We start from the raw sequence: 69,300 nt of genomic DNA on the forward strand, positions 1-69,300 counted from the left end.
AAAGTTATGAGGAGTTTGAGTATGATATTTAAAAGATCATACTTTGATATTCAAAAAATTATACTCATTTACAGACTCATTAAATAACAATGAAGTCAATTTGTGATTCTTATTAATATATCAAACAATTATAATGATACTCAACAATCTATTTTAGATAATCAAGTCATTATTATTCGTAATATTCCTCAAGTCAATCAGACATTGCAACATTAGTTGTTGCCATTCAACAAGCTGAAAAATGATAATATGGAAATTCCACAAAAAGCTGATGACTTAGTAGACCAAGTTGCTTATGAGGACATTGAACAACGTCATTCTAATGCAACATTAAGAAGTACTAGTAGAGTCAAGAGATCAGTCCTAGTGATCATATGGTATATCTACAAGAGTCTAATTATAATTTAGGAGCCAAAAATGACCTTGAGACCTTTGCACAGATTGTTTATCAGCATTCACAACTCTTGCATGCCTTTGAGGTTCAGGCTGTGAGCTTGCAGTAGTGAAATAACCAGGGCTTAAGCAAAATTTAGCAGCTGATGGTCTCTCCCGATGAATCTAGACTCATAAGGTTTGTTGTCCTTTCCTTTGCCCTTCTCATCATACAAACCAGTTGTACTTGATCTCTTATCCTTTGCATGCTTTGATTTATAAAATTCCTTAAGTAAATCAACACTGCTCACATCGTACAATCCAATTGAACTATATCCCATCACCTCTTTTTGTGCTAGTTGAATAAATAAATTGGTAATTTAATTATACTTTGATTATTAAGTTTATTATCAAGTATTAAATTTATCGAAAATTGATTTTGTTATTAAATTAAATTAAAATTTTAATTTTAACACAAATTAATTTTAATATATAATTAAAATAATAAATTTAATATTTTCTATTCTAATTTTTATTTTTAAAAATCTTTTTTATCTGGCATTAACTTTGAACACACGTGCATCCCTTATCTAGAGCCTGGACTCTGTTTATGAATTCATTATTTAGACTTTTAGCACGAGATTTTGAGTCTCGCGTGTTTACCATTTCACCGTCAAGGCATCTTGAAAGTGAATTGTATTCCATGAATATGATATCTATCTAGTGTGATGTATGGAATATATGACAAAGGTGGAGTGTTGGAGTATTTCTATTGATCGGTCATGTCATATAAGCCCGAGTCGGACATTCAATTATTTCGATTTGAATTACCCGAAAGATGCCTTATATAATTTAATTAAACAAATCTAAAAATATTTTAAAATTACTTTTATTTACAATAATATTATTAAATTACTATATAACTTAATTTTAGTTATTAATATAAAATAAATATTTGTAGTTAAAAAATTATCTTTATTAAATTATATAATAAAAAAATATTTAATATATTTATTGTTTTAGAATTAAATTATATTACTTTAATTAAATATTAAAATTAATTATAATAAAAATAAAATTTTATTTTAATTTAATAATTAAATTTATTTAAAATAAATTTAATATTTGATAATAAATTCAACAATCAAACTATAATATTAAATAACAAGCACGAGTACGTACACTGATACCAATAGATATCAGTTTGTTTTATTAAAAAGTTTTAAAATCTTAATATAATAAGAAAAAGTACAATAAGAATAAATAGTATTTAAACCGTTAATATAATAGAACGAACTGAACCACAAGCCCGTAAAATTAGGTGGGGCTTTCATTTCTTTCTTGATTTTATTTCTACCCATGTTCGCATTTATACGGTTGCTTACTCACGGGCCACGAATTCTCTTTTCGAACACATCAGCATAAGAGAAAAACAAACAAACAAACAAAATGATATGAATAAGTAAGCACAACGATTACTAAAGCCTGAAAGAGAAAGATTCGACAGTTTTTACAAATGGGTTTGGAGGCAGTGGGTGATCTAGCTCTTAACGAAATTCTGTCCATACTAGGACCAGAAGAAACGGCAATTGTAGCTTGTGTTAGCAAGCGTCTTAAGGCTTCAGCTTCTGAGGAATCTCTCTGGTCAAAATTTTGTTTTCAAGATCTTCATCTTTCTTCTCCTCTCGATCCTCATGGCAATCCTCTTCCTTCTTTCAAGGTACATCTCAATTATTAAAATTTAGTCAATTTTCTTTCTGGATTCTTTCTATTTTAGATAGTTGAGAAATCTTGTTATATCCTTCCTGGGTTTATTATATTATTTTGTTTGTACGTGTATATTTTAATCAGCTAATGTTTTAATTAAAATATTTTTGAATTTTGGTTATATTCTGAAATTAAGACTTGAAATTGCTTTTAATTTCACCTTTTACTCATTTTCGGTTGTTTTATTCATTTATTTTTTTTGAGAAATTACAAAATTATGTCTTTTAAACCACAGAGTAACATGATTATCCAGTTAGGGAGTGCCCATTTCTCAAAATGCGTAGTTCTTCCTAAAGACTCCATTTTTGTGAATTACTTACATATGCGTTTGTTATTTGGGTTGTTGAAGCCCTAGAGCATATTAGAAATGAAGGTTTTATGTTGGTGGTCCTAAGCTCCTTAATTTGGGCTTTATCCCTTGTGAGTTTGCTTAATATCAGCATTATCTCATTCTCAGGTTAAAAGTATGCCTTCACTTGCTATTCTATATTTGTAGTTTGCTTATGGATCATGGCGGGAAGCTTTTGCTATGTATCCTTGGCCTCTTGTAAAACGAGTTAAAAGGTGTTGGGACAGACTCAAGAACTGGTTGACCACAAATTTTCCTGAAGCTGCTGCTACACTACAGCAGGGTGCAACAGAAGATGAAATTCGACGGTTTGAGAAAGTTTTAGAAGTGAAGTTGCCTCTCCCCACAAGAGTTCTCTACCGTTTTTACAATGGTCAAGTTTTCCAAGAAAAAGATGCATTAACAAGTGCTCATGGCAATAATTTAGGCCTAATAGGTGGCTACGCTTTTTATCATCACTTGGTCAACGTTTACCTGTTACCATTAGATCAAGTAATCTTGGAAACAAAACAAATAGTATGCCATCTTGGGATTTCTGGTGGTTTTAACAGTACTAAATATATTGTTGTAGCTGCATCATCAGCTTTCATTGAAAAGTTTTTTTTCCTCAATTGTACAAATGGCCAACTGTATGTTGGTACCAGAAATCTTCCAATAGATGGAGAAATGATGCCATGTGTGCCAAATGCATTGCTGAGGTCAGTGCATGATCCAAGCAGTGACCAGCAGCGGGATGGAATGCTACTATGGTTAGAAGAGCATGGCCGTCGCTTACAAGATGGCATTATTAAACTCCGGGAAGAACGAAATATTAGAACTATCTGTCAATTTCCAGAAGAACCTCCTTCCTGTTCCACTGCTATTACCAATGGCGTAAAGGTAAGGGATTCTGAGGGTAATGCATATCTTCTGCCTTCCAGAGCTTTTTTTTCCTCCCTCCATTTCTGGATAAGTATTAAATGTCTCTATTGTATAGTTTTGGGATACATAAGATGGTTATCATCTTATAATTTCGTGAAAGTACCTGCTCTTCATCCTACTCCTTTTTGCTATTTTTTTGGATGCTTCAATCAATTTGCTGCTTGCCACACTAGGAAACGGTCATTCATGTTGGATATTGCCATGTCCCTTGCATCAAAGTATCACAGCTTTCTAGGAGCTAAATCTTTTTTTCTATTAAAATGCATGTGGCAAGCTGCTTTAATGTATGTTTCGTTCTTTGGCAATCATATCATGATGCAGATAATCATTTTGTCATTATGAGATATGCACATTTTGATTGATTCATTTATTTCCTATGAAGCTACTGGAAGCAGTTGTGGTTGTAGTCCTCTTATGTATGTTGGTTGTTCATTTAATGGTGACTCCTCAAGCTATATCAATGCTGCCATATGTGGCAACTACTGCTGCTGCCGGGGTAATTAGGAAATAATGCATTTTGATCCTATAGCACCTTTTTTTCGCCAGCTCTCCTAACACATAGATGTCTCTGAATTTAGGGATTCTGAATGCCATATTTAAGTAATGGAGCTCTTGCCAAATGGTGCATGTATTGAGCAAATTGTTGGTATTTCATTGGCTTTGCTTATGTCTTTGTTAAGTGTGGTCCTACTGCAGAGTGTGTTATTACTGCAGTTTTCTATTATCATTGTAACTATTACAAACCTATTAAAAAGTTCTCTTTCTTGCATATTTCATGTTTGTGTATTTTGTTGCTTTCATATGCTTTACATAGCAGGAGAAGGAGGGGACATGCTAATAAAAATTTCTATCAGGTCCGTGCTTCTGCTATTTTTGTGCCAGAGGCAGCTGATCTGGATGGTGGTTCTGACAAATACTGGTTTGCATATTCAATTCGCATGTCCCTACTGCCTGATGGATGCATCGTAAATGGAATGTATTTTGCCTCTTGCCAACTGCAGAAGAGGCATTGGATCATCCGTGCAAATGAAACTGTTGTATCTGATGTGGTTGGAGAGGGTGTGATAGGCAAGGTATGACTTGCTACTCTTCCTTTATGCAGAGTGAAGTTTCTTCTATAGTATTGGAATGGAACTTATCTGTTTCATGAACATCAGGTCCTTCAAGTCTATATTACTACAATAAAATAAATTTTAGAAAAAAAAAGAACTTTTGAAATATCAATGGTAGTTATCCTCTTTCACAGAAATTATGAATTTTTCTTTTTAGTCTCGGTCTATCTTGTTAACCAGCAGTTCTTTTTACCAAAAGTCTAAAACTTAGTATCAAGAAAAATTCTTTTCCATTTTTGCTTGATTTGTTTTCATGGTCATTTTAGCCAAGCATGTGACTTTCCATAGTCGTAGAGAGAGGGAGAAGTTATGTGCTAATACAATTTTGCACATGCTTATAACCTTTTCAAGGTCATCTTGCAAGGCCGAACAGATTCTATAACTAACTGCATCTTTAGGTCTAAAAATTATAGGAATTTTGTAGAATCTAATTTACTCTTTTAATCAAGACAAAACCCTCTGTAGGTGGCTTGTTTACCTATTCAAAATATTATGGTATAAATTGAATATATGCTGTAACGGTAACGTTGAACTGATGCAAATTTGTTTGCTGGTCCTTACTTCCCTAAGACAAACCCAAGTTCTGAGAAGTGAGGAGAAGCTGTTTTATTTATTACTTATTCAATCAATGAGGCTACTTCTTAATCCAAAAACAGAAGTGATTCCTCAAAAATAAAGTTCAGTTTCTCTATGTATCACTCATTCGACATTTACAAATTGGATTTCTGCATAATTGACCACCTTGGATAGTATGACAAGCTAGGATATTCCTAATAAACTTTCTGATGTAGCAGATGTAACTTCTTCATACCCATATCTAGAGCCATCTTGTTTATTTATTTTCATTTCTTTTAATAAAGAAGTAATATTACTAGATCAATTGCCATTTCTTGATCTATAAAGTGATTATACTATGAATGAGGACTTCAATAACCATATGATAATTATTCTCATTCTTTTCTTGTATGTTTGCAGTATCCAGTCTTGTGTCCAGGTGAGCAAGAGTTCGTATATGAGAGTTGCATGCCTCTACCAACTTCTCCAGGTTCAGTTGAAGGTTCTTTCACATTTGTCCCTGACAGGTAATCCACATAAGCAGACCTTGTGCTATAAGCAGTGTTGCTTGAACAATGTTTCGGTATGATTAAATTCACAATTTTAATATGAGATAATTCTTCCACAACGGGCTTACTCTGTGATTTAATTTAGTGTTAGTAATTTAGGGTCTTTCATCATATGGGATCCTTGCAAGTTGTCTAATAGATACAAGACTACTGTAGTTCGTTCATATCTTTGGCATAGAACAAAATTTTACAAATTGTTATACTCTTCTTTTTCATAACCAGCTGTCCATTCTTTTTATGCTCTTTGTCGTTTCTTTTCCCTGCTTGGTTCTTCTAGGTTGACGCATCCAAAAGGAGCTCCATTTGAAGTTGAAGTGGCGCGGTTTCATCTTCAACTTCCAGACTACATTTTCTGACGGTTGTCTCTAAAATTAAACTGCTGCAACAATACCTGTGTAATGATTTAGCATCCTTCTGCTATTGTTGATATGTGGGATAAATTTGTGTGCATGTGGAAGACCAAATGATAAAGAGTGCATATTGTGGGGAACTTGCAGCATTTACTGCATTGTTATCTATAAATGGCTCCGGCTTTGCAGAAATGCCTGCACTGCTGTACGATAATCCTGATGGCTGATAGTGTTCTGGTTTGGTTGAGTTTTAAGTTTGGAATTATCACATATGGTGTGTATGCTAAGGTGGATATGCGGTGATCTTAGATTGGATAGACTTGGTATTGAGTGTATTAGAGATAAGGTTGGGGTCCTTTCCATTAAGCACAATTCACTGAGATGGTTTGATTATGGGAATATGGACTTGCTGACTTGAACACATAATTTTTAGTTTAAATCCGTTTGAGCTCCAATTCTGAGAAGTCTCAAGTATTGTCAAGGCCTTAAAAGAAACAACATTTTCAATCCCGTCTGAAAATATGTGTTCAGCTCCGGGCCTTGAACATGTCTATGTGAATTAAGGTCTTTAAATGCTTCAGGTAAATCGGGGGAATGTGAATTGAGAGGTCTTTAAACGCTTCAGTCAGAAAGGTAAATTGGGGAAAGTGACCATAGAGTTTGGATGAGGAGCTCATGTTCAAGGCTCCACTTTTTCTTTCCTATGAATGGAAAAGAAAAAGGAAAAAAAAAAGTCAATGAGGGGAAATGTAGATCTAAGCTCACACGGAGAAAAGTTGTTAAGAATGATTTAGTGGTCTGACGTGGCGCTGAAGATATAGTAGTCCAAGACGGTAAGACCGTTTTGAATGGGAAATGAAGAATTCATTTGATTGGTTGGCTCCGCTTAATTGAGTTGAGTTTGGACAAAGGATCAATTTGCCCATAGAATATAGAATTTATATTTAAGAGTGCCCTACATCCAATTTAAAACTTTTCAATAAATAACTCTCCTTAATTTGTATCTAAAAAATTAAATATATTTAATTTAAAATTCTTCGGCAAATAGTTTCTTGAATTTATTTCGATGATCAAATACATTTAATTTAATTTTTTTAAAATAAAATAACATTAGATCTTTAGATTTTAATTGAATTATAAAAATTAAAATAATATTTATGTTATTAATTTACCGATACGACGTGTTATATATAAATATATTTAATAAATTTTAAAATTTAAATTTAATTGACTTAAGAATAATAAATTATTTCACATTATTAGTGACTATTTTTTTAATTTTTATAAATAAAAATATTTATCAGATAATTTATTTATTATTATTTATAACTACAGAAGAATGCGTTATCTTCAAAATTTGATAATACTTTTTTATAAATAACCAACTCAGATTTACACGTGGGTAGAATTAAAACTGTTATTTTCCAAACCATTGTCTTTTAACTTTTTGTTTTAAATTTTTAATTTCTATTTTTAAAGAAAAAACATTTCTCTTCTATCATTGTTTTTCAATCAAGTGTTAAAAGTCAACATCTCTTAAACTTGGACTGTTCTTATCCCCAACATCTTCACATGCACATTTGGTTTGAGTGATTAATTGACTATTTCCAGGCTGTAGAGAAAGTCAAGTTTTGATCCTGTTCATGTTTCACATAAAGTCAAATTTAGACCCCTATTTGGTGTACATAATTCACTTGAAATTACAGATCTTTAATTTTAATAAACTTGATCATAATTGAACCAAAATCTACTAAATAAATACATCAATTTCATAAAATAAATTCTAATAAAGTATAAGTATAAATTTATTTCGCATAGGACTATTAGTTTTTTAACAAAAAACAAAAAAATCAACCAATAAATCAAAATTTTAGTAAAAAAATTAGCAGACCAATTTTGTTATTAAACCAAATTGCAAGGATTCTTATAGGATTGCATAATATAAAATAGTCATTGCTTTATATTCATCATAAATACGATTATTTATCTAGTTAATTCCATAATGCTTTTAAGGTATAAAAAGTTTCTCTTTCGTTTTCTTTGAGAAAACATAAAAACTTTCTTTAATTGAAAGGATTCTTATATTAAAATGAAGGTCCCCAAAATAGATATATATATGTGAAAGTAAATTTTTTGGGGGTAAGAAAATTTATTAAGCTAGTGTTAAATTATTACTATTTATTTTTATAAAATGGAGTTAGTTTAATAATTTGCTAATTAATATATTAAATACATCCATATAAATTAATATTAATATTACTAATATTAATATATGCTATTTCTTAGAATAAAAAACTATTTTTAGTTGAGAAATAAGTCATTTACTAATTAAATTTCAAATTTTTATATAACAAAAAAAATTTAATTTATTCTTCTTCTTTGATAAGAAGTAGTAATTGCATAAAATTAATTTCAATAGGGATCCACAATTTGAATAGAAAACGATATATATATATAATATTTTGAAACTTAAAAAAGAAAAAAAAAACTCCATTACATAATAGTACTAATAATTGTCCTATCTTATCATGTATAGTAGTAAATGAAAATAATTTCTTTTATTACAATTCTAATTTTTCATATTAATTTTATAATTAATTGATTAATATCATTTTTTTTACTTTATTCAATACTGATATGAAATTGAAATTTTAGTCGAAATATAATTAAATGGAGCCGTAAAAAGTAAAGAATCTCTCAAGACAAAAAGAAAATTGTTGATATTCCAAACGTTTGTGATGTCTAACATCTTTACTGATGGTGCTAATAATGATAACTGAGTATTATAAACCATTTTGTTATGTCCAAAAAAATAGAATTGACCAAATTTATATTCCAATACAACTAAGAGTCTTAGCGGTAGTATCGCGATCAGACTTTATTTAAATAGCCTAACCTGAGTTAGGATTTTTGTGGCAGTCAATAAGAATAGTTTTATTACAATTAGGACGACCTTCAATTATAGAGTCCTTCTCTTAGTAAGACGAGAAAATCTTCGATGTCTATATAATGAACCATAGTACAACTATTACATGTACAAGTTATTTTATACACTCATTGTACTTAAACCACTCTATCACATATCACTGACTTAATCATCGGAGTAAATGGCCAGACAACCCGTATAGTGCTTTTTAACCGTTCTTATAGATATTCTGGAGATTAAATTAGTCTTTGGAAGATCTTGTTAATGCTCAATCATTGACCGAGTTATTACAACTCATATTAAATAATTAATCTGTGGAGAATTGTACAAAGTAAAATTTACTTTATAAGTAATTATCTATTAGATAATTAGTAAGATTCTATTGTAATACTGTTAGAAGCATAGTAGAAAAAAAAGTAAGAAAAAATAAAAAACTACCGTAGAAAGAAAAACTTCAATCTCTCAATAAAATAAATTTTTAATCTCTTTGCTCTATAACAACCGGAGAATTTTTCACTTATCAAGTAAATTTGTTCCTAATCTAATTATTAGTTATTATGGTTATAAGATATAGTTACTGTCTACTGTATGTTTTTATTTTCTTATTTTATTGGCCTTTATTCTTGTGGATTGATGGTAATACAAGAAATATTTATCTTATAATTTTTATTCTTTTATCAATATTCAATATATTTTCTTACGACCATACAAAATTATTATATCATCAATCTCCATTCTAATTATTTTTTTTATCAATCAATTAAAATAAAACACATAAAAACTATTTAGTGTAACGAAATAAGTTAAAATTATATTTATATAAAAAATATTGTTATTCAATTCAGCAACATAAATCTTTTTAGCAATTTTCTTTTTTGTTGTTCGTTATCAAAAAAATAAATATTTTTAAGCGATAAAAAGAACCATATTTAGATTTAGATTTAGACGAAAATAAACATCAGTAATGAATTACTTTCCTATATTTCCAAGGTACAAAAAAATCTGTTACAACTATGTCCTCATGAATGGTAGTTTAATTAATAAGTGCGTTTTGCTTGGAATATTGCTGACTATAATTTGACTTATATTTACCATTTATACAGATTTACCAATCTCAACATATATGGTTTGTTTTTAATTTTCCTAAAATGCAATTCAAGATAAGTAAATTTGACCAAAATGCCACTCATTGTATATGTAAAAAAATAAAAATAAAAAAAAGAAAAACCTAAATATTAATTAAATTTTAAATTTTAAATTCTTAATAATTTTATATTTTTAAAATAAATATCTATATTTTCAATTTGTTTTCAAAAATATTTTTAGGAGACAATTTTATAATTTTACAATAAAAAAATACATAATTAAATGTACTCATTAAAATTTTTTTAGATCAATATGAAATTTTTATTCTAAATTTATATTGTTGATATTAAAATTTTATATATATATATATATATATATAAATTATTATCAAATAATATTTTTAAAATAAAATTAAAAACTAAGATTTATTTTTAAATTTTTAAATAATTAAATAAAATTGTTAAAACGTAGCAAGTTAGATGATTTAATCCGTAATTGGATCTAAAAGAAAATCAGTAAATTAAACAGACATACGTACACATACACCGCACTCAATCATTGCCTTTCTTGACATGGCAGTCACTGTCCAAAACCGCACGTAATCGACTATCTTATCCAGTGCATCACAATGTTATACACTCATTGCTTCTAACATATTGTACATAGACATGTAGCTCAGTCAAAGTAAATGTAGAAGGACATCTTAGTCCAGAAAGTACAACAAGTAATCTCCCCACAGCAAGAAGCTTCTCTTTCCATAAATGTAAAATATTATGTACGTAATGTAATATAAATATAAAAATGAAGGTGGCGATGGTGATGGTGATGAGTGGTGAAGCATTGTGAGCATGTGATTTGATGAATTGGATTCTTGTTCTCTGTTAAGAAAAAAAAGCTGCTGATTCTTTTTTCCTTCACTTTCTTTTGTTTGCCATTAAAAAAAAAATTCAAAAAAAAAAAAAAAGAGATCTAATTTCTCTGCTATAAAGTCAGAAATAAAGAATTCATGTCTGATTTTGCCTTTAAAGTCCTCTGAATTTTGCATCCTAAGAAAAAAGTTTTTTAATTTTTATTTTTTGGGTTAACCTGTATTGTTCATTTCTAGGGTTTTCTTTATTGTAACTTAAAAAATGCTCTCTTTGTGTAATTTTGTGCTGTTTTAGATCTCCATTTGTTTCGAGGGTTTTGTTGCTCGATCTGTTTATCTCATGTTTGAATTGTAATCGTTCATTTAGGGTTGTCTCGTATTTTGTTAATTTTTGTTGGATTATAGCTCATTTTGGTAGAACTTTATTATTGTCTGTGTTCTAGGGTTTTCTTTTGCAATCCAAAAATTTGGATTTTTTAGTGCTGCAAAACCTTGATATCTTATTCTCTTTATTTTAGTGAAAAATCACTACTTGGATATTGTGTTTCTGGGTTTGTGCTAGTTTTTTTTTTTTTTTTTCTTTTCTTGAGATTTTTCTAGATGGATAAGGATAAAGGTCATAGTGGTGGTTTACCACCACCGTCAGGTCGGTTTTCTAGTTTTTCACCAACTGGAAGTTCTTTCAATGTGAAACCTGAGCCATCGTCAGCCGCTGCATTGCCACCTATAGCTCCTGGTTCCAGTTCAGACCCTAGTCATTTCGGTCATGGATCAGATTCTAGTCGTTTTAGTCATGATATAAGTCGAATGCCTGATAACCCACCTAAGAAATTGGGGCATAGAAGAGCTCATTCAGAGATTTTGACTCTTCCTGATGATATTAGCTTTGATAGTGATCTTGGTGTAGTAGGTGGTGCCGATGGACCTTCTTTCTCTGATGAGACTGAGGAAGATTTGTTTTCAATGTATCTTGATATGGATAAATTCAATTCGTCCTCAGCTACATCTGCTTTTCAATTAGGGGAGTCATCAATTCCGACACCAGCAGCATTGGCATCGGCATCAGCACAAGCGCCTGCAACAGTTGATGTGGGTGCTGGGCCTAGTGAAAGGCCAAGAATTAGACACCAACACAGCCAGTCAATGGATGGCTCAACCACTATCAAGCCAGAAATGCTTATATCAGGTGCAGAAGAAGTCTCTCCTGCTGATACGAAGAAAGCTATGTCTGCCGCTAAGCTTGCTGAACTTGCTCTTATTGACCCCAAACGTGCAAAAAGGTATCATGTCCTTATTTATTTGCTTATTGTATAGTCCATCTTTAAGGTATAGTGAGATTGTATCAGACTTTTAGTGCCAATTTTAATAGTAGCATTTTTCGTTAACTAGTAAATATTATTTATTATCAATGACATGAAAGGATCATGTACTCTCAGGAGTGGTAGGGCTATCAAGTAAAAAGTAAAAGTCTTTCTTGAAAGTTAAAATGTTTTTTTCTTCAATGGAAGTTAATTGTTTTTTAAGTTTGTTCTTTTCATTTTATTTTATTTTTATTGGGTCTCTTCCAGTATATTGGTCGTCAAAACAATAGTCTTCTCAGGTTTTGAATTGTATTGTATTTGCTTAGCACAATGTGTTCATCAGAGAAGTTAGGCGTGACTGGCTCGTGAGGTGCCCATCTTAGGACCCAGAAATTGGAATGGTTTTGTATGCTGTCGATTTTCTGATTTTTAATTAATTTCGGTTTTCCTTTTTTAATGAATAAATCCAGTTTGGTTCTCTGTTAATGTGTACCTATTGCATTGTCCTTGGCCACTGTCAAAGGATTCATCTTTCTCTTCAATCCCACCCTTCAATTATCTATCTTTCTTGCAAATTTCAGGATTTCAAATGGCTACTTTTTGCATGTTTTCAGAATAACTGATCATGCGCTTTTCTCTACATGTAACAGGATCTGGGCAAATAGGCAATCAGCTGCAAGGTCAAAGGAAAGGAAGATGCGGTATATTGCTGAACTTGAGAGGAAAGTGCAGACACTGCAAACAGAAGCAACATCATTGTCCGCTCAATTGACTTTATTACAGGTAATTTGCTTCAGATTAACACACTACATCTTTTATTGGTGGATTAAATGCACTCCTTATTTGTTGGCGAATGGCATCCGCTCTTGAATTGATCATTTTATGCGTGTATCCTATATATTCTGTTTGTTTTGCACTTGTTGAGTTACTAATATGTTTTGGTCAGAATGTATGTTGCATGTCCTTTTAGAACAACTGATTTAATAGTTTCTGCGTGGTTCTTTTTGCCAGAGAGATACAAATGGCCTGACTGCTGAAAATAGTGAACTTAAATTGCGCTTGCAAACAATGGAGCAACAGGTCCACTTGCAAGATGGTTAGTGTCTAATTATCCAATTTATGAAGCATATTTAATTCCTCCATTTCCTTGCTAGTTATATATTTATTTCTGATTTTGAGGGAAGAATTATTTGAAACACAGATATATTAGGAGTTATCTGACCTTGGATTAACAATATGATATATTTTCTTTTGGATATTTGAACAAGAATGTGAATCATGATGCAATACAATTTGTCTCACGCAAGCAATTAAACAATTTGGTAGAAGGCTCTAATAAGGAAATGCTTGTGCTATGTTTTACATCAAGCTGTTGACATGTTCCTGATTGTGTTACTTCTGACTCTCTCTTCTTTCTTTTCCTTTTAACTTATTTATATATTATTTTTCTAACTCTTAATAGAATCCCTAAAGTGTACTGGTATTCTCAGTCAACATTATGATGTTACTTTCTTGTTTAAATTTCCAGCTTTTAAGGTTTTATTGATGCGTGCGCATTTGATATGTAAATTTCTTTTGTTTCTTGAGCATGGAGGATTATAAACTTGTTTTCAGAAAGTTATGATTTTTGAAATGTGAAACTTCATTTAATATTTTTGTTGCCTTCTCCAAAAAGAATGGCACTTGTTTTGTATCTTCCCTTGCCTTTATAAATGTTGAGGTCAACTTATGGTTTGTGTTCGTCTCCTAACCTCTTCCATATCTAGATAGTTGTTATTGGAAATATGCACAATCTCATGTTAATGTTAGATATCTTTCTGCATTATTTATATTTGGGTCTTAAATACTTGTTCTTTTGTTGGTAATATTTGATGTTATACTTCAATAGAATGTAAAAATATTATAGTATACTAGAAATGCATTTTACTACGTGAGGATAACTAAATTAGAGCTTCGAAGACACTGCAATATATATATGGCTATGTAAGTTCTTTATAGCTACTTTTAAGGGATATAATAGTCATTGTGAGCCATGCTATATGGGCTATTTTTTTGTTTTCTCAATCTTCTATGCATGAAGTTATGTTTATGATATATATATATCCAAGGAAACCGAAAACCTACTTTGATTATAAAACCAATTGTAGCATAAACTTACTGAAAATTGTTACTGAACGGGATTTATTGAAGATTTAATGTGTATTCCCAAAATTTAGTATTTTCACTTGCTTTTTTGGAATGGTAGATCCTGGATCCAAAACTATTTGTCTAAACCTTATTGCAATGTTGCTACAAGATTAGTGCCATTTTTGTGAAAAGAATTGGGTTTGTGTAAAACTCTCTCTCCTTCTTATGCACCTTTATGTGCGCAAACTCAAAAGAGGTGTTTCTGCATCAATAAACTACCAATCTGATTTATTGTGCCAAACCTTGGCCATTTTGTAATTTCAGATATTAAGAAAATTGTTGATCTTTATTTGTCTGAATTTATGTTTGTTGGCATTACTTACAGGCTTTTTGTATAATTTACACGAGCTTATCATGTTAGATTTATTTTATGTGCTAGCAACTTTTCAACTGGAATTTTATTTTCTATTAGTTTAAATGCCATGGATAGAAAATGAAACTGCAAAACTCTTTTACCTTGTTCTTTGAGACTTAAATGACTTTTCTTTCAATCTCATTATCTGGGTGATTCACATTCTTGTAGGCTTGTAAGGTAGGCTTACTTGAGTTATTTATATGACTAGAAGCTTAAGGAGAGTTAAGATAATCTTTGATTGTTGGCATGATTGACTTAATTATTGACTTGTAATATAAAGCAGGCTTCTGGAGTTTCACATACTTCTATTCATAAATCTTGCGTGATCTCTGTATGGTTCCAGTAGTTCAATATACTGGAGATCTGGTCTTGGCATGGAAATTTTTTTCATATAGCTCCAGATTCTACACATATCCTCATTAGCATATATAAGGATACAAGTGCTTGTTTTGTGCATTAATCTAGCATCTACATTCCATCTTTTTTCTGCTTTTGTTATCTGGCACGATAATAATGTTTTTGTCTTTCTTATAGCATTAAATGATGCATTGAAAGAAGAAATTCAGCATCTGAAGGTGTTGACTGGTCAAGCTATGGCCAATGGTGGACCTATGATGAACTATAATTCCTTTGGAACAGGCCAGCAATTCTATCCCAACAATCATGCCATGCACACACTATTGACTACCCAGCAGTTTCAACAGCTCCAAATTCATTCTCAGAAACAGCAACATCAATTTCAGCAGCATCAATTGCATCAGCTTCAGCAGCAACAACAACTGCAGCAGCAACAGCAACATCAACAGCAGGAACAGCAGCAACAATCTGGTGACTTGAAGATGAGGGGAACGATGTCTTCTCCGAACCAGAAAGATAATTCGTCAGATGTTAATTCTACTTCAGCGAATGAGTGAGAAGGGATGGCCTTTTGAGCATTGTACAAGGGTCTCGGCTTTTGTATAAAATCCTAGTTTCAGTCTGCTGTCAGATAGGATGATGCCCTTAGTCTTTCTTTCCTGTCCTCCAAACCTGTCATTTTATTAATTTTTTTCCCGGTCTGTTTAGGTGTACACATTTATATTACATTTATTTTAGGCAGTTCTATATTCTGAGAATAGTTTGAGACTGGGTTATATTATATATACGGGTTATAGTTTATGTATGATCTTTGTTGTGTTCTTATATATAATCTTTAATGGGGATTTGTTAAATTCCAAATTTGGAGGTTTGTTGACGCCCACTACCCCCTCCCCATATGCCTGTCGATTTAATAACTAATAATGCTGATTGTGTTTGATCACCATACTTTCTGTCATTAGTAAACCTTAATTAGCAGTAGTTCTTTTAGATGTTTGGATTCTTGGAGACTGGCAACGCACTACTGTTGCTACTTAAAGATCAATAGCAATTGTGTATTGCCGATAATTGGATTCCATATTCATACTGGTGTTTCAGTGCCAAGTGGTGACAAAGGTGTGAGAGAAAGCACTTCGTTTTTCTAGGTGCCTACTGTCAAACTTTTCTGAGTTTTTTAGATAACGGATTAAAATTATTAGATCTAGTCCTTCCTGGATGTAATTCGCAACTTGTCCAGCTCAGAGTTGAGGGTCAATAAAAGTTTGGGTCCGGTTTCTAGTTTGATCGACTATTTCATCAAACATTGAAAAGTAATTGCGGGTTTGATGTGTTTATAAAAGAATAAATATAGGAAGTCCAACTCTGCATCTAGTTGTTGGGTCAGTAGTTTGATTCAAATATAGTATTAAGTGTTGATTCAAATATAGTATTAAATGTTGTGTAAAACTAAGTGCTATATTATGAGAAGTCGGTGGGAGCAATTGATAGAATCCATGATTTGCTTGCTGGACTATGATTATGAGCTATTAAGCTATGGCCTGACTTTGACGACATCAAAGCCTTGAGTAGAGGAGATTCAGTTCGGTTTCATATCGATTCGGGTTAAGAAGAGACCCTTAATCAGCCCTCTTTCCTCATGGTTTATTGGTTTGTTCACGAACCGCAACCCTTAACTGGTTTGGTTGTGAATTTGAACCAGGCTGGTTCCACCATCCTCTCGTTACCCAATGGATACTTCATGTTTTGCAGAGGTACAGACAAAGATAAAGATTGTGGATCTGACTGGATATTCAGGTATAATGAACACAATGAAACTGAGGCCTATTTTTCCTCCATTAGTTGGTTGTGCCTCTAAATCACTTTGGGGAACAAATTATCTCCCCTTTCCCAGACGATGAAACTGGAACTGGACTAATAAAAATACTAGTTGTTTACCATGGAAATGTCTAATTGACTTCAGTGGGTCGTCAAACCTATTTTCATCAAGTGTTTATTGCAAAAATTTTACAACATGAATTGCAGGCTTTAATTCGCAAAAAATCACATTTTTAATTTGGTGTTTTGAATTAATGAACCTTCATTTGAAGCTGCTATCAAAAGTCCATTTATGTGAAGAAAACTCAAGTGTCCATGTCTACACAGAATTTAATGCCTCCAGCCTTAGCAGAGTTTTGTGCTGTGAAAGAGAGATGGTAGCTCCTAATTTCAGTTTCTGGACTTAGGCCCCTTTATTATGTAACAACAAAAGGTTAAAGAAAGAACAGTTCATTTATTTATTTTATTTTTTTGCACCATTTACTATGTCCTATAACAATTTTCTTTCCCCCAATTGTAGGACAAGAGGCATGTAAAATTGTAAATACATCAATAAGGCTCCCAGCCCCTATGTGAGGGCACATCTGCTGGTCTTAATTGATGATAATTTCTGCTTTGCCCATTAGATTTCACCTAAGCGATTTCCCCATTTTCATTCCTTGATGCTCTCTCCATTTTAGTATGGCTGATGCTCTTCCACTATCCATTGAGTTGATGGTTATTTGTCAGATATTGCAGAGAACTTCTCATGTTGCTTTTATTCTGGAGATTATTGTATCTCTTAAACGCTTCTTCCTAATAAAACATGATCATTTGTAATGATGGTAAGTACTAAATACTGAATCTACATGATTGTGTAGCCTGGGCCACCTCCCCCTTCCGGCACTGTCCACTCAATGTTTTGCTTTGGGTCCTTGATATCACATGCCTGAAACAATACTCGAGCAAAGTTAATGTAGAAAAGAAAGACAGCAGAGCTTGGAAGTCTGAACTTTACTGAGGGCAAATTCCTTCTACAATGTCATGAACTGAGTGAACTTTTACAAAGTACAGCTTATTGTTTCACGGTTCACATCCTCATAGTGCTAATCCGTGACATAATGATTTAGGTAATTTGGAATTGACAATAAACATCAGAAGTGCATATGCTTGAACTCTATGGGTAGTTGCAAATATTGCCATTTCAGATTAAGAAACCAGGTTTCTAATGCGCTTGCTATCCAATAAAAAGGGACTGTAAGTGTGCCAGGTGTATTGACTGTGCAAGTCGCACAAAAATACCGGCAACGATGCAGGCAATGAATTCAAGTGAAAGGAAAAGACAAAAGTTGTTATATATAAGAACTCATGCTAGGCAAGGGACTCTTCCAGGCAAAGGTGCTGCATGCAAGACATACTTAAATTTCAAATTAGGTGGCTGATCAACTAGCATGGAAGCCTATTCCAAATCACTACTAGACAAAACAAAAAGGAAAGGTTCCCCTCCACGAGTTATTTCAAGTACATTTAAGCAAGGACCAGTCATGTATTAGAAACATGACTATTGACATAGAAAAGGATAACTGAATGCCTGCCGCAACTACTACAAATGGCTTAAGCAGGTAGTCTCTGATAGCCAACATGCTAGATCCTAAAAATGCTTGCATTAGTCCCATATTGTAGACTACATAAACAACTTTCTTGCTTAGAGATCCATATATTATTTCCTTTATATTCCAGGATCTGGATACATTTGACTGCCAACGAATCTGATTTTGTATGTGCTCTAGACATCTTTTGCTATGTCTATTCATTATTAAGCATATGCATGATCTGCGATGTTCAATACTCAAGGAGTTGTTTCTAAACACTAGAGATCTGAGCAATACCTTGCAATGTAGACAATTTTGAGCATTGATATGTAACTTCAGCTGACCCCTTTCATCTGATACGTACCTGCATTTTGAACAAAATCAAAGGTCAATTATTTGTACAAGGAAGCTTAAAGCACAAGCTATAACAACATGCACATTACTCATAAACACGTGCAGGACAATATCGCGACTCTGGTCCATCATATTCTGGCAAATTTACAAGCTCAGGAATCTTGTGGTTCCTCAGATAAAGATGAGCTGGCTGATCGTGTTCATGATTTGTGTTGCTCCTGGATAATCAAAATAGGAAAAATGAATAATTTATGCCGTTTAAGGAAGGAAAATTAAGATGAGTTAGAGGATTTCCTACAAAATATATAATACTTGACAATTGAATGGAATATTAAGGAGTGTTTATGCTGTGAAACCTGTGCAAAGAGGTTGGTACATCAAAAGATAAAACTCCATCTGGTTTTGGATATTCTACAGGAGAGTGTATTTGTGCAATCTGCAAATCCACAGACACTGATCAGCATTTGTTTGCAAATAGATGTAATGCTTTTTCTTTTCTTTTTGCAAACTATTAGTCCATATTACATACTTATCAGGTCTGGATTATACCTGAGAAAAGAATATGGAAGATTTAACATTTATGTTTACTCTTCTGATGGATAAAAATGAAAATTGCAGTTGCAATTATTATCTGCCTCTACATCAATTTCATGAAATCACTAAAAAAAACATGATAATAAAATGACAAACTTAAGACAGTTAATAGTTATAACTTTCCATATTTTATTCTTGTCTTATAAAATAAATAAACATACGATTCTTCAAACTAGTCCATAATCTATGACTTTTCAACTATTGAAGAAATTGAATTATTATCTGACAGTTGACATAGTAATTTAAGCACAGTATTTCTAAAAACATCTACTTACTTCTGTTGCTTCATGATCAGGTTTCCCATGTTTCAGTGTGAAGGGGGACTTTCCTTTCAGTATGTAGCTGTAAGGAAGAAAATTCAGCCATATGACTTGAAGCAACATATTATATCAAGTAACTAAGCAATCTTCAGCCTGTGAAAGTAATAAATGGGAAAAAGTTCATGAAAATTTGGCTCTTACTGCTCTAATGCACATATTGCCATTCCAGGAATAAGGCCATGCTCAAATGCCTACAAAAATAAAATCATCTTTCAGCCTAGTTATCTCTTGAGCTCCAAACTAGCAACATTTTCCACCAATGAAGAAGCCATGACATCTCAATCATTTCCGCAGTGGACAATCCATGCATCGAACATTGAAAAGAAAGAGTTTATAGGAAAAAGGAAGAAAAAATAATGGACTGCATTACTTACAGGTCGGTAGTTGCGAGCTTTGTGGAGCTCTTCCCATATCCATGAATTCCTTAATTTTTCCCAATACAATTCCAAATTTGAGCCATCATGAAGAGCACCAAATGCAGCTTCTGCAGCAAGCATTCCTGTAAAATAGCTAAAGCAATAAACACCAACTCCAAAAAAAGATATTATTGCTGAATACAGATAACTAGTCCGGGATCCTATAATATTCTTGCCAGTATTGCTACTTAAGGCGCACATGAGAATGAAAAGGAGCATCATCAATTTTGAAGAATATGATTGTGAAGTTGAATTAAATGACCCTAACGATGATTACCAACCATAGCCTATTACTCTTGTGGGATTGGCACAGTAATGAATTTTAACCCACTGTGGCTACTGGGCAGGTATCTCTTAAAGGCTAAAGCACAAATGGACGCTCATGCACACTTAGATGAATGCACACAGAAGACAGAAAAATCAAGCATAATAAGAGAAAAAGCTAAAAGTTAACTTTCATTATTTGTAAGAGTATGAGACAATTATAAGTAAAACTTGTTTAAACAGGACTAAAGTAAGATAATAGAGCTTTCTCACATTCTTTCCAAAACTTTGAAAGCATTAAACAGATACAAAAAGTAAACAAATTAGCATGACTAATCCAAAGAACTATGATGCCAAAGAGATGGTGCCCCTCATGTTATCAATGTGAAAAATGTTTCCAATGGCTTCTTTCACATACATGACAAATCTTCCTATTTATTCTTCTTTCTCTATCAAAATTTTCAGGAAAGTATCCAAGAGAAAAGACTAATTTTTATGCAAGACAAAACTAAGTACTTACCCTATTATTTTCCTCTTTGAGAAAAGCATGCACAAAAATAATTGAGAATAAAACTAAATAAACATATGATCTGCCATCAATTTAATTTCTTTAGCTTCTGTCTTCAATATGATATTATTTAAATCATTTAAAGTAAGATTGCACTATTTTTTCTTAAACTAATTTGAGTAAGGGAAACGAAATGAAATTAAGCTATCAGTAACTGTAATGAAACTGTACCTGACTTCATAGCAGTATGTGTTCCCTTTATTTTTGGTACATTTAAGAAGCCAGCTGAGCACCCAATAATTGCTCCTCCAGGGAAAACTGGATACGGAATAGACTGAAATTTAACTAGCATCAAATTCATATTTGTACAGCACTTAATAACCAACAGTGGAGTAATGCTTTAGCATTCTAATCCATGGTTAAATGAACTCGGAGTTGGATCCTTCCATTATCAACAACATAAATTTGGGAGAACTTCATGATTCCGTGGTTTCAAACATATATAGCTCAATTTACTCTAAATATGACGTGGGCATCCATAAGCAGTATGTACTAACTCACCTGAATACCACCTTCATTTAAAGTTCGAGCCCCGTACTGAATGACAGTTCCTCCTTCCAGAACTGATTTGATTGCAGGATGATGCTTAAGTTTCTAAGTCCAAAATCCAATAAAAGGAAATTGAGTAAGATTCCAAATGGTTATGATCCATAGATGAGATAATTAATACAACAATGGACATCAAATTGGAAACTTTTTCAACATAATCAACCAACATAATATTAAACAATAAGCAAAAGTGCCAGTAAATCAGCCCAACAAATGCCATTAATTTTATTTAAATCCACTAGGAAAGGCAAATGATCCACACTGGATATGACATTGGATCAGATGAGTTCATAGAAATTGGCCAACTGCTGGTGTTACTACCATTGCAAAACTGCATTTCGATATGGATCTATCACTTAAACATAAATAACCAGGACCGGGACCCTATCGAAGTTTGACAGGATAAGTTCTTTCATTAAATTGTCCATTTGATTCTTTAGGGCTAGGTGTCATGAAACTTAGGCTTAGAGGTTGGCCAAGTGAGGCGGGCTGTAACATAGGGCTGTAAATGAACTGTGTCTCTTGTAAACTATTTGGAGCTCGACTCGATAAAGATTTCTTTGAGCTCACTAATGGAGGCTCGTTAGTGTTGACAAATCCAGCTCAACCTTGTCAATACCTCATGAGCTCATGAGCTGGCTTGTTAATAGACTCGTGCGCCTACTCGTAAGCTAAATAGTTAATGGACTTGTCAATAGGCTTGTAAAAGATGCAGATATATGATTTTTATATTATAATTATTATATTTTCGTGTATGTATACATATTTTTACTCAATTTATATAAAATTTTCTTAATTATATTTTATAATTAATTTGTATTAAACATTAAATGTTTACAATAGATATAATATTTGATTTTGTTAAATAAATCAACAAAATTCAAAAAGTTCAAGTTAAGTTCAAAATAAACTTTAACGAGTCAATATCGAAATAAGTTCGAGTTCAACTTGAGTTCGTTTCTATTGAACTCGAGCCGAGTTTGAGTTTGTGCAGAATAGTAATGAGCCAAACTCAAGCTTATCAAAGTTATGCTCGGTTCGGTTCATTTACATTTCTATACATCACTCTATAGATATAAATAATTTCTCGCCTCAGAAAATATTCATGCTAAACTTTGTACCAATCCCAAAGGTGAGAACATCCAACACCATTAATGATCTAAGAAGAAAAAGTATAGAATTGCATAAAACAACTCCCTTTTCATTTTTTATTTCTCTTTCTCGTTGTTTTATTAAATTTCCCATCAAGTGCTCTCACCAACAGTTCATAGCATGCCACTTCTATTGTAAAGGTGGTAATATTCGTGGATGGTGAGAAGCAGGTCATGACCTGTTCAGAGGATGTTCTAAGCTACCATATTTCATTGTATCTCAATCATGTAACCCAGTCTACAAGATTAGATAAGAATCCCAGCACCAGTTCTGGTAAAAAGGGAAGTAGTTAGCCAGAACACTGAGTAAATACTAATTCATTAAAAGTGAACAAAGAGTGAGGGAATAGTTCTTTGAACAATGTACTTCCTTTTTTGCCATTCTCATTTCAATCTTTTATTTTTCATTATTCCTAATTCCACTTGATGAGTTGATGTGGTCACATGAGGACAATTATGTAAGAACGATCACCGCCCCCCACCTTTTTTTTTTTTTTTTGTAACTTCGTATTCACATATATCATATTACATACTTTACACTGCTTTCCAATATGTGGCCCTAAATTACTAGTTATTACGTTTTGTAACGAAAATATTTTACATTTTATTATATACATATAGAAAAAGTTTTTAGAAAAGGTTATCGCAGATTACAAATACTATGATTTATTTCAACATAGTTTCTCATAAAACTTTTTCACTCTTAAATTCAGTATTTTTCTTATTCAGTTTTAAAGTTAATATAATTATAGTTTCATTTTTAATAATAAAAATATTATTACTATAGATACTACTAATATACTTCTCCACAAAATCTTATTTTGAAATATTATTAATATTTGCTAGTAACTTATATCTAAAATTACAGCGATACTTCAACTTCTAAAATGAGAAATTCTCACAATTTTGTTCATATATCAAGCATCAATCATTTTACCTATTTGCTGTTAGGTTGTAAGTGAATAGAACCCCTCACACAACCCCCTTGTCTTCCTCTCTTAGGATCTTTGAACAAACACATTGTAAAGGTATTAAAGAAAAATGAAAGTAATATATATTATCTATTAATAATGACTTGTGTGGTATGATTATTTGATGGAAATTCATAACCTCACAAACAATCTATAATTAGTTGTATTATATTCATTGGTAGATATTCATAATCTCACAATAAAATAGCATCAGAAAAACTTTAAATTCGATGAAAATATTTAATCATCTAATCAAATGAGTGAGCAAAATTAGTACTTCACCAATCTATTTAAATTACAAAATATAAAACTAAGCTAACAAAATAGTGGCATGGTTTGAATTTTGTGTTAAAGATAAGATGTAACATATAATTGTAAGACTGTAGTATTCATAATTTTATTAATTTTAGGATTGCCGATTTGCATTTTCAACATTATATAAAATAGATTTTTAGTTTCATTTATTTCTTTTTACTGAAATTTACTTATTTTTCATTAATGGTAATCATATCCTTATCATTAAATATTATAATAGTGAATTAATACTTTTCTCTATTGAGAAGTGTTAAAAGTTAAAAAAAAAAATATCTAAAATTCTTTTGATAGTCAAACCAGTAGCATATGTGCAGGATATTATCTAGTGTGCATAATTCTCACATTGCAAGCAACTACAGTTTAGGAGTTAAGGACTATTACTAGAGCCTGGCTATTCCATAACACATTTCATATAGCAACTAAAAAAGGATGGTATTCTTTCCAAGCTATACTGGAATGCAGGGGTGCTCTGATAATGCGCCCTGTACAGTGACCAGAGGGAAGTCTAGAGCAGATGAAAAAGACTGTATATCCACAAGGTCAGAAAAATAAAGAAAAAGAAAAGATGCACTTGTTGTGTCGCCAAAGACCTATAAAATCTACTTTACCTGGAACTCATCATAAGGGCTTAAGTAAGGATTGCGATAGTTCAAAGCAACCACTAGGCCAATTGAAACCTACATATACAACCCAGTAAACAATACAATTAATGGTACATTGAAAAAGAGCACGATGAATGACTCCACAACAAGAAGCTTTTTGAAGTATAAAACTAATCAAATGATGCTTATAATTTGAAATTTAACATGATGTAAGAGTTCAAAGATTTCATTAAAATTCAGAAACTTAAATATAAATAATTGATTGATGAATACAAATACACTGAATCAGTTCCAACAAACATATTAAAAAGTGGGATTTCAAATACAATTTCAATATGACCACAAGTACAAAGGTTCCCCAAAGGATATAATACAGTAACAAGTCTATCAGAATGCAGGGATCTAGGAGGTATGATCAATCAAATCAAAATTTGCAAGAACAGAAACTCGAATCCTATTATGCATCACAATCCTGGGAGCATGACAATAGAATTAAATCTGCTGCCTAGGCCATAAAAATCAGGAAATAACAACGAAACAAGATGACAACTATGCATTTTAATATTCCATCATATTACATATATGATTACACAAGAGCAGGTGGGAAATCAGTACTAATTCCCATAATCAAGCAAACAATTGGCTCCTTGTGAAATAGGGAGAAGTAAGGCAGAGGAACCTTTGGTTACCTGGTTATCTTTCATGTGATACAGAAATGAGCCCCCATAGGTTTTTGGATCCAAGGGCCAACCTAATGTGTGAAAAACTGCACCAGGTTTATGCTTGCTCTCATCAATTTCCCAAACCTGATCAATAGCGCAAAAGAAATTCTCTGAATATGGTTGAGTGAACATTATATGGACTAAAATACATTTACAAAAAGAGTTATCTTCCAACAGAAAATCTTTCACAACAAAACACGAAACATAACAAACCAACTATAGTAGCGTGCAACTGTAACACATGTTACGTTACAAATTTTAGATTTGTCATTCGAAAGAAAAAACATGTTAAGTTTTGTCTCAAAATCCTATTTCACTTTGTTTTTTTTTTCTTTTCCTAGTTAGAAGAGTTTTCCATAGGGACGAACTGAAGGTAACTCTATAAACAGGGGCCAAAACTTGTTGGCTGCTACTAATACGAGGCACTTTTGCCCAAATTAAGTGATTTTCCCAATAAAAGTACTTTTGGCCAAGCGACGGAGCTTTCACTGAATGGAGGAAAAATAAGTTGGCCCTTGGTTTTGTGGAGGACATTGTAGTTAATCTTGTTCTAAAGCAGAGAGGACAGACATGTCTAGAGAAAGAGAGAATTTATTGGGTGTCCGGCAGGACTCTGGTTTTCTTTGATAAAGGATCTTGTAGTTTGAGTAGCCCTACATGCTCTTAATTCTGTATTCGTCATTATTTTATTTTGTGAGGTTTTTACGGGCAGGATCTCTTCAGTGTGATTAAACAATTACAAGTTCCAGAAAATCAATCATGGTAGAAGATAAAAGTTACTTGAAAGTAGGTCACCTCTTTAATTCCCAAGGCATAAGTCTGATGCTGAGCATTCACCTTTTCTCTCAATTTGTACTTTTTGATTATTTTCTGTTAGAAAGAACATTGACACCAGATGTTAGCATAATCGTTAAATGACAAAGTTTAAAGGTATAGAATATATGCATTTAAATGTAGCAACAAAAAGAAATTCATGCTAACCTCTGACAAGGATCCTCGACAACCTTCAGCAAGAAGTGTTATGCGACCTGCATATGTAATTCACCCAGATAATCACTATGTAAATGCTACAGTAACTGATCCCATGTCACAAGAAAACTAGTAATTCTTGACAGAATTGCACCATATTCAAGGCCGTCTATAACAATGGCTCTTAACAAGAGACAAGCCAACTTTGCATGCAGATCAGATTGCAGATATGATTATCACTCCACTAGATAAGCAACTTATAAGTAGCACAAACATCTTTGTTTATTGGAAAACTTAAATGGTCTGCCTGCTCATGGAAAAGATAAACTAAAAAAGACAAAACAAGTACATTTGAATGCAGCAGAAGATACTCACAAGGGACAGAGGTAACCCTAAGGTGAGGATAAAGGTAGAACTTCATAACCAGCACCATTTTTCTCTTCATGCTATTAAGGCAAAAAACTGAGAAACTGCTGATAGAAATACCAAAGCTCTCAACTTGCAGACATGAGAGCAAGCATTCAAGGGTAAATGGTCACAGGTCAGTAAAACTAGCCACTTGGAATTCAAATTTTCTGAGTACAGAACAAAGTTCTGACAAGAAAAGCACATGAATCAACCACCTTTCTTCTTTCACAACCCTGATAGATGATGAACTTCAAGAAAAAACATTTTTCTGGGACTGATTCATTTTAAGGGCTTTACTAGGGAAAATGTCGGCAATTTTGTAGTGGCTCAACCAAGCCCAATGCATCAATTATACCAGTTTTATTTTCAGAGGTGTAAAAAGTATAAAGTACAAAGATGTGATACTCTGATTCTTTGAAGGAATTTAAATCACATTGGAATATTGCTTTACAATGTGGATATACATCACCTTGAAAACAAATCCAGGAAATACTACCCAAAATCCACTGATGTTGTACTTTCTCATTCTCTCATAAGTTGACCTTCCAGCATCAACTTAGCAAGTCATACTTATGTAATTATACAGTAACATAATTTAGGTCAAGTATCAAATCACATTGGTGCTGATTCATAAAAAACCCCCATTCTTTAGGCCAATCTAGCTCCAAAGCTAACAAATTTAATAGAGAGCTTGAGTATTATAATTGGACAATGTTGCTTCTTATAATGACATAGTTTGCAAGCATGCTTTACAGTGGGAGCCAACTATTACACCTCAAGAATTCATAATAACATACATGAAGGAGAGAGAGATACCAACCTTTTAATTCTACACCATGTTGAAAATTATCTTTCTTGGAGCCATTTTTGGAAATTCCCATATCATTAGTTCCAATGCCAACAACATTGTTGGTCTCATTGTACAATATCTGTCAAAATTGCACATCTTGTATACGAATACTTCTAGCAATAGTATAAGCCATTTAATATCAGAGCAAAACGTACCTCACTAGCAGCAAAGCCTGGATATATCTCCACTCCAACTTCTTCTGCCTTCACTGCCATCCAGCGCACTAATTCACTTAAACTGCACCAAAGTAGCCATAATAAAAAGCTCTTTCTTTCTTTTCTTTTTTCTACCAAAATCTTGAAAAAGTAAGTTTACTGATGGAAGGTGGAAATCAAAGAACCATAAAAGCATGTTGACTCAGGAGTTCATATTAGACAACACAAGGATGAGAAAAGAATTCCCCAATATCAGTTTTATGCAAGAACATTTGTTTCAAAACAGAAATTAAAAAGAAAAAGAGACAAAAATGCCATGTTACTCCATTTTTAAGTAAGAGTCATGTAGTGGTTCAGTCATCCAATTACAACATTCTTTCCATTCATCATCCCACTGATTTATGATATGTTATATCTCCAGAATAGACCAGCGTCTAGAATAAAACTGAATTGATCAGAAGTAAATAAAGTCTAGAATGACTATAATAATTGTAAGCTATCCGACACAGAATTATACAAAACTCTTCTAAAGTAATTACAAACTATGTATACCATAAACTGGTTATTTGCCTAGCAAAATCATGAGAACTCAAGCTCCAAGAAAGAAAACATGATAAAATCTGAATTCTCCAGATTTTAGAGATTCCCTATGGAATTTGGGCTAGCTGTATGGATCATCATATCTGGATATGAGAACACTTTTCTCCCACATGTACTATGCAGGGCGCAAAAGTAAAACATAACCACCTTATAACATAGTTCCCCTTGTTATCAAAAGGAGATGGAAGTGAATATGCACGATCCTCTGTAAGAAACCAAAACTTGTCTGAAGAAGTGGGGACACTGATTGGTGCCTGCAACCAAACTTTGACAAAGAACATAATTAAGAATCAAGAGATTTGTGGTGATACAATTAATAAATTCTACGTGCTGCAAATTACTTCACCAATACCTAAAAATCATCAGAGACAGACTTCTTGCCTTAAAATACTTTGAGATTAGAAGCCACATGAATAGATATCAAATCCATGCACAGGATATGCGAGAATTAATAGAAGGATTACACAGCGCAAATTTGAAACTCAAAGAAGTTTCTTGGAAACAAATGATTGCACTTATTCAATATTCATGACGATTTTCACTCCTGCAGGAAACTGGAGAAACATGAAATACCCTAATTCATAAATTCTAATCATCCAGACTGACAAAGCATCCAATAGAGGAATAAACGTTTTGTCATATAATCGACGCCAGCAATGCAGCGAATGTTACCATATTGCCACATCATACAGTTAGTAACTTTTGTATCTTACTCATGCTGACTAGTATAAAATACTCATATTTCTTTCAATAACATTGCAAAGAAATGCAAGTGACACCATAAAGGGAATTCAAGAAAAAGCACCTTTTCCTGTTTCCACTGTGGGATAAGTTCATCAAGTGCACGTGGATCAAACACATTTCCTGATATAATGTGAGCACCGACTTCTGCACCTTTCTCAACTACACAAACTGAAAAATCCAAACCCCTTTCACTGCACAATTGTTTCAATCTTATAGCAGCTGATAAACCAGCTGGCCCAGCTCCAACAATGACGACATCATATTCTATGGACTCTCTCTCAGGTTCAACACTAAAACTCCTAATACAAGATCGATTCCAATCACTATTCGTCAAATTAACATAATTTGGCATGTACCCAGATAAAAAAACACGGTTATAACTGGTTTTCGAGTCTAAAAGACTTGAACTTTGATTAAAACGGAGCAAGTGATTTGAAGTTTGAGACTGATATGGATTAGAGTGAAAGTGATTATTTGAAGATGTGTTTGAATTGGAAAGATGAGTAAAAAATGAAATCGGAAAGGAAGATTTAGTATAATTAAATTTAGAGCGAACAGGGATAAGTCTATGCATGACTAATTGATCAATTGAATACGATGAGTAGGATTGAGAATTTGAGATACAAAGCTAAGTTTGTTATGCTTATACAATGACAGTATCATATATTACACACAGAAACTCGAGCTGGAATCTCTATCCAATACTAACATGTAAAGTAGACAGGTGGCAACAAGAAAATATAAATGAAAACAAAAAGTGCTCATGCAGTTATACTTATCTTTACACAGCAGCAGCTCTTAAAAGGGCAAAACGCATCCGGGAGTGTAAATTACTGGATCCGAGCTGAGCTTTTCAATTTTCAGGCTCGGCTTACAAAATTAACTACGCTCGAGGTTGATAATATTTTATTTTTTAAAGTTCGAATTTGGTTCGTTATAATTTTTATATACTTTGAATTTGATTTGAGTTCGATATTATATATATGTATATAAACAAACTGAATTTGAGCTCCGCTCCTTATCAGCTTAGTATTTATATAAACAAGCTAAGCTCGATCTCAAGCTCGATTCAATTTCAAACTAGTTAAGTAAATTCGAATTTAAACTCGTTAAGTAAACTTGATTTCGAACTCATTAAGCAAGCTTGATTTTACTAAATATATAGTTGTAAATTTTATAATTATAAATATATTATACACAAAAATAAAATATACGATAAATTTAGAAACCATTATAAAAAATAACAATTTAAAGGTCACTTTTAGCAACCACAATAAAGTGGTCGCGATTTAGTTACCATTTAGCGACCACTTTATTTCCATTTGGAGACTAAATCAACCTTTTCCAAATTTACGACCACATTTCGACCAAATAGCGACTACAATTACAGCGACCACTTGTAGTGGTCTCTAAATAGTCACTAAATGTGGCGCCAAAATTTGATAGGAAAAATAACAACCACTTTGAGATCACTTATGTGGTCTCTAATTTAAAGACCACAGAACATGGTCGCTAATTTAGTTGCCAATTATCTGTGGTGTTTTAGCTACCATTGAAAGACCGGTATTATGATCTCTGGATTAGAGACCAAAAATGTGGTCTCTATTTTAATTATCAGAATTATATCACAAATAATAATAAATATTAATTTAATAATATTAACTAAATATAAAATATAATAATAAAAATTAAATTAATAATAAAAAATAGTAAATAATATAATTTATACAAATATTATTTTATAAAAAATTTAAATAATATATCAAATATATATAATAAAAATATCAAAATATAATATTTTAATTTTTTATATATTATAATTTTATTTTTATATTATCTTATTTTTTTTTATTATAAATTTTTTTATTTAATATATTTATATATAAATTTAAAACAAAAGTATAATTAGATGTTTCTTTTTTTTTTAAAATTACATAAATTATTGTATATTTTCCAATACTACATTTGTTATCAAATTCTACAATCTCATTTAATTACTTAATATGTAAAATGAAAAAATAATTTAATTAGTTAGTATGTAAAATGAAAAGTAATGAAATGGAAAGAAGCATAAAAACTTTGCATTTTAGGCTAAAAGTTTTAACACATTTCATAAACAAATTTGCAGGGAAAACAAGAATAACTAAGACTCTTCTTTATAATTTACAAGCCCTAATCTTATTTCCATCTTAAGCCATTCTCTTTCACACAGTCGCCCCATTTCTATACTCTCAAGTCTTCACTGAAGCTTCCATCATCTTCTTTTTAAAACCCGCCAATTTTGCAGAGTAGTCATCATCATCTTTTTTTTTTGTTCAAATGGGTTTGCGCACTTCTCAAGAAGTTCTAGAGTTTGCAGAACTAGTATACCAACGCCGGAGATCTCAATCTTCAAGCAATTGTTGGTAATGTCGCCTTTAGTGAAAATTCTTCCACTTTCGAAGTTGATGATTTTTCTCTTTCCTTGGAGAAACCTAGCTCCTTTTACGATGTCCACAATTAGGTCCTTATTAAGCTCCATTAACATATAGCTTATGCCTTTTCACTTCTAATTAGTAACTCAATAATAAAGTTTTCACCTTTTATAATTTATGGTTTAATATTCTTATCTTTGAGAATATTTAGGTTGGGTTAAGGTTTTTAACTTTTACAATTTTCTAGGTTAAAGCTTTTACTTTTTTGAGTTTCTAGGTTGTGTGCAAGATGTGCAGTTTCAGTTTGTGGACAATATAAATGTATTAAAGAAGTAGTTAGATTGGATTTATGCTCATTCAAGGAACTGGGTATGATATGAGGAAAAAGTCTTGGAATTTGGCAATTTCTCTTAGGATTGACAATGATATTATTAAAGTATCTTTTAAGAGAATGAGTAAGAGCTTGGGCGATGAGTGGTCTTATAAATTATTGCTAAATAAAGACATAAAGGTACATGAATTTATTTTTCGATTTACTTCTTTGTTTTTCTTTTTCAGTTATTCGATATAAATTATTTCGTTCTTTTATTTTGAAATAATTGCTGCAATATTCATTTCTAAAAAATATTTTATAGATTAGATTATAAGGTTGAATTGTAGCATACTTAAGCCTAACTTAACAAGAATTTATACTAACATAGTTAGTCAATTGCCAACATGTTTATGATCCTATAGGTCAATTGGTTTTTCCGTGTTCATATGTGTATTTTTGTTTGAGGGAAAAAAATATATAAGTTATTCATTTAGTAAAGTATGTCATGTTGCACAATGGATACACTTTGTGTTATTATTTATTTGTAATATATTTAATATATATTTAGTAATTATATTAATGAACTCTATCTCCTTCATCTTCCTCTATTTAATTTTGAGAATTAAGTGAAGATTAAGTAGTTTCATGTTTGAGTGTTTTTAGCATCTACTACTGCCATCTTATGATTATTATTATTTTCTCAATCATGATGTAGTGATTGCTTTTGCTATTTTTTTATGGATGTCTTTGTTCTTTTGGGCTTATGCATGGAATGGAAGGAATAGAGGTAGTAATGGACCAAATGAGGAATTTTGATCTAGAAGATGATGTTGTAAGCATTTAATTTATATATATATATATATATATATATATATGTGTGTGTGTGTGTGTGTGTGTTTGACAAAGAAAGGAAGAGTAATATTAAAAACTACATGGCAAATGTATAATATTTCTACATATGTGGTTATGGTAGTCTCTTCTTTTTATTCACTTTAAATTCATTTTATAGTTCATAAAATTAGAATAATCTTGAACTCATAATTGCATGGACCTTACCTCCTCTTAATAGGGTAAAAACTAATATGGATGGTGCGATGAGGCCTTTTGATTGAGCTTGTGCTGGTGGCTTAATTAGAAATTTCAACGGTATTTGGTGTTCAGGTTTCAGTGCCAAGATTGAAATTTACAGTGTGCTTGTTGCAGAGGCTTGGGGTTCTACTGTCTGAGAATGGCTTGGAATAGAGAGCATACACAGGTGCTCTTGGAAGTGGATAATAAGTTTCTAGCTTATGGTTTCTTAAAATTCTCCTCTACTATGAGAGCATTCAACTTCTCCCATTTAGGACATTTGTTGGCTCGATGAAGGCCATTATAAAAGAAGTAACCTAGATTGTTCTTGCCATTAGATGCAAAATTTTTATTCTTACCCTTTCATTTATCACCCCCATTTTTCTTCTTGCCATCATTTCTCCTTCCATTTTCTTGTTCTTGCTATTTTTCTTTGGACTTTGAAGTTGAGAGAGAGTCAAATTTTTTTTTGCTTAATCTATAATAAACCAAGGCATCAACAAACAACAATTGACTAAGAATGTCTTTCACATTCTGCCTTTGGAGTTCAATTTATGCGTAAGGTTGCAAACTATATAGGAAATTGTATAGCTTATCTTCCTCTGACATATTCTGAATATCCAACATTAAGAAACTAAACTCCTTCACATAATCCCGTACCATGCCATTCTGTTTGAGATGCTTCAAGCCATCTCTTACAACTTAAGAAATATTTTTAGGAAAGAATTGATCTTTCATCTTATTCTTCAATTTATCTTGCATTTTGATCTTTGGCCTACCAACACTTGCATCATCTACTGTGTGCTCTCTACCACATTTTTGCATCACTAGACAGATACATGCTAGTAATTGTCACATTTTTAGTTTTTGGAACACGAGTTGTAATGAAATATTGCTCGGTATCCCACAAGAAATTCTTGAGTTCCTTAGCACTCCTTATACTTACAAAAGATTTTTGTTTAGTAACTATTACCTTGAGACGTTTTGCGATCTTTTCAAGCTATTGCCCATAGTCCGATGGAGTGTGACCAATTACATGTGCAATTCATCATTCTCTTTGCAAATTTTATTTAATTCCACAAGAGGAGACTTCTATAATTCCATCAGGTCAGCCTCAGGAGTGGCAATTTTTGCAAACACAAAATAATCTTCTTCCCTTTAAGAAATTCTACAATCAAGGCCTGAAGTCTTACTAATCTTTCACAAATTTCATTGTTGCCCCCAGCCATTGTCTAGTGGCTATGATACTAATTGTCATAGGGTCAATTTTCGTTCACAAATTTCTGCCTGTGTGGCAGCTAAGTCTTACACTTAGTTCAGCCAACCAACACTTCCTCCAACTTTTACTGAGTATAGTATTATGAAGTTTCCATTAATAAATCAAACACACAATTATAATCAATACATAATGATTTACAAGAATCATTCGCAACCTTTTTTATTCTCAATAATAAGGAAATACAATATAAGACTCCTCATATAGATATTCCCAAAGGCACACTACTGACTATTCAAAAACAAGGCAGTTACAAAAGAAGTTATATGGGGATCATTACAAGGTAGTTATCGAATATGGCAGTTGACACCCTTGACTACCCTATGGACTTATTATACTGCATCTTGATCATATTGGCCCAACTGCTTCTTGCCACACTGGCAATCTGCCTCACCATGTCTAAAACCTATACAACTCTGCTTGCTTTGTAATTGCTCCAAGCTAGCTAGCTTGCCCACTTGTCATGCTATCTGCCTCCCACATGTTGCACAACTTACTTCCTACGTGCCTCATTTGTATGCCCATTTCATTGGTTGCTTAGCATTATGCTAGTGACAGCCTGTACGACAATTCATCACCTAAGCTAACCTAAAATACTACTTAGGCTAGGCAACCTACCCATTGCCTTGCTCGCTCACATTGCTTCATATGCCTGTTTGCATGGTTGATTGGCTTGGTGCTTGGAAGCAATATGCCAATCCCTTGCCTGCCAAATCAAGGGCCTAATAAAAGGCTTGTAAGAGATAGTAGGATAATTAATTATATTGGTAGGACAAAGTTTATTTTGTGGTTTGTAAGGCCTTGAAATTAGGTTTGAACTTAATATTAGATAATAGTTTTTTTTTTTTGTATTTAGACCATTATCAATTGTATTATTTTTAAAGCCTATTTAAACAAGTTTACTACTAGATGATAATACTCTTATATATTTTTTAGCAGCCAACTTGTGCAAATATTTTCGATAAATATGCATATAATTGTGATAATGGCAAAAATGTCAACATAAATCATTTACTTAATCAAAACCTAAAGATAACATGATATATAACTTAATTATAAGCTAAAATGAGCTTAACTTAATTGTACATAATTAGCCATTTCACTAAACTAAAATTTATGAATAACAAAATAACTAAGATGGATAAAAGAAAAAATATTGTCAATATACAACAATTCCTTTTTTTCTCCTTCATTTGATGCACTTCCTTCTTAACCTCATTAAGCTTCTTCACTTTTTTCCCAAGCTCTTTGATCTTATTTTCTACCTCAATATAACTCACAGAAGCTCTTTTATACAACCATTTCAAATGAAAACTTCATAGTTAAGAACAATCTCTCACTTCTTCGAATGCAAAAGCATATTATTTATATGGTTGCTAAAGTACTCATCATACCCATAATAATTTATCTAATGATTAGCTTACCTACTTGAAATAGCTTGTTTCAGAAATCCTCTCACTCCATAAAACCTATATATTAGCTCTCATCCCACAACGACAGTCGACTTACTGATGCACAAAAATTCATAAGCCTCTCGTTGATGATCATGTCAGTCTCTTCAACCATTCTTTTGCATTATGGTTAATAATCGTGATGAATTTTAAGTTATGAAGAAAAATGGTGAAATGGTGAGGCATTATAAGAAATTGGGATTTTTATCTTTAAAATGGTAAGATATATTTAAAAAATTCTAAGGATAAAATAGACAAACAATATCTCACTACCAGGTCACTTTCACGCATAATTTTTATAAATTCAAATTATTTGATGTGTCAAACATTTAACGAGACGTTATCAATTTCTACTTGTCAATTGATAAAAGGCTTGATGTGTGCAAAAAGCTCTTTAAAATATAATTAAATTATGAAGATTAATTGAATAAAATATGTAAAGTTTAGGACCTAATGATGCATTTTGCCAATAAAGAAAAAGCAAAAGTATAAATTTTGGTTAGGATAAAGTTGAAGAAATTAATCTGTTATGCTTAATTGGGATATTTTTTAATTAAAAAAATTCTGTGTGTTTTAATTTTTTTAATATTTTCTTAGATATATATTCTTTTTTTAGTTTTATTTTTGGTATAGGGATAAAGCTAATTTTTGAAAGAAAACGGTATGTTCTTGTCTTTTCAACAACAAAATTTGGGTGACCAGATGTGAAGATAATGATATAAATAGTCACTGAGCGTTGCACTTAATTTTATTTTAATTACAAAATTTTAATTTATTTTGTTTCAGTTATTCAATTTTAATTTTGGTTGCATATTTAGTCATATTACCAATAAAAAATTGACATGTCACATTTTCTTTTTATTTAATTACTTTCTTTTTATTGTTTATTTTTGCCAAGTATCAATATTTTATTTGCAAAATGACTAAATTGAAATAAAATTAAAATTAGATGACTAAAACGAAAAAAATTAAAATTTTATGACTAAAATAAAACTAAATGTAAATTACAGTTATCATTTATATCATTAAATCCCGGATTTGAGCAATTATACTTTCATCTGCGTCTTTCTAACGCCCAACTGCTGCTACCGACACTTTCTCCTTTACAAATAAAATTTGAATCAACAATTTGGAACAGCCGCAATGAATACTTTATTAGTGACTAAAGAGAAATAAAATCCCACAAAATACCAAGTTCATCAGACACTTAATCATCATCATCAATATTGTTACAGAACTTTCAAATGAAGGCAGCCAGCCATTAGTACACATCACAGTCAAGTAAAAGTCATCAAGACATCTCATAGCAGCTAAGGATAAGGAAGTGTAGCAATATGGTTATGAGCAACAGTTCCAATCCACAGCTTTCCTTGTACCTCTCTAACTTCACTCACTAACTTCATTACTACTCCCTTTGGATCCTCTAGAACTTCTAAGATTTCTCCATTTTCATTGAATAATGATACAACAGTGTACATCTTCATCCCCATCAATCTGGCTAAGATGCTCATTCGGATTGGTAATCTGAAGTATACGCTTCTAATCCATGGATTGTGTGTAAGGATCTCCTGTGCTCGAGTCCTGCAACAATCTATTGCTACCCAGTAATGCCCTTTGTCATTTACTCTGATATTGTCTGGGAATCCTGGTAGGTTTGCTACAAGTTCCACGTTTCCAGTTTTTGGACCCTCTATCCAGTATTTCATTATTCTGTGCCATTGTCACACATGTTAACAAATAATCAGAACTTAACCTGACTCTAACAGAAGATGACGCTATATATTACTTCACGTCAGGATTCAAATCATACAAATAATAATACCCCTCCTGAATATTCCAAAGAATTATCTTTACTCTAGTAAAGGGTTCGTCATGTGAGTGATTGTTTTAGTTAAACTTGACAAGGAATAAGAAAAAACATAGAGATGGAGGCTTCATCACCTGCAATTGGTGGTCTCAGTGAAGAGAAGGAATTTTTGGTCCTTAGACAATTGTACCCCATTTGGAAATGCTAATCCATCCAATACTATATGAGTTGTTCCTGTTGGAGGATCATATCTTAGAAGCCTGCCAGTGGATTCTCCTTCTAGCAATATGAAGAAATGGTTCCTGAAATACAATCGCTATCAAAAGACATGAAATGTACTTGAAACTACAACGCAAGAAAAATGAGAGAAATTCTAGGTTAGAGGCTTATTGGTTAAGAAACTAGCTAGCTAGTTATAAGTCACTCACACTCTGTCATATCTCTTGCTGGTATCTGTAAAGAAAATGGATCCATTTTCATGTATGTCAAGATCATTGGCAAAGAGTATTGGCTTCCCAGCTACTTGAGTTGCCAAAGGCTTGGCAAGTCCTCCTTCAGGTCCAATAACCAGAAGACCATAATAAGAATCAGCAACGTACAGATTTCCAGTGTTTTTGTCGAACCTTAGGCCAAGTGGACGACCACACCTTTTCTCGTGCTTCCATTGCTTTGCTGTGGTTGAGTCAACTCCTTTAGCGCAAATCTTCTCTGACCTTTCAGAACCAACTCCAAACATAATTAGTAGCAAGAAATCAAGAATGTTTTATTGATAAATTGTTTTTTTTCTTTGATTTATTATCGGTCTTATCGTTGATATTGAGACGACTGAATTCTATTCATTGATGCTGATCAATTGAAGTGATTTGATCAAGTAATTAGAAAAAGAACTCACCAGTTTGTAGTAACAACTGCGAATGTTTCCCATCCAACAGCTTCCCCCATCCATCTAACAATGCGTCCGTCGGCTAGTCCGGCATAAGGGCCACGCCCCAGGCTATCAAACTCCAAGGATTCAGGGCCAAAAACTTCATCAACAAACTCCAGTTTCCCAGTTCCTAGTCTCGCTTCCTTATCTCTTGGCCAGTTTTCCATAACTTGCTTATAAGGTGCAACATCATGCTCAACAGGCCTGAAGTCATGGCGCCCTAGCGGTCCCATTTTAAAGGGATCCATTACAACAAAGCCTAAAGCTAGAGTAAGAAAAAAGAAAAGAGGGTGCTGCAATAAGACCCCATCTTTATGTAATAAGCTTTTCTTCTCCATCGCAAGAACCCTGGTTAGAGAGAATGTGTGTTGAAGTTTTAAGAGTAATGTAATGATTGGAAGCAGGTAGAGGATAAGTATTTAAGTTGGTATGGATTTGATATTATGGGAAGTTAAAGAGTGCAATGCAGGATTTGTGATGGGTTTTGTGGTTTGAAGTAGGTAGTCTTCTTGTTGGCCATGTTTTCTGCATTCTAATTCTCCATTTTGTTATTGTTGAGAAGCAAATCAACAAAGTACAAGAAAGTGCATATGATTTTGTCCTTAGTAAATAGATTTTCACCGGTGCATTGCGTTGCTTTAATAAATCAAGTAGTGAATCAGTTGTGAGTGGTAGATTTCAGTAGCTTGCACATACAATTAGTGTATTACTCAAACTCAATTTATCTAGAGAAATGCAAAATTATGAGCATGCTTATTCAAGTAACAGTGGCTTTGTTCTTCCAGTTTTGGAAAATATCTTTTGCAGTAAGTTCTAATAACCAAGCCATTAGATCTTAAGAGACATGTAGGTTATTCTACACCCTACCTAATATGGATTCTTATTTATAGCATTAAGAGTTCATATATTTTAAACTAAGTGCATGCCTTTGGAAAACTGATTAACAACTATAGAATATCTTAACTGGATATTTATTGTTTTAATTTCCTCTATTTGGTAAATTTGAATTTTTTTTAGTGTAAAGAATTTAAATAATTTTTCTTTTGACTATGTAAGTTTGATTTATTATAAAAAAAATTAGTGTCTAGTCTAAGTATATACCCTTATAAATGACTGACACATATTTATTAATTTTAAGCATTATTTAATATCCAAATATAAAATATTTATATATATAAATTACTTTCATATCCGTTATATTGTATGTATCTAATGTAGATATGAATAATTTTTATTTAAATTTTGCATTTATCAATATTTTATGACCAGTAATTTTTCTTTCAATTTTAATTGTAATGAATTTAATTTTAGATATTGAACTGTATTAACATGTATGAGAAGGAGAAGTTCTTAAGATAAACTAATGAATATAATGATTCATATACTTGATAACTTGGTGACTTGGTCAAGAAAGGTACACTATCAAAAAAGTCTTTAAGTTTGATTCAAACTCTAATGTAACTAAGTGAGCAATGGTTTTAAGTTGTAAAGTATATAATAATTATAGAATAATAAATGTATCTGACATGTTGTGTCTCAGTCCTTTATATAGAGATTTGAGGTCTTCTAGTCCTACAAGGAGTAGGACTTTGTGAATGTAAAGTCTCCCAATTTTAATAAGATTAGTCTTCTTAGTCATACAACAGAATTCTAGATCGGATTGGATTTCTAACTAGAGTCTGACTAAGACTTGGTCTTCAAGACTTCTTGCTGGACTTGAATTTAGACTTAGTCAACCCCTTGTTTCTTAATTATGATAACTCAACATGCAATGCTCGACCTACTCTTGTTCAGTCGGCCTATTCTTTCGTGGTTGACCTATTCTTCATGGTCAGCCTACTCTTTCATATTCGGTCTACTCTTGTCTGGTTGGTGTATTTTTTCATAGTCGACCTATTCTATCATGATCGACCTATTCCATCATAGGCGATCTATTCTCCATAGTCGGCCTATATTTTCGTCAATTATCAATACTAGTTATATAATGATTAATTAAATAATCAAATTTTCACATGTTATCCCTATAAAAAAAATTCCTTTTAAAAATATATTTATGGTACACTACTAAATGTTTAAATAATTACATAGCTTTAATAGTCTCAAAAATGAATATGATAAATGAAGATTTAATATTTCTTATTTTGCAAGTTATAAGAAAAAAATTAACAGTATTTTCAGCGGAGTAGAAAATAATAGGCTATTTACTTACGAAAAATTATAGGTTTTTTTTTTTCGGAAAATTTTCTGAAGAAAATGAAGACTGGAATTGTGTATTTACTTCAAAAAATTTCCAAATAGAAATCTAAAAATTAGTTCATTTATTTATTTTATCTTTATTCAAATAATTATCCTGTTGCTATATTATCACATCTAACTCTTAATCCATACTCTTGATTTTAGTGGTTTGGTTTAGATCCAATAGAGATTCTCTTTTTAATTTCGTGAAAGTTGAAACAAATTTTATTAGTAATATTGTTCATAATTTTCGTTTCATAATGATTTTACATATAAATATCAATATATTATAAATTTAAAACCTTCTATTATTGTTTTACTATTTTACCATAATTTAATTTATTAACTTCATAAAGAAAAAAGACTTTATTTTACACTTATTTGATTTTTAATTTATTATACGATATATTTGTTATAATAAAATATTTTATATTAAAAATAGACTATTCAATATTTATAATTTAGGAAATAGTTTTCTATTTGCTAAACTAATCAACACGATGTTCTAATTCTCAAGAAAATAAAATTTGAAAATCTTCTATGAATGCAGAAAGTTATTTTCTCAAAGTAAACAGAAACACCCATGCAAAATGCTTATCGACAAGAAATGACCTTATATCGCTAAGTCCCATCACTCTTTAATTACCTAGCCATTCTCTTGGGGGGCGATCGCAGAGCTCCATCGTTGCTGATCAATATCTTCCTAGCTCAGAGATTTAAGTTGTCATCCAACATGTCAAACGGCTAGCTAAAGTCCTCTCTGGCACTTTTGTTCTTGTGCGCAGATACGGTCATTGGGGCTCATACTGTAGCCAGAAAATCCCTTTGTGACGGTGCTTGTATGCCCTTGGAGCAGTTTTGTTAATTCAGCTCCTCTTGCTGTTATAAGTTGCTGTACTTTTCCGGTACCTTACTGGTACTCTTCTAATCAAGAAATTCTACCTTTCGAAAGAGAAAAAAAGAAACCAACTAAAACATCACTTTGTCCAAAATATTTGATTTATACAGTAAATGAATCTTGGAGCCTTCTAACTTCTTAAGAATGCATAGCAGGTGCTTAACCTTGAATTTGATTTCTTAAACCTTGTTTTGTGTTCGTTGGATCAGTTTTATACTACTAAAATCTTTATACAAACCGTTACAGAACTAGAGAACGGTTCTTACATGATAATAATTAATCAATTTATATACATATAATATTATTGCTATAATACCAAGTCTCATCCGCAGTTTATTCTTGGTGAGGTTAAAACAACTACTTTGTTGAATTGGATGCTTAGTGTGGTTTATGGTAGTCTAATGAAAATCTTAGAAAATCCTTGTCAAATACATATAATATTAGTGTATAATGTGGGTTGGAGAAACACTTTTCCTAATGCATTTGTCAAGCATTTGCCTCGGCATAACTCTGATCATAGCCCTTTACTGAGCTCTCTTGTTCTTAAAGTATATTTAAATGGTAATTGCCCTTTTCGCGTTTAAGCTGCTTGATTCACTCATCATGATTTCGAGAAGGTAGTTTTGTCAAATTGGAATAACTCTAGACCAATTTTGCATAACACCAATGGTCTTGCTGATGCTCTTAAAGTCTGGAACTCGGATTCTTTTGGAGAAATATTTAGGAAGAAGAAAAGATTATGGGGTCGTTTAGCTGGAATTCAGGAAGGTCTAGCTAGAGACTCTTCTCATCGGGTAGTTGTGCTTGAGACTCGTCTAAGGAAGGAGTTGGATTTGGTTCTAAAACAAGAAGAGGTTTTTTGGTTTCAAAGGTCTGGGGAAGGGTGGATAAATTCTGGTGATCGCAATACCGAAATTTTTCACCTTTGTACAATTATTAGGAGGAAGAAGACATTTATTCAAGGTCTTAAGAAAGATAATGATGTATGGATTTGGGATCAAGAGAGATTTAGTAAGATGGCATATGAATACTTTAAAAACCTCTTATTCAGAGGAGCCTGAAATGCGTTACACTAATCAGCTCCCTTGTGGTTTATTTCCTAAGATTCAGGAGATTGAGTTGTTAGATAGTCATTTTACTAGGGATGATGTGAAGGCTGCTTTGTTTGAGATGGGACCTTTAAAGGCACCAAGTATTGATGGGTTTCAGGCTTGTTTCTTTCAGAAAATGTGGCATGTGGTAGGGAGTCTATTTGTTCATTTGTGCTGAATTTTTTTCCACTGGTATATTACCGAATCTCTCAACAGTACTTTGTTGGTGCTTATACCTAAACTGTCTAACCTAAAAGTATTAAACAGATGGGTCAAATCAATTTATGTAATGTGTTATATAAATTGATTAGTAAGACTATGATGCACAGCTTAAAAAGTAATCTGCCTAAGATTGTGTCTCCAAATCAGTGCAGTTTTATTTTTTGCTGTCAAATTTTTAAGGAAAAATCATTCCAACTACCACGATCTTTCACCATTTTTTCAAATATACCATCACCTTATAATTTTATCTTTTTGATCAATTATCTTTGCGTTCTATATGAAATCTATCCAAGTTATTTCAAGAGTGTGCCTATGATTACATAGCACCCAGATATGTCTTTTTTTTGCCAACATAGAACACACCGTCATAAAAAAAAAAGGCAAAATTATTCAAACTACTATGACCTTTTACCATTTTTCAAATATACCCTCACCTTATAATTTTATATTTTTGGTTCATCATCTTTACGTTCTATATCAAATTTATTCAAGTTGTTTTAGGCTAATGCCTATAATAATATTAAATAAATTCAGATAAAAATAACATTAATATTAAATAAAAATACTATAAAAAAATTATTTGAGTCAATATTATCTACATTATATTTATCTGTCCAATGAACCTAAATAAAAAACAAATGCTTCAATGTTATTTGAAGTAATATATGCACCACATGGGAATTTTTTAAACTTCTGAAAAGACTTTGGCAGAAAATATGCTGGCCATTGTGAATTACCAAAGTTGCATTCTTACTAGTCTTTGGCATTGTTGTCCTAGAAGATCCGACTATCTTTTTTTTTTCCTTTTGAACAAACTAATGACTTGCTACACTTGTCTGAGATAATCTCTAAAACACAATGCTTATTGAAACGGTGAGTTTTGGGTTAAAGATGGTGCATTCTATGTTGGCGAGAAAAAGACACATATGCATGCCATGTCATCATAGACACCCGCCTGAAACAACTTGGATAGAATTGATATAGAATTTTATAAAAATATTATTTTAAACATCATAAAATTCTTCATTGATAGTAGATTTGTCAACTTTAATTTTTTTTTTGTGAAACTAATTGGTGTCTAGATTAATTTGCTAGATTAGGACATGATTATTTAATTTATTTTTTACTTTAATATAGTTTAATTATAATGTACAATAAAAATAACAATAGAATGATATTTTTAACTAGAAATATTTATTTATATTAATAACTAAAATTAAATTATATAGCGATTTAATAAAATTGTTGTAAATATAAGTAGTCTTAAAATGTTTAAATTTGCTTAAATTAAATTGTATTAAAATTAAAAAATTAGAGCAAAAAAAGAAAATTAATTAATTTTTTAATTAGATAGTAAAATTGATTTATGCTAAAAATAAGATTTTACTCTAATTTCATAATAAAATTAATTTTGGACGGGTTCATATTTGATAATAAGTTCAAGGATCAAATTGTAATCTTAAATTATTAGTTTGGTTCTTCAACTAACACAAAATTAGGTAGTACTCAAAAGGGTTTTGATATAATAAAAAAAATACAGGGACCGACTTATATATTAAACCAAACCCTAGAAGGGTAAATGTTTTTCAATCTTATAAGTATATAATTTACACCAAGTTTATTTCGACTATGCAAATCTTTAAAATATATTATAAGTATATTTTGAGTATATAAAAGGTATTTTTGTAGTATATTATGAATATATCCAACTTATAATTAACATACTTATGTAAAAATACTTTTAATGGACAAAAAATTACACATTTAAACTGAAAAAAAATAATAAATCATTCATAATAATTTCAAATAAATAAAATTTATAATTTAAAATATATGTATGAAAAAATGATAACTATTTAGTATCAAAGTAAATAGTCCTATCATTAGACCTATTAATAATATCATAAAATTACTTATTCATCATGTACAATGTGTTAGCAGAAAAAGCACATAACAATTACATCAAGTTTCTTTTCCAAATCTTCGTTGCCTATCCACCTCCTTAAGCTCCACATAATTCAAACTCATTATCAAAAAATCTCATTTTCCTTAAATTTTGCATAATAACATGGTCATAAGCCTCTTTCAATATCCGTAAGCTTTTTGTTTAAAAATCATAGTTGCACCTAATCCTTTTTCATAAAAAAGAATCATACATATATAAAATTAGTAAAATGCAAAAAAGCTACAAATTTTAATTTTTTTGAAGTTCTAACAAAAATTATCCAACAACATTTATATTTTGTATTTTTAAAATCTAAAATCTTAGTTGTCCTATGCATGGATTATCGTAATCTAACAATATCATATTATATGAATAGAAAAAATTGGACTTTTTGTGTTAATTTTTAACCAATAATTAGAATTGACTAAATAATAGTTTTCAAGCAAACATGATAGTAAGACTAGTATTATAATAAAAAATGCAGTTAACAATATATAGTATATTCTGAATATATTATGAGTAGATAATAAATATCTACTACCACTATCATTATAATAACTAAAACTAAAATAACAACAACAATAAAATAAAAGAAAAAAAGTATAGAGCATGATATGGAGTTCAGGTCTTTGTGCCATAAGAAACGACTAAATTTTTCTCTTAATTTCCTTCTCTAATTTTTCTATTTTATATTATTCTCTTTACCTTTTCAATTTTTAACTTCTCAAACTATACATACACTTTTTTGCAAAACATTTCATCAAACACTTAAATTGCATTTATTGGTAATACAAATTCAAAATCAAAAGCTTCAAATAAAAAAACTATTTTGCATACACATACGCATAAAATAAATATATATATATATATATATATATATATATATATATAACGAAATAGAAAGAAAGAAATTAATTTCTTCAACAGTAGCAAAGCGAATAGACTTCAAAAATTCTTTAAGCATATTAAACGATTTAAAAGTCCTTTCATAATAAAAAAAAAATCCAAATTAGCAATCACTAAAAGCATCATAAAAAATAAATCAAACCAAATAGTCAAATTTATTAGCACTTAATTAAAAATTATAAAACTAAAAGTAATTATACTTACTGGTGATAAGATTAATACAACAAAAATTTAAATAAATAAAAAATAAATTTCAAAACTAAAATATATCTCAAAACCAAATAATAAATTTTACTAGTATTTTATCAAAATCTGTAAAATATAAGAAAATGATATTTATACTCACCAACAGAGTATAAATCCCGTAAAAATCACAATGATCATGATAGATAATGTTAAAAAGCAGAAATAAAAATTTAAGGTACAACAAGTATAAAGCCAAAAAAATAATTTAAAGCCCTTTACATAAGAAAAATAAAAGGATAAGAAAAATAGTTTTTTATATAAATACCTCTTTTTATAACAATAATTGTATTTTTACTTTAAAAATAATGCTTTTAAAAATATATATATTTTTTAAAATATTTATAAAAATACGCTGAAGCCAAATATACTAAAAATTAACTAAATATCAATCATATATTAAAAACATTTATAAAAATCACACATCAACTAAAAGCAACCGAAAATCAATAAAATTATCAAGTTACAAAAAAAAATATATGAATAAAAATAAATAAAAAAAATTAAATTAATATTAGATTAAATAATAAATAAAAAATCAACAAAATATAAATCATATCCCTCTCATATCAACTAAAAGTCAACAAAATATCAATAGAAAATCATTCAAAAATAACTATGTGATATCTTAAATTTTTCTAACTTGCTATAGAGAATTTAACATTTTTCAAAGCCTTAATAAATATTTTAATTCATAAAAACTTTAATTAGTTAATTATATATATATATATATATATATATAATTAGTTACTAAACATTAGAGCGATAACTACCCTCTCTTTCTCGAGTTTCCTCTCTCTTTACATTCTGTCATCTATTGGCTCTTGTTCTCTTTCTTAATCTTCTTTGTTAATTTAAATGGATTATTGAAATAAATAATATATTAACATCACTTTTGTCTCTTCAATGCAAAAAGAAAAGTTTTTTTTTTTTTTCTTATCTTTCTTTTAATGAAAATAGTCTTTCTATCATAGTATCTAGCTCAAGAAAATCTGGTTTACTCTTTATCTCTATCTTCATATTCCCTGCTAGAGCTTATTTCAAGCCATTTTAATTTTATACAATAGATAAAATCACCTCAAAAATATCTTCAAAACTATTTTCTATATCTTTTAAGAATTTTTTTTGGTTGAATGTCGTTTTAGCTGTCTGCGACAAAGTTTATAATGGGTTGCTATGAAACTTCAAAAACAAAGTCCGTCGCTGAAATATAATTTTCTTATACAAAAAAATTGAAATGGGTTGTTCCAAGCTTTATAGCTTGTCATCTTCACCAACTTCACTGCTCCTTGTTACTTTTCTTTCCGTTCTTTTTTTTCTCGATAGCTATTCAACATAGAACTCCTATCACAGGATCTCCATGACGTCACAAGCTCTCCTCTGCCACCAGCCTCATCGGAAACGATCTGATATCGACGAAGTAAAGAAAAGAAGTTGTTGCCTCTCGCTATTGTTCATAGATAGCCTGTTTGCCCAACATGTTTTGACCGATTTAAGGCTAAAATGAGTTTATCTGCCCTTTTCAAACCTAGATATGTAAAGTTGCAGCCTTTGACGTCCCTTGGCTGGTGAAGAAGATTAAGGAGCTTGAAAAAATTGGCTCCTCTCACAAAAGCATAAAAATATAAAAAGAAAGATTAGAAATGTAAGGAATTAAATCAAGAGGTATTTTAATAATTATTTTTAAAAAAAGAGAGTATTTTTGTAATTAATCCTAAAAGAAATGGTAAATTCCTCGTTTTAAAACCCATTTTGTTCAATGTGTTTGGGCCTCGGACTTTGTTGCTCATGTTTGGTGGGGTTCTTTCGTTGTATTGATGTCTCTTCTCTGCTTTGATGTAGCTAATAAATGCAACAGTCTTTTCTCTTTATGGCGGTGGCCATCCATCAGCTAAAGTTATTTGAATCTTTGAGTAAAGCTTAGTTGCATTGCATGCATCTAGTTGGAAAAACAAACAGACCCACACGCACAGAGAGACAGATGGGGAATTATGGTTCTTATCATTTCACCCAATTGCCACTTGACATCTAGGTGCCCACTAGGCCAGCGTCATCCCATTAACTTGTTTGCTCTGGTTCTGGTTTTAATAGTCCCCCATGTTTGAATTCTTCTTACTCCAGCAAGCTTAAACATCAAAGAAGCTCTCAAATATCTCCATCCTTATCATTTATAAGCATCAGAATTCACATTTTATAATGAGAATCAAGTGGAAAAAGAAGCTTTTTTTCTGCTTTCACGTCATCCGTCACAAGGCATCAAATTCCAAAATGAGAAGCATCAGGAGCAAAAAGAAAAAAGAAATCACAGAAATCCCATCTGAGGTGGAAGCGAAAGATATTGTATTGGCAATATTGGGAAAAATCTCCAATCTTCTTATTCAAGAGTATTCAGATTCATTACTTGCTGTGGAAGATCAACTTCAACTAATTGAGAGAAGCTTGCGACTCCTAGCTGAGGAATCTAGTCGCGTGCCTGACCAGAGGAAATTAAGGGAAATAATATATGATATTGAAGACGTAATTGATGAATTGATAATCAGATCAAGGCCGGGAAAGAAGGGAGATTCTTACGTCAGATATGCTTTGGCTTTAGCTGATCTACGAGAGCATTTCTTTTATGTTTTAGCTCTCTTGGATTTGATTGATCATTATAAACTTCGTAAGAAGCTAGAACAACTCAATGTTGATATTAGAGATATATCTTCATTTCTTTATTGTTCTGGTTCATGGGAGAATTCCTTTTGCCTGTACCAATTGGATACGGGCAGCACAATTATATCGCCTGTGATAAACAAGTTTGAGAGCTTGGCCACTCAGAACCAGCTTCGTCCTACTCTGAGAAGGGCAGCCAGGTGGTTAAGAGATGAATTTAAGTGCCTGTGTGATTTTCTGAAAACAGTTGAATCTAGAGGACTAACTGAAGAAGGAACGGTGTGGATGGAAGAACTTTGCGATGTTTCCCGGTCAGTTGAGAATTCTGTTGGGCTTTTCTTGGAGACGAAGCAGAATGACAGAGGATCGTCTATTAAGAAATTGGTATGGGATCCCCTTAATTTCATTTCTCAGCATAGGCTTGCCCGGTATATGTCCTTCATTAAAAAGAAGATCCTTGATATTTCTAGTAGGAGATATAAAGCCATTCCTGTACAAAGTCCAAGGAGCTTTCGATTTCCTCCTTGCGGTGTTTATGGATGTCAGAGCAAAACAATTCCTTGTTCTGCTAGGCAACTCGATGTTATTAGTTTTGAGGAGGATGTAGATGCAATTACAGCACAACTACTGAAAGATGATCCTCGCTGCCTCACCATTTCAATTGTGGGTGTTGGAGGCATCGGCAAGACAAGACTTGCAAATTTAATCTATGAGAGCCAGACTATTGCAGATCATTTTCCGCATCGTTTTTGGGTTTCTGGAGCAAGCAGGGAAGAGGTCATAGGAACAATTTTGGGTATTAAAGGTTCAGACCTGTATTTCAATTATGAAGAGACAAAGAAAAGCTATGAAGACAGGTTGAGACGGATGGTTAATGCTTTTTTTATGGACAAAAAGTCACTCATAGTTGCTGATGCCTCATATGTAGAAGACTTTTGGAAAATTATGGGATTTGCATTCAAAGATATATCAAATGGCACAAGAATAATTTTCACTTCAGGATACCAGATATGTGCTCCACCAGTTACTGAGACTAACTTCACTTACAGACTGCATTTGAGAAGCCATGATGAGAGTTGGGCATTGTTCAATCATATTTTGAAGGCAAACATCCCTCCAAAGCTGCAGACTCTCAAAGCACGGATTATAAGGCAGTGTGGGGGATTTCCAAAGGTGATTGTGAAGCTAGGAGAACTCCTGTCACAGAGAGATGCAAGTCTAGAGGAGTGGTCAAGTGCTCTTGACCAACTGAATCAAGATGAAGAACCTTGGTCAGAAGTCTTGAAAGAGATCAATAAGTCTTTGCCTTTGTATTTGAGGCGATGTCTCTTCTATTTTGGATTATTTCCAGCAGGTTATAAAATCCCCGCAAGAAGATTGATTGCCTTATGGGTAGCTGAGGGCTTAGGGCGTCAACAGATTGATGAAAAATCATCTGAGTTTATTGCAGAGATGTGCTTGAAAGAGTTGATCAATTACGACATGGTTCAAGTGACAGAGAAGAATATCAATGGCAAGATTAAGACGTGTTGCCTGCCGGATGCTTTGCGACTCAACTGGTTCCTAAAAGCTAAGGAAGCTAATTTTCTTCAAGGTCACAGCAGTAGCAACACCTGTGTGTCACGCCGGCTTGCTCTTAACCAAAATGATTTTGTCTCAGGTAACAATGCCAATTCTCTAAACTCTTGTTATAAACATGTTGTCTCTATTATGTCCTTCGATACTCGATCTGAAAGTGGAGCAGGAGAAAATATTGGCAACTTTCTTGATAAGTTCATCTCTAGAAATTGTTTTCTTTTCCTGTGGGTATTGGATCTTGAAAATGTATACAAGCCGAGATTACCCAAGGCAGTAGGCCGGCTCAATCGGTTGAGGTACCTAGGCTTGCGATCAACTTACTTGGGGATCCTTCCTGAGTTCATTGACAAATTGCTAAACCTTCAGACATTGGATTTGAAGCGTGCTCATGTCGGAACTCTTCCTGGTACAATCTGGAAGATGCAAAAACTAAGGCATCTGTTTCTAGATGAAAGCTTTCGCAGCATGTTCATCCCTCGACAAGAGGACAGCTCTCTAGTTGAACTTCAAACACTTTGGGGACTCTTCTTAGATGAAGATAGTCCAGTAAGAAATGGTCTGGACACATTGTCGGGTATCACAAAATTGGGACTGATATGCAAGATGTCAGGCCCATCCCGAAAGACTGCAATGTCCTCACAATTGAATGCTGTGGCAAATTGGGTTCAAAATCTGAAACTTCAATCTTTGAGGTTGAAATCCTTTGACGATTCAAATCAACCTTCGGAGCTGTACTTGAATTCTTTATCAGGTCATGTGGATCTCACTAGTATCTATTTGGTCGGAAAGTTTATGAATCGGAATCTACTATCTGAGTTACCCAACAATCTGATTGAGCTCACATTGTCAGCATCTGGATTAGCAGAGGACCCCATGCAAACACTGGACAAGCTTCCTAACCTCAGAATTGTGATATTGCTCTTGGGATCATTTACAGAAAAGAAATATCTCTGCAGTTTTGGAGGATTTCCTAAGCTTGAAGTCCTTAAGTTCAAGAAGTTAGTGCAACTTGAGGAATGGAAGGTAGAGGAAGGGGCACTGCCGAGCCTGAAAGATTTGGAGATCGAATCCTGTACCAACTTGAAGATGCTTCCTGATGGGCTGCAACATGTTAGGACACTCCGCAAGTTAAAACTAACAAATTTGCCAATGATATCGTCAAGGATTAAGAATAATCAGGGCGAGGATTGGAATAAAATTGCCCATGTCCGCTGTATCTGCATACAAAATTGATAGAAACGCTGAGGAGAACTTCAAATATTATTATGTGGTGTTTCATTTGTTCTGATTGTGAAGCTATTTGCTCTGTCATTTTTTGTCAATGGCTAATCGTTGGAGGTGAGAGCTTCTCGTTGGCTTCTATTTAAGTTGTGTTTTTTATTATATTCTCACGCAGTATGAATAAATCGTCATGAAAACAGAAGACTAGAGTAAACAAAAAAATTATATAATTATCTTTTGATCAGAAATTAAGATTAAATAATAATGAAATTAAAAAATTTCACTCTAATTGATGAAATTTTATTGAGATTAATTCTTAATATTAAGTTTAAGGATAAAAAGAATTTCTTTTATTGATTAAGTCCTTTAATTAGGGCCAATAAAATTCGTCCCCAGGGCTAGGAAATCAAGATAGTTTAGAAAATCTTTTGAACTATCAATTTTAAATAGTGTCATAGTAGCCCAAAAGGGTAGTGATGCATGGTGGTACATGACAGTTACCAGACACATATAGTGACACAGCATCAGAAAATGAAATAGGCACAGACACAATGGATTCAGGTATTATGAAATATTAAACAATTTTTCTAAACCTTTTATTTTTGTGAACTTTATTGATAGTCATCTCAGTTGCTTAAATGCTACTTTATTATCTTATTTTGCTTCTTTAAGCGTTCAAACTCTTTGTTGTTTTTGACGTTATAAAAAAAATTTGATTCTTTTTTAAATACTCATTTGAACTTTGTTCAACTTTAAAATTTCTAATATTGTTGTTGTATTTTACTATCTCCTTTAATTGAGAAAGAAATATTACTATAGTTTTTATTTGTTTTAATGAACAGATTGAATTTCTTAACTTGAAGTTATATTGATTTGTATAATGTGTAATATTCTATAATAATTAATTTTTATATTAAAATGTCTATTATCTGTGAACTTAATATTCATTACAATTAATATTCATGTTCATTTTGTTTCATACATTATTGATCAGTGTTAATATTAATGTTTATTATTTAGTACTGCAATGCTCATTATCTGTATATATAATATTTATCAATATTCTTTAATAAAAATATAATTTATGAATGCTTTTATTATTTTTGTGATACATATTGAAATTCTTTTATGATTGATATAAACATTTATCATTTATAAGATATTCGTCATTAATAAAAATCATACACACTAATTCATAATATATATAACATAGACATAATATAGATCGTCCTTACACAGTTGGAAACAAAAAAATCAAGCTAAAGTTATACTACAAATATTTATATTGTAGTACACATATCTTTTCAACAAAATTAACTTAACAAACAATGAACATTTTACATTTAAATTAGTAAAAAAATTGCAAATTCATATACATATTGAACTGATTTTTATTTAAATAGTTTTATAAAATTTTATTTGTCTAGCTATAATGTTTTTGATCCAATATTTATATTCGAATAATAGTAAAATTTTCTCCGGTAGAAAAGTATTCAAGAATAGTATAGTACTGTATGAATTTAATTAAATCCTTACATGTTCCTCTTTGTTATTTGTTTATCCTCTCACTAAGTTTTACTCGCCTCTTTATTTTTCCAACCAGTATCATGCAGGATGTCTAGGAGATAGATCAGAATAGAAGTATTAACTGATAGAGCTTTGCGTTGCTAAACTCCATAATCTGGAATAACTGAAGATAAAAGATTGAATGATTAGGCCCAATTTAGAAATATAACTTATGATAATAAAGTGTTAAAGATAATGAGGGGCTTATATTATATGAAACCTTGTTTCTATAGGTCCCTTCTTGTTAGTAATTTCTAGGACACTTATGTAATACCCGTAAATTTTTAATTTAAATCTTTCTATTTTTTAGGAGTAATTTAGTAAATTAATAATTTTCATGAGTAAGCAAACATCATTTAATTTAATTTAATTCAATATTTCCCAATAATTCAAGTATATTAGTTTTGGTAAATCTTAATTTTAGATTTATAGTTTTAAAAGAATAGTCAATTTTATTCACATTCATATTAGTTTTATTTAAAATACTTGTTTTCTATTTAACTTGAATTTAATATTATATTAAATATTAATTATTTATTTATTTTATATATAATATCACTATTATGAGTCTAACTAAAGTTAGTTTATCAGAATAGGAATTACGGGTGTATAAATGCATGAATATATATATATATATATATATATATATATATATAAAAGGGGCTCAACACAATATCAGGTTTGGAAAAATTGCTGAAGGACCCCTGTACCCATTTTCTTCTTTCCTTCTTCCTCTCCCTCCTTTGCCATCGACCTCTTCTACTCCCTTATTATTTTATGATGTTCTACATTTTTTAGTTAACCATTATATATACATATATATACTTATGGTTGCTTTACTTTAGATATATGATTTTAACTCACTTTCGAGACTGACAGTCTCAATTTTAATTTTTCAAGTGACATAGGTTTCCGTCGACTTTTTCTTGACAGTCTGACTTCCTTCTCTTTCGGGCCTATTGTAACTAACTACATTTTTTGCATTTTGAATTATTTGAAACTCTAGACTCTCCGTAGTAGTAGACCCGAAATTTTATATTTTATCTTGGTTTGTTAAAAAATATGGAAATTACTAAGTAGTCATATTGATGGATTAATTTAATTATATTATGTTTACGTGAATGAATTATCGATTTGACTAATTAGCTCAAATGCTGGCCCAGATTCAGGCCTTGGTTCAGCAACCTGGTGGGTTCGGTTTGCAACATTCCGATGGGTCAGGTTCGGTCCCAACTTCTTTAAATTCATTAGAAAACATTACAAATATATGTCATAATGCTTGGATTATTGATTCAGGCGCAACTGATCACATTGACATAGGATCCCATAAAATTGTAAAATTTAACTCCTATTAGCAATTCTCAACATGGGAGAGTTGTTAATGGGGCCAAAGCCAAAATTCATAGCTGCGGTACCACTTCATTACTTAATACAAGCATTAAGAATATCTTGTTATTACCTGAGTTTAAATTCAATCTCTTATATGTTGGCAAAATTACTTGTGATTTAAACTGTAATGTTATATTCTCACAATCTTTAGTCATATTTCAGGACCGAAAGAAGATTGGTGAGGAGAAATTAAAAAATGAGTTATACTACCTCAAAAATTCACCCAAACAGTGTTTTATGTCAAATAACTCAATTGATCAAGGCATGTTGATGCATCAGCGGTTTGGGCATCTCTCTGATAAAGTTTTAAACCAATTATTTTATTACAATTTAAATTCTAGTAACTGTGATGTCTGCAAGTTTTCTGAACACACTCGCTTGCCTTTTCCTTTATCATCTAGTATGTTTGAAAAAGCATTTGATTTAATTACTCGGATGTTTGGGGACCTGTCTCCATTGAATATTTTGTTACTTTTACTGATGATCATTCACGTACCACCTGGGTCTATTTGTTAAAAGGAAAAGATGAAGTATTCTCTCGTTTTTAGGAATTATTTAATCTTATTCAAAACCAGTATGCTTTCTAATGGCATCGGTTTCGTGGCGATTGGACTCCGTTTGAAAATCGACGGCCGAGATCGTCCGTAATGAAGTGTTGAGGACCCGACTCCCGTTAAAATAAAGTGTTGAAATATTTGAATGTTTTCCTGCAGGTCCTGGACCCGTTTTACGGGAGGTAAATGTCCGTGTTTAGGGGAGGTTCTGCCAAATTTTCGGTAGAATTTACCCGAGTTGAAATTTTAGACGGTCAGTATTAGGAGTCTATACCTAATGTTAATTGTCAATTGTTTTAATGTTATTAATTAAATTATTTTCCGTGATTAGATAATCCGTTAGTTTGGCTCGCTCCACCAGAGGCATCGGAGCAGAGTTAGAAGGTCGTCAAAACTGTGAGTTAAAGTCATATATTTATTCACCGATTATGCTAAAATTTTTACGTGATAGTTCTGATTAAATAATTTAATAATTTAATAATTTATTTAATTACTATTCATATATGTTTCATTTATTGCATTATGGTTTGTATTTTCGTGTTGACTCAGGATATGACGACTGTAGAACATGCTATTTGATGAGTTGCGCCGGTATGAATCAGAGACAGAAAATAAATGGGTAAAGGTTTGTAACTTTTTAAAAGGTAAATTTAGGACTTGCCCTGGTCGAGCATGCTCTCTAGGCGCCGGCTTATTTGGAAACCGAAGTGACCAGACTAGAGTTAAGGATCCTGGTCGAGCTTCGCTCTTTGGGCGCCAGTCTTATTGGAGTAAGAGAGCCGAAAGGCTAAGACCGATAGTGATAATTAAGTGACCGGACTGGAGTTAAGGACCCTGGTCGAGCTTCGCTCTCTGGGCGTCAGTTCTGTTAGAATGAGAGAGTCGAGATATTAGTGTTGGGATTAGGATTCTGCTGAAGTACTCCGTCCCGTGATATAAAATAAAAATTTATTTATTTTATTTTGTAGAAGTATAACATGACATGCATATTATATTTTAATTAAATAAATATTTTATTGAAATTTTATATTTTGTTTTAGGATATATGATTTTAACTCACTCTTGAGACTGACAGTTTTATTTTTACTGTTTTCCAGGTGATTGTTAGTTTTCCTGCAGTTCTTATCTACCAACCCTACTCCTTCATCATCAGATTAATGTAATTGATTTTGGAATGCTTGACTTGTAATATTTTAGATTCTCCAGTAGAAATTTTAGACTTATCAGTTGTAATTTTAATGTAAATTTAGGTCTAGTCTAATTTATGCTTGCAGACCGAATTAAGTATATAGAATTTGATGGTTAAGATTAATTGTGAATCAGTGTCTTGGATTGAGTTTGAATTTCAATTTACATACTAATATATTAATATGGATTTTATAGAAATTATAATTAAATATCCAGGAATAATGAGATTCAAATCTCCCTCTACTGGAACGTGAAAGGAGACTAATTTTGCCCAAGCTCTTTGACAGACTCGGCTATGAAAAAATCCTCTTTTATAGATTCTACCGTTCACTCATGCTTTCATGGTCTCTTACTTTTATAAATATGTTTGAAGCATCTAAATTTCAATATTGAATGTCCATATTTTCTACGAAACCTTTCAAAATTATAGTAGAATATTATAACTTTTCAAATCCAATAAAGTTCCTTTTGCGTCGGGGTTAGGTTTATTAGGAACCAAAATGTTATTTTCTAGTTATTGAAGACTTTGGTGTGGATTGCTTAGTAGGCAGTAAGTCCGGTTAGATTTTTTAGGCATTTGAACCAAATTTTAAAAGGAAAACTTACACAAATGCCTAAAATATTGACCTAATTAATTTTTATATTTCAAGCTCCAAAGATTTATAAAAATATGCTCCATATATAATAAATTTATTTTTATACAAAGCTCTAAATAAAAAGTGCTTTAGTTCAAAAACTGTCAAGCTAAAAGCGATAAAATCACAGCATTAAATAAGAAAAACTCATAGCATCAAATCAAAAGTAAATTGTAAGAAATCAAGTAGCAATCTTATCAAATTTAAAATTTTAAATAAATTGAAATAGATTTCTAAAATTTCATATTTACTATCACATTTAAAGTCATTTAAGTATATAAAAGTCGATTGTCTATAAAAGTCAATAATTTTTATACACTAAAATATTAATATAGATTTTATAGAAGTTATAATTAAATATTTCTGATTTTTATAAATATATTTGAAGCGTCTAAAAGTCAATATAGTATGCCCATAATTTCTATAGAATCTTTAAAAATTATAATGGATATTAAGAACCAAAATATGTTTCCTAGTTGTTGAAGACTTTGGTGTCGATTGTTTAGTGGGCTATAAGTCCACTTAGATTTATTTGGGTCTTTAAACCAAATTTTAAAAGAAAAATTTATACAAATATTTAAAATATTGACCTAATTAATTTTTATATTTCAAGCTTTAAAGATTTATAATAATATGCTCCATGTATAATAAATTTATTTTTATACAAAGCTCCAAACACATGCCTACTTTTAGCTTAAAAACTGTCTTAGTTTATAATTATTTTTTTTGGTTTTTATTTTTGTTGCATTTATATTTTCATATTTAAGTATTTGTTATATTTACAATTTATTTATTTATATTACATTTTACTTTTAATTTTTTTAATTTATAATTATTTTTTTAAGTATTTAAATTTATTTTGTTTTAATTAATACATTATTTTAAATATCTCAATTTATAATATTGTTTTAGTTTTTACTTTTATTGCATTTTATATTTTCTATGATCTTTTAATATATATATATATATATATATATATATATATTCTATATTTAGATTTCAGAATAAATTAATTTAATTAATTTTTATTTCTTTTAATATATATATGTTTTACCATTATATAGAGTTAAGATTATTTTAATTTAATTAATATTTATGTGTTTTATAGTTAATAATAATTTAATTGGATAAATTTTATGTATGTTATTATTACATTGCCTATATACATTGTGATATGTAGAATCGGGCAAAAAATATGTACTTTAGTGGCTGACTCGATATTTATATTAAATATGTGTTATAGGAATATGAACTCGTTTTTATGGAGAGTCATTCAAATATGATTAACTAGTAATATTAATAAATTAATATTTTAGAATAATTAACTCAAAAATAAAATAAAATAAAAATACAAAAATTATAATTGTGATGGAATAGGGAAAGATTACAATCATTCCTTTTAGTTAACGAAACAGTTTGTCTTTTTTTTTTTTTTTTTTGCAAAGAGTAAATTAGCTACAAATATTATCGGTGGTTAATCCGTCGCTCATTATAGTGACATATTCAGTATGTTATTGACAGAAAAGTCAGTCGCTAAACTGTTAGTTTCTTGTAGTGATGAATATAGTAAATAATATATAGTAAGTATATAACAAGTTTATTTCAAGTATATGATATTTTGATTTTTTTATTAAATTTTTTATTCTAATTTTAAAATGATCTTTTCTATATCTTTTTAATAATTTAAATATGGTCCTAATATATGTTATTTTTCACTCCAATGTATATTGATAAGAAAACATGAGGTATGTAAACTTTAATATAATGGACATTTTCATCCGAAAGACGATAACTTTCCATACCTCATAGTTAACAATATATAATATACTCCGAGTATATTATAAATATGGATTAAATACTATTTACCCCTCGAGGTTTGGTCTAATACGCAAGTCGATCCCTGTATTTTTTATATTACATCAAAACCTCATTGAGTTTTAATAAAACTAACTACTACCCTATTCATATTAATTGAATGACTAAACTGGTAATTTAATATTATAATTTGATTATTGAACTTATTATCAGATATTAAACTTGTAATTTCATTATCAAATTAGAGTAAAATTTTATATTTTTATACAAGTTAGTTTTAGTGTCTAATTAAAATAATAGATTTACTTATTTATATCTTTTATTTTCTTAGCATTATTTAATCCTAGAAAAATTTAAACATATTAAAAAATACTTACATTTTGCTTAATATTATTAAATTATTATGTAGTTTAATTTTAAATTTTTAAATAAATAAAATAGTCAAAAAAATATTTTTATTAGACACTAAAATTAAACTATATTAAAAATAAGAATTTTACTAATATTAATTTTATTTGAATGGTTGATAAAAATACTATTTTTAACATACAAGATTATCATGATCTTCTTCATTGATATTAGACTTGTCAACTTCAATATTTCTTTTTATGAAGCTAATGGTGTCTAGATTATTTCGCTAGATCAAGACATGATTATTTAATTTATTTTTTAATTTAATATAGTTGAACTATAATATATAATAAAAATAACAATAGAATGATATTTTTAATTAAAAATATTTATTTATATTAATAACTAAAATTAAATTATATAGCAATTTAATAATATTGTTATAAATACAAGTAGTCTTAAAATGTCTAAATCTGCTTAAATTTAAATGTATTAAAATTAAAAAATTAGAGCAAAAAATTAATTTTTTTAATTAGACAGTAAAATTAATTTGTGCTAAAAGTAAAATTTTACTATGATTTTATAATAAAACTAATTTTGGATGAATTTATACTTGATAATAAATTTAAGGATTGATTATAACCTTGATTACTAGTTTAGTTCTTCAACTAACAAAAAATTATATAGTACTGAGAAGGGTTTTAATATAATAAAAAGAAATATAGGAACCGACTTATGTATTAAACTAAATCTTAGTGGGATAAATATTTTTCAACACTATAAATATATAATTTACACCAAGTTTATTTCAAGTATACAAAAGGTGTCTTCAAAATATATTATAAGTATATTTTGAATATAAAAATAGTATCTTTGTAGTATATTATAAATATATCCAACTTAAAATTAACATACTTATTTAAAAATACTTTTGATGGACAAAAAAAATACTTACACATTAAAATATATAAAAAAAAAACCATTCATAACAATTTTAAACAAATAAAATTTATAATTTAAAATATATCTATTAGAAAATGATACTTATTTAGTATCAAAGTTAATAGTCCTATCATTAGACCTATTAATAATATCATAAAATTACTTGTTCATCAAGTACAATGTGTTATCAGAAAAACCTCATGACAATTACATCAAGTGTCTCCTCCACATCTTCGTTGCCCTATCCACCTCCTTAAGTTTGCCACATAATTCAAACTTATTATCAGAAAATTTAATCTTCTTTGAATTCTACATAAGATAATAACATAGTTGTAAGCCTCTTCTGATGTTCATAAGCTTTTTGTTTAAAAATTATAGTTACATCTAATTTATTTTTCATAAAAAAGAATCATACATATGTAAAACTAGTAAAGAAATCTATATAGATCCCTCCCAGGGAAGGAATTAGCTCTATCGCTCCTTCTTTTTCCAGACAATCAGGCATGTCAGCGGACGGTAAGGCATTTACAGAAAGGGGGGCATATAGATATTTGAGGAAGGTAAGTCCAAGTCTTCCAGCCGGAGGGGAAGAAACTGGAATAATACAAAAAAAGCTACAAAATTTTAATTCTTTTGAAGATCTAATAAAAATAATCCAACAAGATTTATATTTCACATTTTAAAATCTATAAATTTAGTTGTCCTATGCGTGGATTAACATAATCTAACAAGATCATATTATATGAATAGAAAAAATTAAACTTTTTATCTCAATTTTTAACTAATAATTAGAATTGACTAAATAATAATTTTCAAGAAACATGAGAGTAAGACTAGTATTATAATAAAAATACAGTTACTAATATATTGTATACTCTGAGTATATTATGAGTAGATAATGAGTATCTATTACCATTATCATTATAATAACTAAAATTAAAACAACAACAACAATAAAATAAAAGAAAAAAAATATAAAATATGATATGGAGTTCAGATCTTTGTACCATAAGAAACGACTAAAATTTTCTTTTAATTTTCTTCTCCGATTTTACTATTTTATATTATTCTCTTTACCTTTTCAGTTTCTAAGTTCTCAAAATATACATACACACTTCTCTTTCTTTTTATTGAAATTGTTTTGCATTTCATCAAACCCTTAGAACTACATTTATCTTTAATACAAATCTAAGAAATCAAAAGCTTCAAATCAATTATTATGTGTGCACGCACATACACATATATATATTTCTTCAACAATTGAAAAGCAAATAGACTTTAAAAATTCTTTAAGCATATTAAACTAATTAAAAGTCCTTTCATATAAAAAACCCAATTTATCAATCACTAAAAGCATCATTTTCCAAAAAACAAATCAAATCAAATCAAATACTTAAATTTATCAAAACTGAAAAAGAATGTGTATATATCTCAAAACCAAGTAATGAGATTTACTAGTATTTTATCAAAATCTGTACAAATATAAGAAAATAGTATTTATACTCACCAAGAGAGTATAAATCCCTTAAAATCACAATAATCATGATAGATAATGTTAAAAAGCACAAAATTTAAGGTATAAAAAGTATAAAGCACAAAAAATTAAATTTAAACCCCACGTATAAAAATAAATAGGATAAAAAAATGATTCTTTAGAGAAATACTTCTTTTTATAGCAATATTTACATTTTTACCTCAAAAAAAGTGCTTATAAGAATATACTTTTTTTTAAAAAAAATATTTATAAAAATACATTCAAGTCAAATATATTAAAAATCAACTAAATATCAATCATATTAAAAATATTTATAAAAAGTACACATCAACTAAAATCAACCGAAAATCAACAAAATTATCAAGGTACAAAAAAAATTATATAAATAAAAAATAAACTATAATTTCTTACATCGACCAAAATTAACAAAATGTCAACAGAAAATCATTCAAAAATAACTATATGATATTCTAAATTTTTCTGACTTACTATAGAGAATTTAATATTTTTTTAAATTTATTTGAGGGTTAATAAATATTTTAATTCACAAAAACTTTAATTAGTTATTATATATATATATTATTTTTTTAAGTACATGTTACTAAACATTAGAACAATAACTACACTCTCTTTCTCAAGCCCCTCTCTCTCTCTTACATTCTGTCTTCGATTGGCTTTTGTTCTCTCTCTTAATTTTATTTTTTAATTTAAATAGATTATTGAAATAAATAATGTATTAACATCACTTTTCCTATCTTTTTTTTTTTTTTTTTATGAAAGTACAGTTTTTCTACCACAGGTTTACTCTTCATCTCTATCTTCATATTCCTTGCTAGAGCTTATTTCAAGCTATTTTTAGTTTTATACAAGAGATAAAATCACCTTAAAAAATATCTTTATCCGTTAAAATAAGAACTATTTTCTATATCCTTTTTATCTTTTTAAGAATTTTTTTGGCTGAATGTATAGTTGCCTCTCTTTGTTTCTGCGACAAAGTTTATAATGAGTTGGTATGGAACTTCTTCAAAAGCAAAATTTGTAGCTGAAATATAACTTTTTTTATACAAAAAAACTGAAAATGGGTTCAGGTTTGGTAGGGTTTTTTCGTTGTATTGATATCTCTTCTCTGCTTTGATGTAGCTAACAAATGTAAGAGTCTTTTTTCTTTATGGCGGTGGCCATCCATAAGTCAAGTTATTTCAATCTCGTGAGTAAAGCTTACTTATTGCTACTTGACCAAGAGCGCCTCAAGATTCCATCCACACAAACAGACCCACACGCAGAGAGAGATTGGGAATTATGGTTGTTGTCATTTCACCGAATTCCCACTAGGCCAGCATCATCCCGTTAACTTGTTCGCTCTGGTTCTGGTTCTAGTTCTAGTAGTCCCCCATGTTTGAATTCTTCTTACTTCACCAAGCTTAAACATCAAAGAAGCTCTCAAATTTCTCCATCCTTATCATTTATAAGCATCAGAATTCACATTTTAGAATGAGAATCAAGTGCAAGAAGAAGCTTTCTTTCTGCTTTCACATCATGCGTCGCAAGGCATGATATTGTATTAGCAATATAAGGAACTAATAAGTTCCTCACTAAACGGAAATAGAATTTGAATATTACATCGTTAACCATTTAGTTTTATTGAGACCCACTAGATGATACAGCATCATGCTAATCTGAATCAGTATAAAATTAAGAAAATAAAAAATGAAACACTTATCCTTGTTCTTCTGTCTTTTTCTTGGACCCACCATTTTTACAGGATTACACACTTTTTCTTTCTCTCTCTATCCAATACTTATAATTTTATATAAATCGAAATTCATAAATATGTGTGTATGGAAAATGAGTGAGTCTTCTCTACTTCTTTTCAAATTATATAATATGGAGATTTTTGTACCTACTTCTTTCAATAATTATATAATAAATAATTTTTTTATATATTTATAAAAATTAATCTTTTATTCGCGTGATATACTACTATTTTAATTATTTTCTGTCATTATTTTGAAATTTTTTATTTTAACATATATATTTATTTTTTATAAATGAGATTTTTATTTTTCAAATTATAATAAAATAAATTTAAAATTAATATTATATTAAAAATAATATTTTAAATTATTCTTATACTCATTACGGTTAATGTTCATGTTCATTTTGTTTTACATATTATTTATTAGTGTTAAAATTAATGTTTATTATCTGGTATTGTGATGTTCATTATCTGTATATATAGAATTCATCAATATTCTTTAATAAAAATATAATTTATGAAAACTTTTATTATTTTTGTGATGTATATTGAAATTTTTTTATGATTGATATAAATATTCATCATTTATAGGATATTCGTCATTAATAAAAATCATACACACTAATTCATAATATATATAATATAGACATAATATAAATCATCCTTACACAGTTGGAAACAAAATAACAAGCTAAGATTATACTACAAATATTTATATTGTAATACATATATCTTCTCAACAAAATTAAGTTAACAAAAAATAAACATTTTATGTTTAAATTAGTAAAGAAATTGCAAATTCAGATATACATTGAACTGATTCTTTATTTAAATAGTTTTATAAAATTTCATTTGTCTAGATATAATGTTTTTAATCCAATATTTATGTTCGAAATAATAGTAAAATTTTCTTTCGGTAGAAAAGTATTCAAGAATAGTATAATATTGTATGAATTTAATTAAATTCTTACATGTTCCTCTTTGTTATTTATTTATCATTTCACTAAGTTTTACTCGGCTCTTTATTTTTTTCAACCAGTATTATGCAGAATGTTTAAGAGATGGATCAGAATAGAAGTATTAATTGTTAGAGCTTCGCGTTGCTAAACTCCACAATCCGAAAAAAACTGAAGATAAAAGATTGAATGATTAGGCTCAATTCGGGAATATAACTTATGATAATAAAGTGTTGAAGATAATAAGGGGGCTTATATTATATGAAACCTTGTTTCTGTAGGTCTCTTCTTGTTAGTAATTTCTAGGACACGTATGCAATACTTGTGATTTTTAAATTTAAATCTTTCTATTTTTTAGGAGTAATTTAGTAAATTAATAATTTTCATGAATAAACTATTAGTTTAGCTTTGATGTGCAACTTTTTATTTAACTAATTAGAAAATAAACTATAATATCAAGAATGTGAGTATTACATTTATAAATTAGAGAAATAGATATAGTAATTAACTTCTTGAAGTGAAGAAATGAAATCAATACTTTTATATATTGACAAAATAATGCGAAAAAAGAATGGCAATGTGTTTTGCTTGTTAGTGGGGAGATGACTAAAAACAAATGGAAGTTTTACCTGAAGAGGGCCATGCCTGTCAAGAAATGGCAAAAGGTCATTTCTCTTTGGAACCATTTAGACCAAACTTCTTGAAGTGGGTGTTCTCTTAAGAAAGAAAAGAAAGGAAAAGTTAGAAAAGGAGGAGGACGAAATTCACGTTTGTTGATTGGAGCACCGAAATAAACTCGGAAAACTTTGACAAAAGCAAATAGTAAATGTAAAATCATTGTATTCGTGGACTCCTTTTTGCTTGCCCAAATGATTATTTTGGTTTGGTTTGGCCAAGCAGATGCAATCCACTTCAGCTTATTCCCTCAAAACCGTGACGGATCAATAATCACCTCTGCATTTTATGCAAAAATTAAAATAAACCAAACATGACAACCCAAAAATCAAAATAAATAAATAAATAAATAAATCTTCGATTTTACTCATGCATTTTAGGAAATAATGTTTAGATTTTTTTACAGTAAGAAATTATTAAACTTAAAAGATAGCAATATAGGGCAAAAGGTGCCCCTTTTCTATTTTTTTAAAACTGAATTCATTTGAGTATGAATATAGTATTGTATGAATTTAATTAAATCCTTACATGTTCCCTTTTGTTATTTGTTTATCCTCTCACTAAGTTTTATTCGGCTCTTTATTTTTTCCAACCAGTATTATGCAGGATGTCTAAGAGATGGATCAGAATAGAAGTATTAACTGTTAGAGGTTCGCATTGCTAAACTCCACAATCTGGAAAAACTGAAGATAAAAGATTGAATAATTAGGCCCAATTCGGGAATATAACTTATGATAATAAAGTATTGAAAATAATGAAGGGCTTATATTATATGAAACCTTATTTCTGTAGGTCTCTTCTTGTTAGTAATTTATAGGACACGTATATAATACCCTTGAATTTTAACTTTAAATCTTTTTATTTTTTAGAAGTAATTTAGTAAATTAATAATTTTCATGAATAAGCGAGCATCATTCAATTTAATTTAATTACATATATATATATATATATATATATATATATATATCTTTTAATGGGCTAAACACAATATCAGGTTTTGAAAAATTGCTAAAGGACCCCGATACCCATTTTCTTTTTTCCTTCTTCCTCTCCCTCCTTTGTCGTCGACCTCTTCTCCTCCCTTCCTCTATTTCCGCCACCTGCACCTCCCTCAACCCACTGAAACTTCTTCCTCTTCCCCCTTTCTTCGTCATCACCGCCCTTTATTCCCCCATTTCGGCGAAAAAAATCGAAAAGAAGAGAAGTCGTTGCCCTTGCTACAATTGGTAGTTCGACCTCTTGTCGCCCCTTTCTCCCAAATCCGACAACGGACTCATGCTCCCCATCATCGAAAACCCCCACTCAAGCTTTTTCGCCAGTTTTCCCCTGCCGACAGTGGTGTGTGAGTATCGCTGGAGCCGAAACTTTCCAGCCATGATCCGGTGGCTTCCGACGAGTTTCATACATAAACAATTGCATAGACTCCCCGCAGCTCAAGCTCTGCATAGGCGTATCCGAATTCAAAATTCGACACCATTGGAGGTATCGGCTTTCGGACCCGGTGTTTTTCGGACGCACAGAATTTCGGATTTTCGGCTCGATATAATTTATTTTGGATCTTAATATTTATTTAAGTATTTTAGGTAATATTATTACCATTAATTATCAATTATAAATAATTTTATTTAATTATATTTAATTAATTGATAATTAAATTATAAATATTATATATTAATAAGTATGATTAATTATTTTCTTGTTTTATGATAAATTTGGTTGTGTAAATTAGTTTAAATACCAGCAAATTGCTTATGGATTGGTCGTGAATTAAATGTTTATGCCAGGCAGATAAATAATTTTATGGTTTGAATTGTGTTGGGAAGTCGAGAAAAAATAATACAGTTTTGGTGGCCCGACTCCTGTTAAATAATTGTAAAATATTTGAAATGTTTTTAGTAGGTTCTAGACCAGTTATGGATATTGTTTGAAATTTTTTATTATTTAACTAATTAATTGATTTATAAATTTAAATTATTTATTTATTTAATTAATTTATGAATTTAAATTATTTATTTATTACTTATTTAAATAATAGATTTATAGATTTAATTATTTATTTACTATTTACTTAATTAATTAAGTTTATGTATTACACCTGTTTAATCTTATTTAATAAGTTATTGAACAATAGTAAGATTGCTTATAATTTATGTCATTTTTCATATTATCAATGTTATGATTATATATTAATTCGGGATGAGTCGACAATAGAATATACCACCTGATGGGTTACATCAAGACTGCGTGCATCATTATTGATCAGAGACCCACTAGATGATCCAGCATCTTGCTAATCTGAATCAGTACAAAATTAAGAAAATAAAAAATGAAACACTTATCCTTGTTCTTCTTTCTTTTTCTTGGACCCACTATTTTTACAGTATTACACACTTTTTCTTTCTCTCTTCCTCTGTGTATCCAATACTTATAACATGGATTTCAATTTATGATTTTATATGAATCAAAATTCATAAATACGTGTGTATGGAAAATGAGTCTTCTCTATTTCTTTTTAAATTATTTAATATGGAGATTTTTATACCTACTTCTTTCAATAATTATATATTAAATAATTTTTTTTATATTTATAAAAATTAGTCTTTTATTCGCGTGATATACTACTGTTTTAATTATTTTCTATCATTATTTTGAAGATTTTTTATTTTGATATATATATTTATTTTTTACACATGAGATTTTTATTTTTTAAAATTATAATAAAATAAATTAAAATTAAAATTATATTAAAAATAATATTTTAAAAAATATTTTTATATATCTATAAAAGCTAGTCGTTTACCTATTTGTTGCAAGACCATCGTAATTATCTTGATTATAAAAATAATATAAATTTAATTTATATATAAAATTAAATAGATTTTTTAAATATTTTAAATATTTAAAAATAATAATAAATTAAATATTTTTTAACTTCTATTAATTTTTTTTGTATTTTAATATTTTATTGATACAATAATATAAAATTAGCAATAAATTAATAAAAAAATTATAAAATTATACATAAACTTGAATTCTACGTGTCAATAATAAGTACAAGTGTTAAGATTAAAAATCATGTATCATAATATAGTAAAACATATCATAAAAAATTTATTAGACCAGATATATATTAATATTTTTTATTCATTTACATGTACTAAAATATTCATCTTCTATATGTACAATATCCATTAGATGTAATATTCCTTAATAATTAATTTTTTTATATTGAAATATTTGTTATTCGTGAACTTAATACTCATTACGGTTAATGTTCATATTCATTTTGTTTCATACATTATTCATCAGTATTAATATTAATATTTATTATTTTGTACTGCAATGTTCATTATTTGTATCTATAATATTCATCAATATTCTCCAATAAAAATATTATTTATGAAAGCTTTTATTATTTTTGTGATGCATATTGAATTTTTTTTATAATTGATATAAATATTTATCATTTACAGGTATATAATATTCATTAATTTATCAGTGGATATTCGTCATTAATGAAAATCATTACCCACTAATTCATAATATATATAATATAGACATAATATAGATCGTCCTTACACAGTTGGTAAATAAAAAAAATCAAGCTAAAATTATAAGACAAATATTTATATTGTAACACACATATCTTTTTAACAAAATTAAATTAGAAAACAATGAACATTTTACGTTTAAATTAGTAGAGAAATTGCAGATTCAGATACATATTGAACTTATTATTTATTTAAATATTTTTATAAAATTTCATTTGTCTAGCTAGAATATTTTTTATCTAATATTTATGTTCGAAATAATAGTAAAATTTTCTCCAGCAGAAAAGTATTCAAAAATAGTATAGAATTGTATGAATTTAATTAAATCCTTGCATGCTTCTCTTTGTTATTTGTTTATCCTCTCACTGAGTTTTACTCGCCCCCTTATTTTTTCTACCAATGTTATGCAGGATGTCTAAGAGATGGATTAAAGTAGAAGCATTAGCTGTTAGAGCTTCGTGTTGCTAAACTCCACAGTCCGAAAAAACTGAAGATGGAAGATTGAATGGTTAGGCCCAGTTCGGGAATGTAGCTTATGATTATAAAGTGTTGAAGATAAAGAGAAAGGGGTGCATCAAAGGATAATGAGGGCCTTATATTATATGAAACCTTGTTTCTATAGGTCCCTTCATGTTTGTAATTTCTAGGACACGTCTGTAATACCCGTGAATTTTAAATTTAAATTTTTTTATTTTTTAGGAGTAATTTAGTAAATTAATAATTTATGTGAGTAAGCGAGCATCATTTATTTTAATTTAATTCAATATTATCCAATAATTCAAGTATATTCGGTAAATTTCAAATTTAAATTTGTGGTTTTAAAAGAGTATTCAATTTTATTTACATTCATATTTATTTTATTTAAAATGCTTATTTTCTATTTAAATTAGATTTAATATTACATTGAATATTAGTGATTTATTTATTTATAATCATCATCACTATTATGAGTCTAACTATAGTTGATTTATTGGAGTAGATATTATGAGTGTATAAATGCATGAAATATATATATACATATATATATAAGTAAATAAATAAATAAAAATAATGTAGCAATCTTTCTAAGGGGCCTAAACACAATTTCAGGTTTGGAAAAATTGTTAAAGGACCTTTGTATCCATTTTCTTCTTTCCTTCTTCTTCTCCTCCCTTGTCGTCAACCTCTTC

General features: G+C 30.3%; 6 protein-coding genes across 11 annotated transcripts; 4 read left to right on the forward strand and 2 right to left on the reverse strand.

The window, feature by feature from the left end:
- Positions 1–1,695: 1,695 nt before the first annotated feature.
- LOC8287638 (F-box protein SKIP16) lies at positions 1,696–6,209 on the forward strand. Of its 3 annotated transcripts, none has more exons than XM_002529432.4 (5): positions 1,703–2,092; positions 2,636–3,367; positions 4,264–4,482; positions 5,497–5,603; positions 5,923–6,209. In XM_002529432.4, the coding sequence occupies exons 1-5, from the start codon at positions 1,889–1,891 to the stop codon at positions 5,999–6,001; spliced, it is 1,341 nt and encodes a 446-aa protein (XP_002529478.1). In that variant the 5' UTR covers positions 1,703–1,888; the 3' UTR covers positions 6,002–6,209. The 3 variants fall into 3 exon arrangements, with proteins under 3 accessions (XP_025014941.1, XP_002529478.1, XP_048234072.1); XM_048378115.1 differs by having other exon boundaries at positions 1,956–2,092; positions 2,597–3,367; XM_025159173.2 differs by lacking the exons at positions 5,497–5,603; positions 5,923–6,209 and having other exon boundaries at positions 1,696–2,092; positions 4,227–4,363.
- Positions 6,210–10,778: 4,569 nt separating this feature from the next.
- On the forward strand, positions 10,779–15,880 carry LOC8287639 (probable transcription factor PosF21). Its single transcript, XM_002529433.4, has 4 exons — positions 10,779–12,155; positions 12,827–12,959; positions 13,188–13,272; positions 15,253–15,880. Exons 1-4 carry the CDS (start codon positions 11,476–11,478, stop codon positions 15,630–15,632), a joined length of 1,278 nt encoding a protein of 425 aa, XP_002529479.1. The 5' UTR covers positions 10,779–11,475; the 3' UTR covers positions 15,633–15,880.
- Positions 15,881–17,324: 1,444 nt separating this feature from the next.
- Positions 17,325–29,856, reverse strand: LOC8287640 (electron transfer flavoprotein-ubiquinone oxidoreductase, mitochondrial). The gene is made up of 17 exons (XM_015725573.3): positions 29,075–29,856; positions 28,417–28,523; positions 27,670–27,751; positions 27,485–27,593; positions 26,269–26,315; positions 26,083–26,157; positions 25,255–25,371; positions 24,572–24,640; positions 21,479–21,571; positions 21,149–21,251; positions 20,104–20,228; positions 19,871–19,920; positions 19,685–19,751; positions 19,172–19,251; positions 18,905–19,033; positions 18,759–18,825; positions 17,325–17,818 (listed from the first exon to the last, which is right to left on the reverse strand). Exons 1-17 carry the CDS (start codon positions 29,585–29,587, stop codon positions 17,735–17,737), a joined length of 1,917 nt encoding a protein of 638 aa, XP_015581059.1. The 5' UTR covers positions 29,588–29,856; the 3' UTR covers positions 17,325–17,734.
- Positions 29,857–36,663: 6,807 nt separating this feature from the next.
- On the reverse strand, positions 36,664–38,652 carry LOC8287642 (protein STRICTOSIDINE SYNTHASE-LIKE 13). The gene is made up of 4 exons (XM_002529436.3): positions 38,235–38,652; positions 37,771–38,055; positions 37,477–37,644; positions 36,664–37,245 (listed from the first exon to the last, which is right to left on the reverse strand). The coding sequence occupies exons 1-4, from the start codon at positions 38,603–38,605 to the stop codon at positions 36,846–36,848; spliced, it is 1,224 nt and encodes a 407-aa protein (XP_002529482.2). The 5' UTR covers positions 38,606–38,652; the 3' UTR covers positions 36,664–36,845.
- An 8,973-nt stretch (positions 38,653–47,625) lies between these two features.
- Positions 47,626–51,336, forward strand: LOC8287644 (probable disease resistance RPP8-like protein 2). Its single transcript, XM_025159176.2, has one exon. It carries the CDS (start codon positions 48,004–48,006, stop codon positions 51,268–51,270), a length of 3,267 nt encoding a protein of 1,088 aa, XP_025014944.1. The 5' UTR covers positions 47,626–48,003; the 3' UTR covers positions 51,271–51,336.
- On the forward strand, positions 51,292–55,527 carry LOC125368574. 4 transcript variants are annotated; one of them, XM_048378451.1, is made up of 3 exons: positions 51,292–51,375; positions 53,994–54,045; positions 54,376–54,920. In XM_048378451.1, the coding sequence occupies exons 1-3, from the start codon at positions 51,359–51,361 to the stop codon at positions 54,727–54,729; spliced, it is 423 nt and encodes a 140-aa protein (XP_048234408.1). In that variant the 5' UTR covers positions 51,292–51,358; the 3' UTR covers positions 54,730–54,920. The 4 variants fall into 4 exon arrangements, 2 of the variants coding, with proteins under 2 accessions (XP_048234408.1, XP_048234407.1); XM_048378450.1 differs by having other exon boundaries at positions 51,293–51,375; positions 53,988–54,045; XR_007217097.1 differs by lacking the exons at positions 51,292–51,375; positions 54,376–54,920 and adding an exon at positions 54,927–55,527 and having other exon boundaries at positions 52,375–54,045.
- Positions 55,528–69,300: the final 13,773 nt, after the last annotated feature.

The sequence above is a fragment of the Ricinus communis genome, chromosome 8 (assembly GCF_019578655.1).
Source record: "Ricinus communis isolate WT05 ecotype wild-type chromosome 8, ASM1957865v1, whole genome shotgun sequence".
Lineage (NCBI taxonomy): Eukaryota > Viridiplantae > Streptophyta > Magnoliopsida > Malpighiales > Euphorbiaceae > Ricinus > Ricinus communis.

Bases quoted from the DNA above. Each gene is read 5' to 3' on its own strand.
- LOC8287638 (XM_002529432.4), top strand. From the start codon at position 1,889: ATGGGTTTGGAGGCAGTGGGTGATCTAGCTCTTAACGAAATTCTGTCC. The intron at 4,483-5,496 runs GTATGACTTGCT...GTATGTTTGCAG, and splicing joins GAGAGGGTGTGATAGGCAAG to TATCCAGTCTTGTGTCCAGG. The intron at 5,604-5,922 runs GTAATCCACATA...TGGTTCTTCTAG, and splicing joins TTCACATTTGTCCCTGACAG to GTTGACGCATCCAAAAGGAG.
- LOC8287639 (XM_002529433.4), top strand. From the start codon at position 11,476: ATGGATAAGGATAAAGGTCATAGTGGTGGTTTACCACCACCGTCAGGT. The intron at 12,156-12,826 runs GTATCATGTCCT...TACATGTAACAG, and splicing joins GACCCCAAACGTGCAAAAAG to GATCTGGGCAAATAGGCAAT. The intron at 12,960-13,187 runs GTAATTTGCTTC...TCTTTTTGCCAG, and splicing joins CTCAATTGACTTTATTACAG to AGAGATACAAATGGCCTGAC.
- LOC8287640 (XM_015725573.3), bottom strand. From the start codon at position 29,587: ATGCATAGACTTATCCCTGTTCGCTCTAAATTTAATTATACTAAATCT. The intron at 28,524-29,074 runs GTGCTTTTTCTT...GTTTGGTTGCAG, and splicing joins CACAGTGGAAACAGGAAAAG to GCACCAATCAGTGTCCCCAC. The intron at 26,316-27,484 runs GTTGGTATCTCT...TTACATATGCAG, and splicing joins ACATGGTGTAGAATTAAAAG to GTCGCATAACACTTCTTGCT.
- LOC8287642 (XM_002529436.3), bottom strand. From the start codon at position 38,605: ATGGAGAAGAAAAGCTTATTACATAAAGATGGGGTCTTATTGCAGCAC. The intron at 38,056-38,234 runs GTGAGTTCTTTT...TGGTTCTGAAAG, and splicing joins GCAGTTGTTACTACAAACTG to GTCAGAGAAGATTTGCGCTA. The intron at 37,645-37,770 runs GTGAGTGACTTA...ATTGTATTTCAG, and splicing joins AGCAAGAGATATGACAGAGT to GAACCATTTCTTCATATTGC.
- LOC8287644 (XM_025159176.2), top strand. From the start codon at position 48,004: ATGAGAATCAAGTGGAAAAAGAAGCTTTTTTTCTGCTTTCACGTCATC.
- LOC125368574 (XM_048378450.1), top strand. The intron at 54,046-54,375 runs GTTCGGTCCCAA...GTCATATTTCAG, and splicing joins GCAACATTCCGATGGGTCAG to GACCGAAAGAAGATTGGTGA.